Here is a 71571-nt window from a genome sequence, read left to right on the forward strand (position 1 = left end):
GTGAAGTTCTCAATGTTAATGATAAGCAACATAGGCAGCATAAATAACTCAAAGCAAAGCCTCACAGATAAGGGAAATAAAAATAATAATTTAAAAAAATAAATAAATAAATAAAAAAGGACGAATAAGAAGCAAAATTTCACATATGCTATGCTATGCAATGAAAACCTAGCAAAATGCCCTTGGGTGATTGTTACCTGGAATGTCTGAGATTAGAATTTACATTTGTAGATCCACCAGTATCCATACTACTCTGTGTTTCCTTCAAAATCTGTACTTAAGTAGCACTAGAAAGTAAATAGATATGTCTTGACTACATAGTTCTTCTAAGTAGAGCATGTATTGTAGCAAATCACATACAATTTTTGGGGACACAACAGGATTCCAAAGGATGAAAAGCTTTCTAGCAGAGGGACTTCCATCACTCTGAATTAGCTCCAAGGTTGGTAGATTTGCAAGCTCCTGAATTATCAGAAAATCATTTGTCAAATCCATAATTTCATTTTATGTCCAAGATAATTTTTCAAAATACCCAAAAATTATTTATGAAACCCAACACTCAGAAAAAAAATAAATTAAATCATAACTTTTCATATCAGAAATATATCATCCTCACATAGGTAAACTTCAATCTCTCAAAGTTTCAAAGAGAAACATTTTAGGGACTCCAGAAGTCCACAACATATGCTGAGGAAAGAAAAGTTCAAACAAAAAATTTGTATAGCAACTGAAGTGAAGTACACCTGAACAGAAAAATCCATCAAGAAGCTAGCTGGCTATGCACAAGTGCATAATGCTGATAAGCTGTTCATATCCAGTGTTCAGGCCAACTCAGCAAGTCAAAGAAACAGCCCCTCCCCCCTTGCCATTGGTTCTTTCTCTCAATAAAAATTTGGTTAATATGTGCATGTCTACAACTTATAAATTGTAAATCTAGGGCAAGACTTGCCACTACAAAATCCAAGCAAGTGTATATTTCTAAAAATATTACAGATGTGGTGACTAACATAATTCCTATCAGTCTAAGATTCTTGTGGGGGCAGGTGGGGGAAACAAACCTAGAAAAGGTAAATAATGGCCGTTTTTGAAAATAAATAACACCAGGAAAATCTAAGTTTTCCTAACATAAAAAAAATGCAAAGTACGTATTTACATTCAAGAAATCTTTACCATACAATGCTCAAGCGGATTTGCAGAAGTTGCAGTACAAAATACAAAAGAAGGATCACTTCCATATACTGCACAAGGAAGCAAACCACTGACTGATATCTCCATAGCAACAGAAAATTTAAAAATGCAAATGACATTCTTAAACATTTGTAGACTGTACTGAAAAAATTACCATGTGAACAGAGTCGACGAAGTCTCCTTATTATAAGAGCAGTGTGACATCCAAATGCACCCTTATAAGAATGGGCTTCATCAATGATCACAAACCTAATTAATAGGAATATAAAATGAATCTCCATGATAACAAAGAATGTGCGTAGCAGGGGGAATAAAAAAGGCAAGAAGTACATCAAAACAAAATGCACAAAATTCTCAAAATAACCACTTAACACGTCTTAAATAAATACATTGGTTAAAAAGGAGGAAGAGAAAAGATTAGTCACTTGGTGATAGAAAGAGAAGTTGTAGCCCACATAAAATACCTAAGATTTGATAAAATCCGCCTAAATCTTTCATGGTGTGGCAAGATTGATATGTGTAACATGTCTGGATTTGTGATCAACTGCATGCAAGCAGACAAGAGTCCTAGAAATTTAGGTGAGTCCCAGCCAGCCAAAGAAAACTGCCCTGTATGAGCCAACCAGAACTTACTAAATTACCAGTCTAGCATTATCACGCAGCCATGTCCTCTCCTTCTGAGAAGTGTCACCGTCATATATACCAATATTTAAGCTAGCATCAATTCCTTTTGTCATATCTAACAAAGCTCTAAGTTGATCTTGAGCTAAGGCCTGCACACATGACATATTTTCATCATATAATTACTACCAAATATCAAAAACCATGATGAGTTATTCCAAAGCATGTAGAAGTTAGACATTTACATGTTGCAACAAACCTTTGTTGGAAATAAATACAGAGCACATGATAACAAATTCTGCGACAAGACTTCAAGAACTGGCAGATTATAGCAAAGAGATTTCCCACTGGATGTCATTGTTGCCACAACAACATTCTTCCCAGCAAGGGAGGCTTGAATAGACTCTGCCTATGGATATTATAAAAAAATAAAATAAAATAAAGTAAAGGAAAAACATTAACAAAATATTGCTATCAAAAGGAGCGAAGTATAGGAAGCATCAGTACCTGGTGACTATACAATTTAGCAATTCCCATAGATTTAAGTGCAGATCTCAAGTTTTCTGAGAGTTGATTTGGGATTTCCATGTAAGTGGCTTTCCTGGCACCAATATCTTCAACATGCACCATCTGCATTTAGACAAGATTTTAGTGTAGCCCTATGCAGAGCCCTTCTACTAAGAAGAGTTAGACATGCCTGCAGAACAGAGCCTGCCTCACTAACAAATTTTTGAAAGATGAAAATAAGAAAAAATAATAAACTATATGTTTTAAATTATTTATTAAAAAACCGTGTTTATATATGTTTACATGTTAGGATGCCAGGCCCTAAGAAGCCTGGGTGAAGTCCATGTTAACACACTCTTCTCTCTAACCCAAAATAATTATATATAAAACCTGTCCTGTAGATCCAATTCCCTTCCTAAGATGTTCAACCATTTCCACTGGTAGCAATGAACTTGTTTCCTGCTGAGCAAAGAAGCTGTTACAATCGGGCAGATATCTTAAGTTGAACATACTAATTCCTCAACTTCAAAATGCTTTTTTTCTTTTTCGGGATAAATAACTTCAAAATACAAATATTGCAGTATAAAGTTCTAAATTGAAAGAAAATCTTAGAACTGATTCTCAATTTTATTGTATGAGGAGCCACAGAACCTTCTGTACTAATTATAGCCCCCTCTTTTTCTCATTATGAAAAAAACTATTTACTCACAACAACACTAAAAAATAAATCAGTTATTATCACAAAGCAATTTTAAATGGATTGAGACAAAAATATTGGATCAATAGCATTCCATAATTATATAAACACAAGTCAATGAAGTATTACAGCACAAAAAAACCGGTCAAGTTTTAAAGTAAAAACTCAATCAAATAGAATCAATTTCACCATTTATTTTCCTCTGTCCTTTATCCTTTCCTGTGGGGCCTGTAATTGTATATTATATCTACAAAAATATGATATATATATATATATAAATATATATCTCTGTGTGTGTGTGTATCTAAATGAAGACCTACATGACATTTTAGATGGTCTGAATCAGAACTTGAAGCCGCCCCGCTTCTCCTTGCCCGTTTTGCTTCATTTCCACTCACAGCAGTACTACAGTCCTTCACTGATAAGATTAAGTCCTCCAAGGAAAATGCCTCGGCCATCTCAGTTTTCTTTTTACACTGCATAAAAAATCTCAGATTATTCAATAGGCCAAAGTTGTCGCTATGAAGCACTACAATAATTGCTTAACCATTAAAGTGTATTTTACTAATGACTACCATAATCATAGTGGCAGTGTTAAGAGTAACCCATTTACTAAGCACAAATGGTGGCAAAAAGGTTATACTGTCATATAGAACATATTTTCATAGACGCGTTCATTCATGAAGAAAGATTTAAGGTTCAGGTCGTAAGAAACTACTTGGGAATATTAAATATGCATTGAAGATATGGATCTGTTTATGTGTCATAACCCTGAACAACCAAAAGAACTTCTATACCAAAAAAATCAGAAGATAGGATGAGAATGAAAATGACACGGGTATGCTTTTGTTCCAGACTTCCATCAAAAATATTACTGATTAATTATCAGTATGCAACAAACTGCACTCTGACTTTATCAATGACTATTGAATGCAATCAGAAAACATGTCAGAAATAGGACTCTAAATCAAACTGAGAATACAATAGACAAAGGTTAGATTCAAAAAAGCAAAGAAATCAGGAAATAGGGACAAAATTTGTATCAAATTCATACAAGTTGACAATTAAAAAGAACTGGGAGCCTGGAAAACATGAGTAAAAATCTACGCAGGATGTCTGCCTCTCTGTATAGTTGAAATCCAAATCATGTATGCACATCAAATCAAGATTGCTACAGTAATGGAAGGGTAACCATATGAAATATCTGAAGTGTTACAAGTTAAAATGTACCACTAAAACCTGAACAGCCTCTGACAGGTTAGTTTTAAAAGAACTTTCACGTTTCTTCAATGCACTGACAATCTTTGGTACATATATCCGTTTGCAAGCTATTGAACAGAAATTTGAGGCCAAGGCAAAAAAAATTATTCAGTTCGAAGCCAATAAATTTATAATAAAATTCCAAATGAAAGAGACAAAAATGCATATCTTCAAGATTACCAGTTTTAGGATTATCAACTTGATCTTTCCTTTCTGTTGAACAATTAATGATAACAAGGGTATCACCAAAACTTGATTTCTCCATCTCATTATCGGAAAAACGCACTCCCTGAGAAAAAATATTCATGCTTAAAGCAAGAAAATTAAAAAATAAAATAATCTTGGAATTCAATGACATCTGATTCTAAGTCCTTCTAGAAATTCAATGTAATACCTTAGGACTAAGAACAGAAAGATGCTCTATGTCCTTCATACCAAGTTTAATTCCAGATTTTGCTAGCTGATTTAGCGCTTCTTCCAAATAAGCAGTGGTCATACCCTTCTGCTGAAAATGAAGAAATGCAGAAAAAATGTTCAAGAAAGCAAATGCCTTCATGATTATCTTCAACCATGCAGGACATAAGCATGAACTACTATTGTTAGCTCCCACTCCCATGTCACCAGCCCAAAATTTTGCTTTTCTTGACAACAAGCAGAATCCAAAACGTGGGTCCGATAAACAATTCACCGACTCCAAAACCTTAACAAATACATCACAGTTATGCTCATCAAGAACACCCTCACCAGAGAACTGCAACGAACTCAATATTAAGTCATAGGGGAGCCCTATCCCTTTATCAAAATCAAAACCCCTTCCGCGTTTTTCCCCAAAAGAACGAAAATTTGAAATTTCATCCATTGTATCTTTCCTATCTCCAGTACTAAAACTCGCTGCCATTGTTTCTGTCCTATCTCCAAGACTAAATCTGCCCACCTTGTCATTAGTAGCAGTTTCATCATTCGATGTTTCGCGTAAATATGACAAATCTTGCATCATATCGGACCACGCCAAATCAGCAAACTTCGAGATTGAGTCATTATTAAGACCATTGTTCAAAGAAGTTTTAGATTGTTCGGATTTCCGGGTCTGACTTGGTTCCTTCCTAGTAAACGGAACAAGTACTAGAAAGTCACCAGGCTCAATGCAGTGAGTGCTTATCAAACTCTGCAATCTCAATTTAACACCCTGGCACAAGAATTACATACAATGCCATAATAAGAAATTCGCAATTACAACCATTTATATAAAACACACACAAACACACATAGTGACTGTGACTAAGTTTAAAGCAAAAAATTACGAGTAAAATCAGTTGGTTCAATAAAAGGGTATATTAGATTGATGGGTTATCGAAAAACAACGAGTTGTACTCAAAGTGAAACATAAGACACCAAAAAACACTAAAATTTTGTGTCTCTAGTTTATTGGGTTTTCTGGGCAACCAAGAATCATGGTGAAAAAAAAAAGGTTGAAACTCTGAACACAAATAGAAAGAGAGAGAGAGAGAGAGAGAGAGACTTGCCTTGAAGAAAAGATGGAAATTGGGGGAGTTAGAGGCAGGAAGGAAAGATTGGTTGAGGAGGAGCTTCTTGAGTTCTTCAATGGTACTATGACTCGAAATCGAAACGGTGGTTGATTCGCCGGTTATTGTACGGACTTGGATTTCTCTGTTACTCTCTGCCTCCTTCATATTTTCAGGGTTTTCTCACTGTTTCAAGTAAGTGGCATTGGAATTTGGAATTGAAGAAATGGCCTTTTATTTTCGAATGTATTTAGATTTATAGAATTTACACGTTTCCTAGGTTTGGCGGGGATTTGGTTTGGTTTCTCATTCGACAGGCCACAGTCACGTGCGCTCTTTTGCAGTAAACACCTCTCATTGTTGTCATTTTATAGAGCACACGTTTTTCTAAGTAAATCTAGATAGATTTACGTCTATTATAATTTGATATTATTATATTTTTTAATTATAAAATTATTTAGAGAAGTGGTAAAAAAAAATTATTTCACAATAACACTAATCACATTTAAAGGTATTTTTGCAATTAAAAAATAAAATAATCTCAAATTATAATATATACAAATTATTGATATTTACTTTAAAAAATAACATTTGCAATTAACTTGTTATGTTCAAAAGCTTTTATATTGTTTTGTTAATTATTTATTTATTTTGTGCTAATAAATTTTGTAAGGTTATATGTAATGGATATATGATAAAAGAGAAAAATTATCTTATAAGAGATTCTCATGAAACCTCTCTCCTACAATGTGTGAGTTTCATATAATGTCCTTGCATATCTTCCACAAACCCACCTAAAATGTTTTGCCTTTTGATATCAAATTTAATGGTTACTGAAATATACTCAGAATTATCTACATCACTCCTAACTAACTTGCATTATCAAATGACAAAAGATAAAAAAATCAAGAATTCAATGCAACATGAAATGTTTTAGGTGGGAATTAGAGATATATTCTTACAATGTTATTTTCAAGTTTTGTCTCTGCTTAAACTTAGAATGAAAGAGTATTTTTGAACTGCCAAAATCTAATCCAAACCGAGAAAGCCCTTAAACAGTAGTATAGATAATTATAAAGACTCAGACTAACTTGTTTGTTTTTGTGTTTGGTTAGCTAAAAAATTTAAGTTAAAAAAAAAAAAAAAAAAAAAGAAAAAAAAAAAAAGAGAAGAGAACCTATGTTCTTTGTCTTTTTACTGTGAGTGTTGAATATTAACATGCCTTCAACTAATTTGCAAATGCTTTCTTGAGCATCCCTTGTAGAATTTTCTAATCTTTTGTTGCCTTTTTTTTTCTCTGTCAATTTTTTACAAATGGATATTTTGTAAAAAAATTCAGTTTTTTTCAATCTTTTTGAATGTTGTGAGTTAAGGTTGTGTAAATTATTTGAACGTGAGTTAGTAAAAGGTGTGCATGAAAGAAACTTTAAAAAAAAAAATTTAAAAAAAAACTATTTAGTTTGAAATTTATCACTTTGTGTTTTTAAATTTGATTCTTTTTGCTTGAGATTTTTATAAAAAAAAAAAAAATGTTTGATTTATTTTTTATTTTTTGATGAAAAAATGTACTTGATTTTAATAGGAGATTTTGCTTCTTTTCTTTAAAGTAACCAACTAACCATACATAATTCCCTCAAAATAAATAAATAAATAAAGTAACCGAAGTTAAAGAGAAGGAGAGGTATAGGTTAATAATTTCTTAAATTTAAGGGATATGGATGGGAAATTATATTAATAGTTTTTGTAAAGACTAAGTTTGAGCACTTCTGCTATTGGATGAGCAAACTCAAGCTCAACTAGCCCAATACAATAAATTTGTTAAGAGTGGGCCAAAGAGCTAGATTTTAGTGAGGGATACAACAACTAGGCCTGGTTACGGGTTGATTTGAATAACAAGAACATGGGCTAAAGTATGAAATTTTGTCCTCAGCCCTCATCTGAGGAGCTTGTAGTTCTTATTACTTCTTCGGTGCTTGGTTACAAGGGCTTTGAAGAACATATAAATGCCTACTATGTTTTCTATTTCTGATTTCTCTCGATCCCCTTTTCCTGGAGGATCTCTTACATTATATATCCCCTTTCCATTAATCTTGGCCCTACATTTGTTGATCATACAGGTCACTACTTGAGTGCTTGTCCCATCAACCACTTAACCAAACCTTCTGTGAGTTGCAGCGACTAAGACAGCACTGTTCAGGAGTCATTTTCTCATTAATGCGGTCAGGATGTTAGTTGTGGGCATTTAATGCGGAAGTGACAGTTTATCCTTGAATTGCTTCTCCACCATGCGCGCATGGCTGACCCATTGTAGTTGTCCTTTTTCTTAGGATGCTCTGAGAGGCTGCCTTTGATGGCGTGCCGACCCTCCCTTCTGTGATTTCGATTGGCCGAGGACAGAATTGTCCTCAGCGAAGTTTCTTGGATCTTTAGACTTCCATCGTTCGTCCTCGGACATTACTTCCTCCTCGGCGCGAGCTTTGGGCTTGATATAAAATGGGCCTAGGTGGTCAAAGTCTCGAGCCCCACAATAGCCCCTCAAAATCCTACTGTTCAGATCCTCAAACGGAGATGAGGATTTTGATATCCTCGGGTCATTGTCATGACTTGTCAAGTCTTGTCCTCCGTCAGCACCAGAGTCTCTTCACCTGTCCAAGGCACGTTCCTGGTGCTTCGGTATACGGAGCGCGCCCTCATTAAATTCTGGCGGCTCTGTGCTCCCCACGTTCAACAGTGTGATGGCAATCTAACGGTGGGGATTCTCTTAACTTTTTGGGCGGGAAACTCACACGACCCTTTTTAATTTGGGGTATAAATACCCATTTGAACCAATTTGCTTCTTTACTTTTTCACTCAATAGCTCTTGCGCACCTATCCTGAGTTCAACCAAATCCGTAACCAAACTTACGTCTCTTTCCAGCATAAAAAGCCTGTCCGAGGAGTTTTTTCTCATTTCTGTAAGTTTTTCTTCTCTCCCTAATTCACGCTTTCTTTCTTCTAAGTTTCTTTTCCCCTTATTTATCTCTTTCTTTCGTCCTTCCCTGAGTCTTTTAGCCGTTCTTAAGGATGGGTAGGTTTAAAAAGTTGGTTGAGTCTGAAGAGGCAATGGAGAAATTCATCGTTGATTATAGGATCCCCAGTAATGTACATTTGAGGTACTGTGAAGAAGGGGATTGGCATTTTAGGAGGCAAGAGGGGGAAGTAGTGATTCCCATAAACGCCTTCCTAGAAGGTGGTATGAGAATCCCTATGGGGTCGGTGATGAGGGACTACCTTAGGCATTTCCGATTAGCTCCTACCCAGTACGCCACCAACGTGTTTAGGATCCTGGGTTGTGTGGACACTTTAAATGAAAAAATGGGGTTGAGGTTAACCCACCACGATGTAAACTGATGCTACAACCTTCAACACCTAAAGGGTAAGTCCTATTATATGAAGACGAGGGACGATAAGGTTCGGCTTATTCAGTGCCTCCCTGAGTCCAGCAAGAGGTTGAATAAGGACTTTCTCATCATGTCCGGAGAGTGGCACGACGGCCTTCATGCCCGATAGAGGAGGGGGTACCAGGTGGGGTATTTAGAGTAAGAGAGGGTTGATCTTTTGTGTTTTCACAGTTTGCATGGTTCGGTTGTTAATATGAATGTGCTTTCTTTTTGTAGATCCACACGCCTTTGAACGAAACTTCCACTTGGTCAATCGGGAGGATTTGCAAACCATCCTTAAGGCGGAGGTTTTTGTGAACGAAGCTAACAACCAGATCAGAGCCACTCACAAGATTATCGAGTATGATCCCATACAGAAATCGTTTGCAGCTTCGAAGTACGTGATCAGAGCCAAAGATCCTCAGCTTCACAAGATTACCGTAACAGAACACGGGTTCTTGCTTCCCAAAGGATCCCCCATCCCAGAAGGTGTTCTGCTGTCAGGCCCTTCTTCATCCCACCAGGCTGCCGAGGCCGAGATAGAAGGAGAAGAAAGAGAAGAGGAAGTCGCTAATTTGGGCCTGTCCGAGAATGAATATGGTGTTTTCAACCAAGTCAATCCGTCCGAGGCAGATTTCCTACCAGTAGGGACTAATTCTCAGGCCGAGATGGGTTTTAAGAGAAAACCCCAAACAAACCTGCTCGAGCTAATTGAGGGTTAACTGGGGAAGGAGCGCCAGGGAGGCCACAAACCAAGCTCCCTCCTCCGCTGCCCAAGCTTCAGCCTGTTCAGACCAGGTCATCTTCCACCTAGTCCAAGCTTCCAAGTCCTCCTCCTTACCTAAACCTGCCTCTAAGGCATGAGCCTATTGATCCCAAACATAAGAAGGATCCCAAAGGCAAAAGACACATAAAAGTTGATACATCTCGTTCCTCCCAGGAAGGGGATGAAACTCAGCAAGCTTTAAAACAGCAGAAGATGGGGCACAGAGGCCTTGATAAGGAAGCTGATACTCGGCCTGAGCCCCAGGCTTGGCTCCCTGCGCCGATGCTTCACGGGGCTCCCCTGGTGGATGACGCCTCCCTTAGGGACTTCTGAAAGGGTGAAGGTGCTTACGTAGCTAATGCGCTGGAGAGATCCCTGCTACTCCCCGCCGATATGGCTGAGTTGGGGAATTTAAGGAGGCAAGAGGTCTTCCTTAGCATTAAGAGGTACTTAGGCATGGTAAGACTCCTAACACTTATGACTTCGTTGATTTTTATTCTTCGGTTTCCAACTTATCGTGTACTTGTTTCAATTGGCAAGCTATCTAGGTTACCTATAAGTTGGAAGATGAGGCCAATAACCAAAGCAAGGCCCTGGACCTCGAGCATGATAAGTGCCTGGATGCCACATGGACTATTAAGAACTCCGAGGCTGATCTCTAGAAGGCAAGGGAGGATCTGAAGGAGATGACGAAGGCTAGAGATAGTAAGGTATCCGGCCTAGCTGGCGCTCAAAAACAGGTTGAGGACCAGACAAGGCACTTGCTGGAAGCTGAGGGTCAGCTGCAAATTGCCAAGGAACAGAACACTTATCTGAAGAAGAAACTGGCTGAGGCAGAGGGGGCTAAACATGTCGCTGAGTGGGCCAAGGATGAAGCCTTGAGGGCTAAAGAGGAGGCTAAATTCGTCAGAATAGAGGCCGAGACCTCTAAAGAGAAGGCCAAGGAGGCGGCTTTGACTTGAGAGTGGCTAAGACCTAGGCCCTTCTTAAGTCTCAAGTACCTAGGGTATGCAGGCTCTACTATTCCCAGGTTTGGAATGAAGCCCTCAAACAAGCTGAGGTTGAGGCTTCATTTGACCTTTGGAAGGTAGAGAATGTATACTACCCTCCTGCCATCCGNGAAGAAGAGGAAGCTTTTACCTCCGGAGTGGCTGAGACCGAGGCTACTCTCAAGGCTCAAGTACTTGGGGTATGTAGGCTCTACTGCTCCCAGACTTGGAATGAAGCCCTTAAGCAAGCTGGGGTTGAGGCTTCATTCGATTTGTGGAAGGTGGAGAATGTATACTTCCCTCCTGCCATCCGAAAGTCCTCTTCTGCTAGCCCTGAAGCTGATATTGCCTTTGAAGCGGCTGAGGCAGGCCAAAAGGGGGTCGAAAATGTTCCTGCTCCCCCTGACTAGTCTGCCGAGGAGGCTGAGCACTCTGGGATGTTAGAGAGAGAGATAACTAGCAACTAGAAAGCACCCTAGGAGGTGGTGAAGCCCCCAGCCAACCCTCAAGCTCCTCTGCTGAAATGGTGTCAAACTTGGTCTCCCCTGCTGTGCCATCTGAAGCCATTCTCCCGAGCCAGGATCCTCCAGCCTCTGATACAGCCTCTCAACAACCCTCTAAGGACAAAGTGGCCACAAAGTTGAAGGAATAGGCTGTTTCTATCTATTCGTATTGCTTCGATTGTTGTTTCTTTTTTTTTTTTTTCTTTTTTTTTTAGTATACTTAAACTTTTGTAATATAAGTGACCCCTTTGATAATGGAATGTGCTCGTTTCTTTTAATGATAATGCCCAGTTATTTATTATGTTTTCAGGCTTTTACTAATGCTTGAATATCCTCAGTCGTGTGTTCCATCCTTAAGCAAAATGACTTAGACATACCTTGAAATGCCTTAAGTGGTGCTTATGGACGGGCAGGGCAGGTGATCCAAGGAGTCAGGCTCCATTCTGGGTCCTGTTCGCCACTTAGATAAGTGTTTAAAGTAGCTAGTTTCCCCCATAGGTTTGAGTCTGAGGACCATGCAAGACCTTGGTTCCGTCTAGTACTTAGAGATTCTTTTTGAAGTAACTAGTTTCCCCATAGGTTTGAGTTCGAGGACCATGCAAGACCTTGGTTCTGTCTAGTACTTGGATATTCCTTTCGAAGTAACTAGTTTCCCTAGAGATTTGAGTCCGAGGACCATGCAAGACCTTGGTTCTGTCTAGTACTTGAATTTTTCTTGAAGTAACTAATTTCTCCATAGGTTTGAGTCCGAGGACCATGCAAGACCTTGGTTCTGTTTAGCACTTAGATTCTTCTTGGAGTAACTAGTTTCTCCATAGGTTAGAGTCCGAGGACCATGCAAGACCTTGGTTCTGTCTAGCACTTAGATTCTTCTTGAAGTAACTAGTTTCCCCACAAGCTTAAGTCCGAGGACCATGCAAGACCTTGGTTCTGTCTAGCACTTAGATTCTTCTTGAAGTAACTAGTTTCCCCACAGGTTTGAGTCCGAGGACCATGCAAGACCTTGGTTCTGTCTAGCACTTAGATTCTTCTTGAAGTAACTAGTTTCCCCATAGGTTTGAGTTCGAGGACCACACAAGACCTTGGTTCTGTCTAGTACTTCATCGTTACTGCTTGGAGTGAAGGAACTCGTCTTCATCGTTAGGAAGTTTGCCTCTAAAGTGATAACAGCCTCGGCACCATAGGTCATGGCAAAAGGTGTTTCCCTTATTGATCCAGTGCCCTGCTCATGGCATCGTTTCCCAAGCCTCTAAGGTATGGGCTTTTACGTTTACACCTTTGATAGTGCTTTTCTTCATGAGATAAGGTCTCGCCTGGAGGAGTTCTTGATCTATGCTTATAGTCAGCATCGCTTTCATCATCGAGGTGTCGCTCTTAATGGCAGACCATTCCCCTTGTCCTCGGCCTTGCCCTGCCAAGGAGGGGTTCTCGATCTGTGCTTATAGTCAGCATCGCTTTCATCATCGAGGTGTCGCTCTTAATGGCAGACCATTCCCCTTATCCTCGGCCTTGCCTTGCCAAGGAAGGGTTCTTCCTCGGATTTGGCCCTTGGCCCAACATAGGCATAGATATGGGCTCCCTGGCCTTTCACCCCCACATGTGATAGTAGCCCCATCGCGCCTATTTTTCACCACTTCTGATTGCGAGGCGTCTTTTAATTATTCAAGTTGCGTTCCTAACGTTTCGGTACACGAGGCACGCCCTTATTAATATCTTTATGAAGTGACACAGATCCAACGTTAATGCGGGAACTGAGGTAGCATTGTTCAGGAGTCATTTCCTCATTAATGCGGCCAGAACGTTAGTTACAGGCATTTAATGCGGAGGTGACAATTCCTCCTTGAGTTGCTCCTTCACCATGCTCCCATGACTGACCCATTGTACTTGACCTTTTCTTTGGGATGTTCTAGGAGGTTGCCTTTGATGGCGTGCCGCCCTTCCCTTCTGCGATCTCGGTTGGCCGGGGACTGGATCGTCCTCGGCGATGCTTCTTGGCTCTTCGGACCTCCCTCATTCGTCCTCAAACATTTCCTCCTCTTCGGCATGGGCCTTGGGCTTGGTACAAAATGGGCTAGGGCTGTCGAATTCTTGGGCCCCACAATATATATATATACATATATATTATAAAACACGGGCATAAAAGTAAATTTACACAAACTATACATTTTATTCTTTCAGTTTTCTTCCCAACCAAACAAATGAGTTTTCCATCTCTCCATTTTTCTATCATCCTAACCAAACACATATGAGAGAAAATTAAATTTCTTCTATTCTCCCACCTTTTCATCTCTTTCCCATTTTCTATCTTCTCACTTTTCCACCCCTTCAACCAAACGGGGTCGAACCGTACGATTTGGTTTCCAGTTAATTAGGTTAGACCATACGGCCTGATTCGAGTTTGAAACCATGGTTAAAACCTCACTCCAATGTTAAAACCTTCTACAAACATTCCTACCCGTTGATTGTTCCTCTTCCACAAATGTCGTTGGTTAATAAAAATTGATTAAAAACCCATCATAAGTAATGAAGAAGAAGAATAGAGAGAGCGATTAGTAGAGAGAGAACCTTGACGTGGCATTTTTTAATGTCAATATATTTTTTAATTGTTAATTTAGTAGCCACAAAATTTTTTCAAGTGTGCCGGCAATGCACACCCTTGTCATTTAGGCGCTTTCTACTAGTGAGTAAACTGTAGGACTAAGTTAGTTGCAAATTGATAATAAGAGGGACCAAATTTATTGTTAGCAAAATGTAATAATCAAATTAACCATGACCCCAAATAAAGGGACTAAAATGATAATTTTGCCTCCTTCTTGCTCACAATTACCATTCAACAAAAATATTGCTGCTTTATATCACTAACCAAGTTGAAACTTAAGAGAGAGGATTCAACTACCTCCTTGGCATAAATGCACTTTTGGTCCTTACATTTTGACCCTATTTCTATTTTGGTCCCTACTATCATCTTACTAATGGAAATATCCTACGTGGTAGACAGAGTGTACTGTTGGCACACTAAATGCTGATGTGGCCAATAAAATAATATTTAAAAATGCCATGTCAGCATAAAATAATAATTAAAAAAGACACATTAGCATCCACATCAACCTTTGATTTTTAAAAATTAATTTATCAATTTTAACAAAATGAAAAAAAAAAAAAAAATTAGAACCCAAAATACACATGACTTTAGATCTAGTTTCATCTTAAACATGAATAAGAAAGAACACAAACCAAAAAATTCAATCACAATAACACAAACCAAAAAAAAAAAATTTACCTACAATAACATGATACTAACATAAACTTTTCTTGCATTTTCTTATACTTAGAACCAAACACAAATTACTAGCAAAAATATCCAACCAAACACCACCAAAACCAGCAAAAACATCCCTAATAACTCCACTGAAAAAAGGAAAAAAAAAACTCTCAGTCCTTAAGATTTTCCCTCTCACGTCTCTACCCTCTCTATAGAAAAACACTCAAATTCCTAGCCAAATGCTCATGCAAAATCTACAAAAAAGCCACAAAAAAAAAAAAAAAAAAAAAAAACCCACTGAAAAAACCAGAAAAAATCCTAGATGAATCTCCAAAAATATCTCTGTAAACTCATCAAATAACCCAAAAAATCAAACCCAAACCTCAACAAAATATTTTTAAAATTTCTCTACAAATCCAGCAACAACAGAACAGTAAGCATAGCCTAAATGAACGAGGGGTTGCTTGCTTGCTCACTCCCAAGTGTAGGAGATCGTAGCAATAAAATTTTCAGAGTACCGAGGTCGAACCACAAAGGGCGGGGTAAATTCAAAGACAATATAATTAAGAAAAAAAACTTTGGTGAAGATAAAGAATAATTTTGCTTGGTAATTGTAAACAAGAATAACAGTGATAACTGATTTTAGTCAATAATATAAGTACTAGGTATCGGAGTGTTTTCCTATATCGATATGGAATTCTTTGTGATCAAAGAAATTATATATTTCATAATTGATTATTCTTATAAAATTAAATACTTATGATTCGGTTGAATTGAGACAATTCAAGAACGCATAATAATTTAAATTAATAATGCGGTTAGAAAAAGGAAAATACAAGGTTTTTTCTCCAAAATTCGTTCTGCTCTGCCTCCCTTCAAAACCCTAACGTCAAAGTGTCTAAAGAAAATAAAACTTTTACTATTTTAATTTTCGTCCAGATTTACAGCAGTAATTTGTGAGTTAATTTCGGCCTTCAAACTTTATGAATTTCGAAAAACTCAAAACTGAAAAGTTGTAGATATTTAAGTCACGGTTCCAACCCATCTGGCCTTGTGTCAATTGGAATTTTGAGAAGAGAGATATGCTCAAAATACTGATCCGTGCTCAAATCTGATTTTTCCTTTTCAGATTCTACCTCTTTGATTTCTTTCCTTATTTGAAGCTTCCTAACATGGTAGATGACCCACTCCAGCTGCACCTCTTTAGACATTTAAGTATGGTCATTTAGCTCCTCTTTAATTCTAGTTTTGGCCTCAATTCTCTCACAAACTCCTGTAAACTCATCTTTTTCACATGATTTCCTAAAAGTAGAAAATTACATGCAATAAATGATATCTTATTCAAGAAATTATGTAAGGATAAATAATAGGGACTAATACAAATCATGGCTTAATTATACAAATTAAGCATAGTAATAAGTAGATAACGACCACATAAATATATAACAAATATACATTTTAAGGCGTTATCATTGCTTGCCATGGTCCGATCTGCCACCACAAGGTTTGATCTGCCACTGCCACCACAAGGTTCGAAGACATCGCTAAAAAGATATTGTATTCCATCGAGTGCGAGATGAGGATGTGCCCGTACACTACACTTGGGAGAGTCGAACTTAGAATACAACGTCGTTTGCAAGCCAAGCGAGCTTCACTACTTGAAAAGGAGTCTGTATGATTAGAATCAGACGATGTACACCACGCTTCAAATCCTCGAGCCATGGATCCACGTGGCACAGCAGATGTTGAAGTGAGTCACTGAGCTAGTCAAAGCTTAGAAATTTGAAAAAGCTGCAAGTGATTGTTATTTGATTGAACAGATCTGGAAGCTTCTCTTCGAAACTGAATTCTTGTTGGAGTTTGGGTTTGTGTGTATGTGTGCATGTGTGTGTGTGTGTGTGTTTTTTTTTTTTTTTTGGTGTTTGGTCGACAAGAAAGGTCGATTTCCGAGTTTGGGTGTGTTTCCGTGTTTGTGTTTGGTTTACAAGAAAGGGCAAGAAAATCCTAGAAATTTTGGGTGTGTGTTTCTTATATTTAAATCTAGGTTTGTGTGTTCTTGTTGAAGATGAAACTAGATCTAAATTTATGTATTGAATTTTAATTCTGTTGTTTTCTTTTTTAATTTGTTAAAATTGAATAATTAATTTTTTTAAAAATAAGATGCTGATGTGGCATTTTTAATATTATTTTATTTGCCACGTCAGCATTTAATGTGCCAACAGTGCACTCTGTCTGTCATATAGGATGTTTCCGTTAAGTGAGTAACGGTAATGACCAAAATGGAAAGCGTTTTTGATTTTAGGAACTAAAAATGGTAAAATAAAAAAATAAGGACCAAAATAGAAATAGGGTCAAAATGTAAGGACCAAAAGTGCATTTACGCCTAAAAAAATTTGAAAAAAAGAGAGAGAGAGAATTCAATCTAAAGCATTGTATCACATATCTAAGACATTAAAAACCAACAATATTAAAACATAGTAGCCTTTTGCTTGTAACAAAGCAAATGATTTCACTTTTTTACCTAAGATTCACGCATCATCTTTAATGTTTGATGAATTTTGTTTTTCATTTCTGAACTTTTTAAAGTTGGCTTCCTAACTTTTTAGGACAAAAAAAGGATTTTTAAAAAAAATTCAATAATTTAGGGATGAAAAAGTATTTATTTTAAAATTTAAGGTCAGAAAGTGAAATATATATATATATATATATTTATTTATTTATTTATTTTTCTTTTAGTTAAGAAAGTGAAATATATATATATATATATATATTTATTTATTTATTTATTTTTCTTTTAGTTTTAAGATGAAAAATAAACATTTTAAAGTTTAGGGACAAAAAATGATGAAAAATAAACATTTTAAAGTTTAGGGACAAAAAATGAAATTTATGAAAACTTTAAGGATAAATACAATATTTTAGCTGAAAAAATAAAATAAAAAATAAAAAATTGGATGTTCTTAACATTAATCTAACTTCAATCTTGAAATGTCAATATATTCTTCAAGGTTGTGGGATAGGAATCTATGCTCTTTCGGACCAACTTTACAAAAGGATATGTACTATGGTTCCAGGCATAAAGAACCTTATACTGTAAGTCTGTAATTGCATGCCATTGCCAATTATTTGTAGCTAAAGTGAACTACAGTGGACCAATATTATTCCACTACAGATTCCTTTTAAGAGTCTTAAGACTTAAGAGTGTACATGAGTCTTTGTGAAAAGAAGAGAGAATTAAAAAAGAATGGTATGAAAAGAGGAGCATCTTGGAGTGGCTAGCACCACTACTCAGAAAGAGTAACCTAGTTATGGTCCCACACTTGTTGGGTTTTGTGGAGTCTAGTTGTGTTTGATCCAGATTATGACCCGACCCGAAATAATATTGTTATGGTTTTTAATGAGAGATTTTCTGAGACTTAGTTCAATAGCGGAGGCTTGGACTAATAGGCCCAAATCGTAGCGCTCATTTTGTAGCCCATTATGAATACTATGCGCAGAATATAAAACTGTTGTTTTTTATATTAGGGTTTTATGTTGTTTTTTAGAGAGAAAACTATACTGTCATATCTTGTATTTTTCCTTGAGAATATTGAAATCCCTGCAACTCTGTGGACGTAGGCAAATTGCCGAACCACATAAATACTGTCTTGTGTGATTATTTTTCTTTGGCATATATTTCTTTCTCTATTTTTGCATCTCATAGATTTGGGAATTTTGTTTAAATTCCCTACAATTGGTATCAGAGCATAGGGTTAGGTTTAAGTGGGAGCAATGGCAGAGGAAACAGGAAAGGCATGATCTGGAATGGAAAAATTCGATGGCACAGACTTTGGATTCTAAAGGATGCAGATTGAGAACTACCTCTATAGGAAGAAGTTGCATTTGTTGCTTTTGGGGAAGAAACCTGATACTATGAAAGATGATAAATGGACTCTTCATGGTAGACAGATATTGGGAGTTATCAAATTAACTTTGTCAATGTCCGTTGCACACAATGTTGTTTTTTAGAGAGAAAACTGTACTACCGCATTTTGTATTTTTTCCTAAGAATAGTGAAATCCCTGCAACTCCGTGGACATAAGCAAATTGTCGAATTACATAAATACTATCTTGTGTGATTATTTTTCTTTAACGTATATTTTTTTTTTCTATTTTTGTATCTCATAGATCTGAAAATTTCGTTTAAATTCCCTACAATACCTTTGTGTCGTACCAATACCACACTAAAGTATGCCAAGCCACGTCCCAAAGGAAGATTAATCTATTCATCTTTCGGCAGATAATTGAATATGTACAATTTTAGAGCGATTTGGGACACTGTTCGCTAGATTTTGGTACCTTTTTTTTTTTTTTGGTTAGACTAGATTTTGGTCCCATATCATATATTATATTGCATCGTCAGAGTTCTATTGGAAAGTGTTTGGGGCCCAAAAATTATTTTTATTTGCTTTATGTCCCTGCCTTTCAACTTAATTTACTTTCAGCGGTTCAAAGGCGGTCTCTCTCGCATACATTTGATACAAATCCTATGATGAAAATGTTGAGGCTGGAATTAGGGACAACCTTGCCATTTGCTGAGAAGCTAACCAGCCTCGTTTGAAAGGGATCTATTTCGTCCATTTCACAGTCTTTCATTTGTGAAATGAATGAAATAAAGAGAAATAAAATGGAGAGAAATATGTTCATATAAAACATTAAACCTCTAAACATTTGAAGTAAATAAGTGATTAACTGCATTTTACTCGCATGTGTTTTGGCCCGTTTTAAGAGTGCTTACTTGTGGTTTGCAAAATGTTACCTTATCAAAAATAAAAAGTGTCATTTCACTCACTTTCCGTTACCCTTTCATAACTCATCTTGTTCACTTCCATTAGAAAAACACTTCTAGGATATGAAACACAATTAAAAAAAAAAAAAAAATTCTAAGCCATTCTTCATGAATTCCTTCTCTCACTATCTTAGAAATCAAATCTCGTGATCCAAAATTGTGTCTATTTTAACATAAGAACTTACCTTTATTTAATTTTACATATTCACTTTTCAAAATACTTTACTTCAAATTATCTACTTTATAGTAAATTTCATTAAAATATAAAATTTTCTTGATTTTTTTAATTGTTTATCTTTTTTCATACATAAGAATTATCATTCACTCTTTTTTCATTCTTAGGGTATGTAAAAAAAGAATAAAAATCAAATGCAAAATAAATGGTATCAGTATAAATTTATATGATCGCTATAGCAATCATGTATTTTTAAACAAATTTACAAAACTTGATTTGGGTGTATTTTAGACTGAATTGACCAAAATATCGTCATTTTTAAACAAATATACCAGCACTATGAGTGCTCTTAATCTGTAAAACACTAAAACTACTCTTCTAACCAAGCTTCCTTAGGCTAGGGTGGCTCATGTGTTTTGGGAAGCAAACAAATGTGCCGATATTTTGGCAAAAAAGGGATGCTCTATGCAGGAAGATTTTGTCGTCCCCACTCCCCTCTCTTCTGTAGAATTTGATTCCTTACTTGCTTCAGATATGAATGGTTTGCATTATTGTAGGCTTGTAGTTGCTACTTTGATCTCTGTGGCCATTTAATTTGCTATATATTATCTCCGTTTAACCCCCAAAAAAAAAAAAAAAACTCTTTATATATTTTCTTTTTAAAGAAAACATAAAATAAAAAAGAAAATAAAGATTGCACTTTATTCTTCCGGCAGAACTATTATGGAGTAGACAGTAGTAGGGCAATCTTTATTCGCCTTTTGCACGCAAAATCAAAAGCCATTATTGAGCAGTGGTGCCATTTACAAAACTAGTGAAGGCTTTTAATAGTTTCTAATAGTTTTAAATAGCAATCGAGTTTTAAAGTGAATGAGTTTTTTTTTTAAATTTTTAATTGTATTATTAATTTAGGTTATCATGTGTTCTTGAATTGTCTCAGTTCAAGTATTTAATTGTATAAGAACAATTAATTATGAAATATATAATTTCTTAAATCACAAAGAATTTCATATCGATATAAGAAAACACCTCGATGCCCTAGTATTTACATTATTGACTTAAATCAATTATCACTATTATTCTTGTTTACAATTACTGGGCAAAAATTATTCTTCATTTTCACCAAAATTTTTTTTTTTAATTACATTGTCTTTGAATTTACTCCACTCCTTGTGGTTCGACCTCGATATTTCGAGAATTATATTGTTACGATCTCCTGCACTTGGAAGTGAGCAAGTAATCAACCCCTCGTTCATTTAGGATGTGCTTGCTGTTCTTTTGTTGCCGGATTTGTAGAGAAATTTTAAAAATATTTTGTTGAGGTTTTGGGTTTGATTTTTGGGTTATTTAATGAGTTTATAGAGATATTTTTGGAGATTCGCCTAGGATTTTTTCCCAGTTTTTTCAGTGGGTTTTTTTGTGGCTTTTCTGTAGATTTTTCATGAGTATTTTGCTAGGAATTTGAGTGTTTTTCTATGGAGAGTGTAGAGACGTGAGAGGGAAAATCTTAAGGATTGAGAGGTTTTTTAAAAAAAAAAAAAAAAAAAAAGGGTTTGTGTTATTGTGATTGAATTTTTTGGGTTTGTGTTCTTTCTTGTTCATGTTTAAGATGAAACTAGATTTGAATTCATGTGTATTTTGGGTTCTAATTTAGTTTTTTTTTTTTTTTCATTTTTCATTTTGTTAAAATTGATAAATTAATTTTTAAAAATCAAAGGTTGACATGGATGCTAATGTGTCTTTTTAAAATATTATTTTATACTGATGTGGCATTTTTAAATATTATTTTATTGGTCACGTTAGCATTTAGTGTGCCAATAGTACGCTCCGTCTACCACATAGGATATTTCTGTTAGTAAGATAACGGTAAGGACTAAAATATAATGTTTTTTTCATTTTAAAGACTAAAAGTGGTAAAATAAAAAGTTATGAACAAAAATAAAAATAAAGTTAAAAGGTAAGAAACAAAAGTACATTTATGCCCTTCAAATTTGAATGGTTTGTATTATTGTAGGCTTGTAGCCGCTTCTTTGGTCTCTGTGGCTATTTAGTTAGCTAGGTATTATCTCCTTTTAACCCCCACCCCCAACAAAAAAAAAAAAAAAAAACTCTTTATATATTTACTTTTTAAAGAAAACCTAAAATAAAAAAGAAAAGAAAGATTGCTCTTTTTTCTTACGCAGAACCATTATGGAGTAGACACTAGTGGGGCAATCTTTATTCGCCTTTTGCACGCAAAATCAAAAACCATTACTGAGCAGTGGTGCCATTTACAAAACTAGTGAAGGCAAATATTTTTTCACAGCAACTTTAATCTTCGTTTTCCCACATTTCATCCTTGCTTTCAGCTTTCTTGTCTGTCTTTCAGCTTTTTCTTTCATCCAACAAGAAGAAATGGTCCATGCAATCCTCTATGGCGTTGTGCAGTCAATCTTTAAACAGTTGGGATCCTTCACTATCCAACAGATTGGATCGTGCACTATCCAACAGTGTGAATCGATATGTGGTGTCAAAGCTGAGTTCGAAAAAATGAATCACACTGTTTCCACTATTCATGCTGTACTTCATGATGCAGAGGAGCAGCAGGTCGAGAACCACCAAGTCAAGGACTGGCTCTTGAAGCTCAGAGATGCAGTTTTTGATGCTGATGACTTGTTGAGCGAGTTCTCCACTCATCTATTGCGGAAAAGAGTGATGGACAGTGATAAAATGCCAAAGAAGGTAAGAATTTTCTTTTCAAGTTCAAACCAACTTGTTTTTGGTTTTAATATGGCTAGCAAAATAAAGGATATGAGAAAGAGGCTTGATGATATAGCAAATGATAGGAAAAATTTCCAGTTGAAGTTGGTAGATCGTCCTTTAGAGACATGGGTTGTGACTAGGGGGAGGGACCAAACTCACTCATTTGTACGTGAAGAAGAAGTTATTGGGAGAGAGGATGATAAGAAGGCCATTATAGATCTATTGTTAGATTTTGATATGGAAGAGAATGTTTCGTTCATATCCATAGTGGGAGTGGGAGGGCTAGGGAAAACCACACTTGTTCAATATGTATACAACGATGAGGAGGTCACGGCTTATTTTGAGTTAAAGATGTGGGTGTGTGTTTCTGATGTTTTTGACGAAAAAGCCATTGTTGAAAAGATAATTGCATCCGCAACTAAACAAAAACCTCAAAACCTTGAAATGGATCAATTGCAAAATGAGCTTCGCAAAATTCTTAACCAAAAGAAGTACTTACTTGTGATGGATGATGTGTGGAATGAGGATAAAGAAAGATGGTGTAGTTTGAGAATGCTTTTGTTGGATGGTTCAAAGGGAAGTAAGGTACTGATAACGACACGGACCAAGTTAGTTGCAGAGATTACCAGCACAGTCTTACCATATGTTTTAGAAGGCCTATCAAAGAGTCAATCTTGGTCATTATTTAAGCAAATGACACTGGGAAAAAAGCAAGAGTTTGACAATCCTAACCTTGAAGCAATTGGATGGGACATTGTAGAAAAATGTCATGGAGTGCCTCTTGTTATAAAGATAATAGGAAGAGTATTATACTCCAAAAAAACCGAAGCTAAATGGTTATATATTAAGAATAATGAACTCACAAATGTAACTCCGCTAAGAGATGGTATTATACCTGTTTTAAAATTGAGTTACAATCATCTTCCATCACATTTAAAGTGTTGTTTTGCATATTGTTCATTATTTCCCAAAAATTATTTGATTGATAAGTTTACATTGATACAACTATGGATAGCACAAGGATTTATCCAATCATCAGAAGAAAATCTACAATTAGAGGATGTTGCTGATGAGTATTTCATGGATCTACATTGGAGGTCTTTCTTCCAAGAAGCAGTAGAAGATCAAGGTAGCAATATGTACTTTAAAATGCATGATTTAATCCATGATCTTGCACAATCAATCTCAAGGATTGAGTGTACACTAGTTGATTCTAATGCCAAAAATGTCGATGAAAAAGTTCGTCATCTATCATTTCCATCTTACCATTCTTCATTCTTTAAGGAGAATTTAACCTTGTTGGTTAAAGCAAACAAGATACGCACATTTATTTTGACAAGTAATCCTTATTTGACTAGTTTTGATGAGGCAAAATTTAACAGTATGTCTATTTTGTTACATTTTGCCATCATTGACGGAAGAATGGAAGAATCAACTCTTAAAACACTTATTTTGACTTTTAAATACTTGCGTGTATTCGACCTACATGGCTTACAAATGGAAACTGTGCCAAAATTTGTAGGTAAAATGATGCACTTGAGGTACCTTGACCTTTCCTATAATTCTATTGAACTTCTCCCTAGATCTATTACTAGACTAGTAAATTTGCAAACATTAAAGCTTATTCATTGTCAAGAGCTCAGGGAATTGCCAAAAGACATTCAAAAGTTGGTCAAGCTCAAGCACCTTCACATAAATGGTTGTAAGAATTTGACTCATGTGCCATGTGGATTAGGACAATTGACTTGTCTTCAAACATTAAGCTTCTTTGTTGTGCGTAAGGACCTTGTAGGCTCCTCCAAGCATTACGGTGAATTAGATGAATTGAACAAGCTAAATGAATTGAGAGGAAGAATAGAGATTAAAAATTTGGCATGGGTGATAGATGCTACCTCGAAGAGTAAGGCTGCAAATTTGAAGGAGAAGCAGCATCTCAGTGAGTTGGAATTAGCATGGAATCCGGACGATGATGGCATAGAAGCTCATCATGATGATGAAAGTTTGTTAGATGGTCTCCAACCACACCAAAGTCTAAAACTTTTGAGATTGGAGGGATACAGGGGTGTAAGATTTTCAAGTTGGCTTTCATCGCTAACAAATCTAGTTAAATTAGATGTAGAGAGTTGTAAGAAGTGTCAACATTTGCCACCTTTGTGCCAACTCCCATCTCTCAAAGAACTATATGTTCGGAATATGGATGGTCTGGAGTACATATCAGACCAAGATACCATTGCTTCATTGGGATCATCATCAACAAAAATCTTCCCATCCCTACTTGTACTCTTTCTCGAGTGCTGTCCTAATCTAAAGGAGTGGTGGAGGAGGGATATCGTTGATAACGGTGATGTGGCAACAACATCAACATCATCAAGTCATTAATATCAGCAACAGATATCACTACCTTACTTTCCTTGTCTTTTAGTATTGCATATACGGGATTGCAATAAACTGTCTTGTATGCCGCTGTTTCCAAATCTTTATCAGCTTTATTTGACAAATGCCAGCTGGAAGCCATCGCAACAGACAATGGCGATGACTATGAATACGGTAGAGGCTTCTTTATTACCATCCTCCTCCTCCTCCTCCTCCTCTCCTCTCTGCGGATTGCACTGGTTGAACAGGTTGACTTTGGAAAACATCCAGGACATAGAGTCTCTGCCAGAGTTGCTGCTGCAAAATTTGATTTCTCTTGAGAGATTGGACATTAGGGAGTGCCCCAGGCTAACATCTCTATCTCGAATTTTGCAATATCTCCCCTCCCTTAAGAGTTTGACAATTGCACGCTGCGAGTTGGTTGATCAGTTCAGTGACGACACAGAATGTCATCTCCCTACATCTACGTGCCTCCAGACTTTGGTTTTCACAGGAATTTCAAAACTGGAATCTCTCCCGGCGTATCTTCAACACGTTACCACTCTCCAAACGCTCAAGGTTTACGAATGTCCCAGTTTCTTGACTTTACCGGAATGGATCGGTAACCTCACATCACTTCGAATGATTTTAATTGAGGACAGCCCCAATCTGACATCACTACCCGAAGGAATGCGTCGCCTAACCTCTTTACAGATGCTGAGAATTCTCGATTGTCCCCAATTAGAGCAAAGATGCAAAGAGGAAAATGGCGAGGATTGGTATAAGATTGCTCACGTCCCATTCATTAGATTTTGATAATTTGCTTGGGAATTTTTGGTATGTAATTTAATGTCTTTTTTCATTTTTTTTTTTTTTTTTAATACTAATGTTTTGGGAAATTTATTTGCAATTCCATACACAGAAATTTTGGAAGCACAATATGAATTACTGAATTACTCATATCCTGAACAAATGTTGGGAGCAGATGTATCTGGTTCGTTATCAATTTTTAACGGTATAAGTTTAATTATTAGTCTCAATTCTTGTACAAACTCGAATTCGATTGTTATTCTGCTCTTCTTTCTTCTCCTTGAATGAGAAATGTTTGTAATTTCAATTTCTCTCATGTATCATGATTACACTTCTAGACTTCAGACTATATACATGCATAATCTGTGACTTTAGCAAGTATATAAAGCATAAACAGATTAACAAGTCTTCAACTAACCCAACCTCTATCTTGGGGAAGTAGAGAATCATCAGAAGGCCTTCATCATATATATATGGAGTCTGCTGGTGGTCTGATCCAGTATAAACTTCAAACTACTAATTCTCTACGGAAAAACTAAAACAAGCGGATGAGAGCTTTGAGCATCTACCTTCATTCATTACTCATAATTGGTTCTTGTTCAACACTTTTGGACTCTGCAGTTTTCAATAATTAAGTGCTAATTACCTTCTTTTTCTTTTTTATAAAAATGGTCATTCTAGATACAATTTCTTCACATATGATGATTTACTTAGCTGGTCTATTGATTTAAGTGCATAAACAGATTGCTAGAAGGGATGCATAGTTCCTACAATCCAAGGTATTGATGCTCTTGTAATTCTCATTAGCACTGTGCTGAAGATGAAACTTGACTTTGATCCAAGAAAAGGTTGAAGCCCTCGGTTCTATTTCGAAGACGGAGCATATCCTAAACAGGTCATTAATACATTTGCTGATCTTTGGATGGCGATGTGTTTTTGTTTTTTGTTATTTGTCCTACTATTCATGGAATATTTTTGCTTCATAAGTTGATTGGATTGGACAGAAAAACCAAATAGACGCTGGTGGAGTATTGCTTTCCTCCTTTTCACTTAGTCAAATCTTGTTTACTGCTTGGAGATGGTTGCAGCTAGACAGGCAGTACTCTTTGCGACGGAAATTGGCCTTCAACAACACTTTGAAGGTGACTCAGAAATTGGAATAAAGGTGCTACAAAATGGTGACATGCTTTCCTCATCCTTTGGTCATTTAGTTAGAGACACTTTAATTCATGTAACCTCCCTTAAGAGTTTTTCTTTCTCTCATATTGTTAGGCAAGGCAATACGGTTGCGCATGCTTTAGCCCAGAGAGCAAAGCTTTCTTTTCCTATGATAGTTTGGATGGAGTATGTTCCATCTAATATAGACTTGTTTGTTTTAGCAGATTGTTTAGTTTCTTAAATAATATCAGGGGACTTGGTCCTGTTTCTTAAAAAAAAAAAAATCTGTTTACTACAGTTTTTTTTTCTTTTTTCTGAGTCATATGATTTATATGTCAGCCAAGGTTGCGAGAGTGAAGCAAATTGTGTTGGTTGGCTCTATGGGTGGAACAAACCCAAATCGTCCCTTGAACAGCTTGAGTAACAACAATATTTTTGGTTCGTGAATCATGATCCCTTTATATATTAATATCTCATGAATTCTTTCTTGTTCCATTTCCTTTCTTTGGTTATTTGTTCTTTGCTAATAGTATAATTAATAAAAACATAATGCTAGGCCAAATGCTTTATCTTTTTTACCATATTGTAGCTGTGGAAGATAAAGGCTGAGCAGTATTTGGCTAACTCTGGTATTTCATATAGAAATGCAGTTGCCAACATCAAAGAGAACTGTTGTTGACAATGAAGTGGAGTTTAGGCTTAGCAAACATGCTCTTGCTACAAGATTTACTTGGTTGGTTGACAATCACTTTTGACACCTTCAGTATGCTAATTTTTTAAGGCTTCATGATATAGGTGAGTTGACAATCACTTGATGCATATCTTATCACCAAACATTTATCGAAATGCTTCATAGGCAGTTAGGGTTCTTTGACTATATCATAAGAAAGGGTAAGAGCTGTGCAAATTTACAGATCATTATTTAGTTTATAGAATTTTCCTTTTTTTTATTCTCTCTGTTAAGATTTGTATTTTCTATGCTTGTGATGTCTTAAAATGCAACCACACTCATTTTTACTTTCTTGCCATGTATGTGAGTCTAGAAGTTGCATTAATTGGGAATTATTTTAGATGCATATTATGCAATTCATCTATAAGAAATGGACAAATCTTTTTAATGAAGATGATTTAAGGGAATGGTTGGGAATTGATGATTACAACAAGCCTTTCATTTTTTTTTTAACTAAAAATTAAAATAAGCGATATATATTCAAAAGAGTGGGTTATATGGTTTGATATTGAAAGTCTCAAATTTTTTCTTGGTTTATTGGAGTTGCCTTGTTAAGAAAAACAATGAATTATTGTGTCTATATTTGGAAACTAAGGTTTTATAGCTTACAATCTTTGCTTGGTATTGTTCATACGGGTATAAGAAAATGAGTTGAATTATGGAGGGTATACTAACAAGGGCAAAATGAAGGTTGCATTGTCCTTTAGAATTAGGTGTCATACAATGGTATCTCCTTTTCTGTTGTCCCTAGTATTCTAAACTTTGTTTCTTGTTGGTTAGGTGTAGCAATATAAATTAGCGGATCTTTTCCAATGATTTGGAGTATCAGGCATCTTAGTGCATTAATGATTGGGTATTAGGATTTCAAGGTTGAGATTAGGCTTAAGGAATATCTAGATATGGTTAAAAAATCTGCAGAATAATGCAAACAAGATAGTGAGGAAGGAAAAAAAAATGAAGAAGAAGAAGAGACAAGTGACAAGATTGCCTCAGAATCAAAAGCTTTTTTTGGAGTTTCAACTAGATACTAATTACAAGAATCTTATAAAATTCTTAATTATCCATATCTTGCTTACATAGATGGCCATACCATCTACTTCAGTATTCTTTTCCCCCCTATTTTTGTTGCTAAAGTTTTGGACAATTTATTTGCAATTTGAATATGCAAAAACAAGCATAAAGAAAACATTTGAAAGGGTGCCAGCAGGAAACAGGGGACAAATGCAAAAAATTGCTCCACATCCTGGAGTTTGGAAGGGAAGAACCTGTCCATTAGGTATGTGCTTAATTATTTATCCTATTCATCTAAGAAACTCTTTTGCTATTTTTTTCTGATGAGCGACATTTCAGTTGATCTCCTATGCAATTGAGTCATAGGTAAAACCTAGTGTTATCTTTGTTTAACTTCTCATTTGTAGTAGTTGTTGTGCATATTCCATTTGTTATCACTTATCACATATGATGATTTACTTAGCTGGTTTATTGATTTAAGTGCATAAATAGATTGCTATAAGGGATGCTGGCAGTATAGTTCCTACAATCTATGGTATTAATGCTCTTGTAATTCTCATAAGCACTGTTGTGCTGAAGATGAAACCTGACTTTGATCCAAGCAAAGGTCGAAGCCCTAGGTTCTATTTTGAAGATGGAGCATATCCTAAACAGGTTATTAGTACATTTGCTGATCTTTGGATGGCAATATGTTTTTGTTTTTTGTTATTCGTTCTATTGTTCATGGCATATTTTTGCTTCATAAGTTGATTGGATTGGATAGAAAAACCAAATAGACGCTAGTGGAGTATTGCTTTCCTCCTTTTCACTTAGTCAAATTTTGTTTACTACTTGGAGATGGTTGCAGCTAGACGAGCAGTACTCTTTGAGACGGAAATTGGCCTTTAACAATGCCACTTTGAAGGTGACTCAGAAATTGGAACAAAGGTGCTTCAAAATGGTGACATGCTTTCCTTATCCTTTGGTCATTTATAAGTTAGAGACGCTTTAATTCATGTAACCTCCCTTAGGAGTTTTTCTTTCTCTCATATTGTTAGGCAAGGCAATACAGTTGCGCATGCTTTAGCCCAAAGAGCAAGACTTTCTTTCCCTTTGATAGTTTGGATGGAGTATGTTTCACCTGATGTAGACTTGTTTGTTTCAGCAGATTGTTCAGTTTCTTAAATAATATCAATGGACTTGGTCCTATTTCTCAAAAAAAAAAAAAAAAAAAAAATCTATTTACTGCAGTTTTTTTCTTTTTTCTGAGTCATATGATTTATATGTCAGCCAAGGTTGTGAGAGTGAAGCATATTGTGTTGGTTGGCTCTATGGGTGGAACAAACCCAAATCATCCCTTGAACAGCTTGAGTAACAGCAATATTTTTGGTTCGTGAATCATGATCCCTTTATATAATAATATCACATGAATTCTTTCTTGTTCCCTTTCCTCTCTTTGGTTATTTGTTCTTTGCTAATAGTATAATTAATAAAAACATAATGCTAGGACAAATGCTTTATCTTTTTTACCATATTGTAAGTGTGGAAGATAAAGGCTGAGCAGTATTTGGCTAAGTCTGGTATTTCATATAGAAATGCAGTTGCTAGCATCAACGAGAGCTGCCATTGACAATGAAGTGGAGTTCAGGCTTAGCAAACAAGCTCTTGCTACAAGATTTACTAGGTTGGTTGAAAATCACTTTTGACAACTTCAGTATGCTAATTTTTACATCTTCATGATATAGGTGAGCTGACAATCACTTGATGCATATCTTATCACCAAACATTTATCGAAATGCTTCATAGGTAGTTAGGGTTCTCTGACTATATCATAAGAAAGGGTAAGAGTTGTGCAGATTTGCATATCATTATTTAGTTTATAGAATTTTCCTTTTTTATTCTTTCTCTGTTAAAATTTGTATTTTCTAAGCTTGTGATGTCTTAAAATGCAACCGCCCTCATTTTTACTTTCTTGCCATGTATGTGAGTCTAGAAGATGCATTAATTAGGAATTTATTTTAGATGCATATTATGCAATTCATCTATAAGAAATGGACAAATCTTTTTAATGAAGATGATTTAAGGGAATGGTTAGGAATTGATAATTACAGCAAGCCTTTCATTTTTTTTTTTAATTACAAATTAAAATAAGTGATATATATTCAAAAGAGTGGGTTATATGGTTTGATTCTGAAAGTCTCAAATTTTTTCTTGGTTTATTGGAGTTGCCATGTTAAGAAAAACAATGAATTATTTTGTCTATATTTGGAAACTAAGGTTTTATAGCTTACAGTCTTTGCTTGGTATTGTTCATACAGGTATAAGAAAATGAGTTGAATTATGGAGGGTATACTAACAATGGCAAAATGGAGGTTGCATTGTCCTTTAGAATTAGGTGTCATACAATGGTATCTCCTTTTCTGTTGTCCCTAATGTTCTAAACTTTGTTTCTTCTTGGTTAGGTGTAGCAATAGAAATTAGCGGATCTTTTCCAATGATCTGGGGTATTAGGCATCTTAGTGCATTAATGATTGGGTATTAGGATTTCAAGGTTGAGATTAGGCTTAAGGAATATCTATGTATGGTTAAAAAATCTGCAGAATAATGCAAACAAGATAGTAAGGAGGAAAAAAAGAGAGAGAGAGAGAGAGAGAGAGACAAGGGACAAGATTGCCTCAGAATCAAAGCTCTTTTTGGAGTTTCAACTAGATACTAATTACAAGAATCTTATAAAATTCTTAATTATCCATATCTTGCTTTTACATAAATGGCCATACCATCCACTTTAGTTCCCCCTCCCCCCCTAATTTTGTTGCTGATGTTTTGGACAATTTATTTGCAATTTGAATATGCAGAAACAAGCACAAAGAAAACATTTAAAAGGGTGCCAGTAGGAAACAGGGGACAAGTGCAAAAAATTGCTCACATCCAGGAGTTTGGAAGGGAAGAACCTGTCCATTAGGTATGTGCTTAATTATTTATCCTATTCATCTAAGAAACTCTTTTGCTATTATTTTTTGATGAGTGATATTTCAGTTGATCTCATATGCAATTGAGGCATAGGTAAAACCTAGTGTTATCTTTGTTTAACTTCTCATTTGTGGTAGTTGTAGCGCATCTTTCATCTGTTATCACTTATCATACGCCAAAATATATTGTAGACTAATGTTTTTGAAAGAGAGGTTATGTTTGATATGGAAGAAGAGTGCATATATGGCACTTATATGTTAGGCTTACGATCCTTCACTTTTGTCTCTATATTTGTTCAAACATGTACCTATGCTTAGGCCTGTTATGGCTCTCTACACTCTTGTCTGATGGTGAGCACTATGTGGTTTTTTTGGTTCATCTAATATGTACTATTTTAGGTTAATTAAAAACCTTTGATCTCTCTCTCTCTCTCTCTCTCTCTCTCTCTCTCTCTCTCTCTCTCTCTCTCTCTTTGTGTGTGTGCGTGCTTTGGGCAGTGGGCCAAGCCCGAGGATGCCAAAGAGCCCTAGGACAATCAAGTATTAATAAGGGCATGTGGGTTACTGGGCCGAGGAGGAGGGCTATAACAACAAGTAGGTGATGTTGTCCAGGGAGCCAAACTTCCTCGGAAAACAAAATGGAAGTCTGATGTTCGACAACCCAACAAGTACTTGGTAGTAGGCAACCATGCTTGGGAGGATAAGCTTTAGAGAAGTGAGTCAACAAAGAATTGAGAAATATCTGAGAAGAAAGTTGCTACCACCACATTGAATGCTCTGCATCTAACCAATTGACCGCATTAATGCGAAGGTAATACCTAAGCAGTGACTTTTAGCCTTACAGCTACACATAAGGACTTCAAGAAGGTTTTGATGGGACAAATATCAAGAAGACTAGTTGTTTGATCAACAAGTGAAAGGCTGAGATGGGAGAAGGGAAAGGAGTATAAAAAGGGAAGGATTCCTTTACAAGAAGGGAATTGAAAAAAAAAAAAATGGAAGGAAGAACTTTGTAATCAAGAACTTGAACACTTGTATAAGTCTCAGAGATATATATAAGAACATACCATCCTCGGATTTGACCAAGGAGCGCTTTTCTTTTCAACTTGTTCTTCCCTGTCATTCCTATACTAAACTAACCCATTGTGATTCACATTTGACTTGTTAAACATTAAATATTAATCCACTCTCTAACAAATTTATTTTTGTAAGCTTGTTGGGCCATTGTCTAGATCTTTTGGGTCGTGGATCATTTCATGCCATTACAGTAGTCATGTTAATTTTTTTTTTTGTTTTTGGGTGAAAGTTGTAGTCATTGGTTACAATTAAGTTTGTAGCCAAATTTTGTCCATTTCCTTTTAGCATGGATCTTTACTCTGGACTTCAAGTTAAAGACTAATTGACGGATCAACAAGTCTGACTCAAATGGTATGACCTCTCTTAGGCAGAGGCCATAATGAGATTCTAATTTTAGCTTAGTGAGGTTTTCATTTTACTTTTGAAATAAATAAATAAATTATAAACGCACGGCAGTCTATGTGGCAACTTATGGGTATACAAATAATATGTTGATACTATTGTTAGCTACATTAGTTTTTTTCATCAGATACGACTTGTGTACTGGATATGATACAATTTGGTCATGTGTCCAAAACTAAACATGTGTCCAAATCTTATTGTGTCGAGTGCACTGGATACAAGCTTCACATTTTCTCATCTATTCCTTAATTGACTTGTCATATTTCTCTATCAAAGTGAAGTTTCTGCTCAACAGACGTGATAGAACTTTTGCCATAATTGTTAATAAAAAATTATAAGCTTTTCTTGTTTCTCATTGTGAGACTCACTTTTCATATCCCTTTATCAAAGGAAAGTTTCTGTTGAATAGACGTTATAAAACTTTTGCCATAATTGTCAATAAAACATAAAGGCGAAATTACATTATTAGTCTTTGAAGTTTACCAGAATGGACCGAAGTGGACTAAACTACACTAATGTGGCTCAATAAGAGCATAGTAATAATAAATGCTACATTTCAGTTTTTAGATATTATATAGATTATATAAATTCTCTCATGCTAAAAAGTTATTCTCTCATTGAAGTTGCATTGGCCATAGGGTATAATATTGAAAAAAGTAACCTTTTATGTATTTATTCTTTTCAGTGCAAACTTATAGCTGAAATGAAATAGAGAAGGAAATTAAATAGAGGTTCCCATTTTCCACACTCATGGTACAATTCAGACCCCAAATGCATGACTATAGAATACAACATCTAGTCCAAATATATACATGTTCTATTACACAATATTACTTAAATTCAATTACTTTAAAGCAAAGAAATAGCCTGGATAAAATGAAAATGGTGTACATAGTCAATACTTTGCAACATGACAAAATGAAGTACAGAAGCATCAAGCAAGAGTTTCATAGCCTCAGCTAAAATAGAAAATACCCAAGCGGTGGCATAAGTAAGTGTCATGGCCCAATTAAACCAAGCCTTGTTAACATTGACACGGCTGGTTTCAACTTCAAGCCTTTCTCCCAAACATGATTGTAGTCATGAGGGCTGTCCACTCTTCAAATCCCATCTTTGATCCAATTCTCCTATGCCACATGCTTGCCTCACCAACATCATAACCCTCTTCTTCCATAGAATTTTTGAAACTGATTAAATCATCAAAGGTCTTCAAGCAAAATTGAAATGATGTTCCAAACCCTCTTGTTTCTCAAATTCACCACCCATAATAAAACCTATTTGGGAAGGCTTTTGGAACCACTGCACATGGAAATCACTCTCATCTCAGACCTCCAAATAATCACTCTCAGCAAAATTTGTAACAAATATAATATCTATAACTACTATTCAAGAATTTACAAATAGAGAAAATGGCAAATGAGAAGGAAAAAAAAAAATATCATGCAATGAATGCATTCTGTAGCTCAATTGAAGTGCTACTATCTCCCCACTAGGGAACAAGATGGAGAGATCTCTAATACACATCACTCATGTCTTAATTACCTAGCCAACCAAGAAGAAAGAAATGAATGCATTCCATGATCATCAGTAGATTAAACATATGTATTTTATACTTACACGTTTGCAATATGATGTGCATATCTTGCAGTTGAGTGCATTGCGAGGAACCTCTAGTCATTTATAGCATCCAGCCATATTTATGTAGCTTCATAAAGAACAGAATGTTCACCAATCATGTTATATTTCTTTGGATGTTGTTTTAAACTCAAAATCCATAGTAGCAACTCTAACATATTTCAGTGTAAGTTTTTCTATACAGTTAAAATTACCTACAGTAATAGGAAATAACTATATGAGAGTTAAAATTACTAACCAAAGACTAAATCTCAAGTTGATCGCAAACCGGAGTACATTAGAGCATCAAAAGAAAGTTGATCTTGAAATTATGAACAAACGATAGTGCTTACTTGATAACATAAATTTGATGGTCTCCTACAGGCATGCACACACACTAAGAGAGAGAGAGAGAGAGAGAGAGAGAGAGAGAGAGAGAGAGAGAGAGAGAGAGATCAAAGGTTTTTAATTAACCTAAAATAGTACATATTAGATGAACCAAAAAAACCACATAGTGCTCACCATCAGACAAGAGTGTAGAGAGCCATAACAGGCCTAAGCATAGGTACATGTTTGAACAAATATAGAGACAAAAGTGAAGGATCGTAAGCCTAACATATAAGTGCCATATATGCACTCTTCTTCCATATCAAACATAACCTCTCTTTCAAAAACATTAGTCTACAATATATTTTGGCGTATGATAAGTGATAACAGATGAAAGATGCGCTACAACTACCACAAATGAGAAGTTAAACAAAGATAACACTAGGTTTTACCTATGCCTCAATTGCATATGAGATCAACTGAAATATCACTCATCAAAAAATAATAGCAAAAGAGTTTCTTAGATGAATAGGATAAATAATTAAGCACATACCTAATGGACAGGTTNTGTTTGGAAGAAAAAAAAAAAAAAAAAAAAAAAAAAAAAAAAAAAAAAAAAAAAAAAAAAAAAAAAAAAAAAAAAAAAAAAAAAAAAAAAAGATACTTACATGCATGCATAAGCAGAGAGAATTGAAGGTGGAAATCGAGATCTAGTTGCTCAAATAAACAATACAAATTATTAATGTTTAGACAAAGATAATCGGGACTAGTTTCAATGCCCACAAATCCTGTCCACTAAACAATGTTTGTTTAAAAATATGCATGGCATTTTCTTCTTGACTACATTGAAGAACTGATTGAAACATTGAAAATAAAAAATAAAAAAAAGGAAAGGGAAGCTTGGCCAATATTCTTTCTTTTCTCTATGTTTTTTTGCGATTTTAAAAAACCCGTCACACAATACTCGGAGCAGGTTGTCCTACATACACACACTCACAAAAGACCCACAAAAGACGTAGAAAAAGAGAGGTCTTTGGAGTAAAATATTGTTAAGGTTTTGTTACTGGTTTTCATTAATTTAAGGGTTTTAAATAATTTACTAAAGAAATTTCAAGTTACGATTTTGTATAAGCTGATTTGTTTCTATTAATGTGAAATACCTTGATGGACATAAGCATTTCTTGAAAATGGGTTTGCGGATAGTATTTTATGAATCTAGTAAGTTAGCATTAGCAATAATAAACAAAAATTAAGCTAAATTACAAATTTCATTTATACAAAGAACAAATCTTTTCGTTGGAATTAGTATGGGTGTGTAAGGGTTGGGTTTGGGCAAGAATGGTTTCCCAAACGTTGTATAGCAAGCTACTGATACTTTTATTCTTATCAAGATTAATTATTTCTCACCTGTTAAATTCTGATTTTTCATGTTAGTTTTTGTTGGCTTTAATTCCATGCCAATTTGATTGTATTTCTTTTTAACAATGCGCTGCCTTGTCCACGAAACAATGTTTGTTTAAAAATACGTAGGTTAAGATTCTTGGTTAATAATAATAAAAGATTAAACTCATATACTGCATGTACCTACAATTGAGTGATACAACGTGGTTTTGGTTTATATTCTGTTGAGATAATATATATTTTTCCTGCCTCCTCTAAATTAACAATACATATTCTTAAGACAAAGATAAACGGAGTAGTTGAATCTTTCCACTAGGCAGCTAACTATGTTTGTTTAAAATTAAGCATGGCATATTCTTATGTACATTCCTATGATATTGTCTACTTAACTAAACGCCAACGGAAAGAAACATTTTTAAAAAATAAATAAAAGAAAAAGTTGCCTTGGTCATTTTCTCTTTTCTCTCCTTTTTTTATAGCCGCCCAAAGTAGAAAAAGAGAAGTCTTTAAATTAAAATATTGTTATAGATAATAAACTATTAAAGTTTTGTCACTAGTCTTTAATAATTTAATGGAAAAACATCACGTAATAATTTTCAAGATGATTTGTGTTTTTGGCTTAGAATATCTCTATCATGATCACCTACATTCTAAGAGTAGCTAATGATTATATATTAGACGTGTCGGTGAATTGGAAATGGGTTTACCGGTTCTATTTTATGGAATGAAACCCCATGATTATTGAGGGTCTTTGTTTGCCACTGTTTTGCCATCACAATGTGTACAATAGCATGTTGTAATTCTCTGTTCAGAAAAGGAGAATGGGGAAAACACATTCCTGGCTCAAGAATTTGTAAAGAACTACTATAAAACCTATTTGATCCCAAGTTGTGCAATTGAGGTTAACCTCACGAAGGTATATGAGTATATAATTGGGGGTTGGGACCTGCAACACTCACTATATTGGTATTCCCAGAGCCTTGTCAAAGATTGATTGCAAAATAAACAACATGCCCCAGATTCACCATGCTTAATAATTTTTAACTTTAAAAGGGAGGAATGCCGTAAGGCCAAGGTTGTCACAATCAAAATCCTAGATAGGATCTTCTCTTGATGACCTACAAAAAAAATAAAAATTTTATGTAATTAAAATTTCCATACTAATACTAGTATTTTTTTTTTTCTAACTTATTCTGACCAAAAAAAAAAAAAAAAACTAATTTTTCATACATGAGCAAGGAAGAAACAAAACCCTTCAATTCGTTTAGCATAAAAATTTTCATTGGTTATAGAAACAAAACTAATTTTTCTGACATAATATTTTGTACCTTGATACTCACAGTCACATGCATTCATCTTAAAAAAAGATAAAAGAAAAGATACCCTCGTGCATATGCAGGGAGAAGGTGGAAATTATCTCGATCTAGTTGCTCAAATAAACAATACATATTATGTTTAGACAAGATGATCGGGACTAGTTTCCATGCTAACAATGCGCATGGCATTTTCTTCTCGAGTACATTGAAGAACTAAAACAATGTTTGTTTGAAAATATGCGTGGCATTTTCTTCTCGAGTACATTGAAGAACTAAAACAATGTTTGTTTGAAAATATGCATGGCCAATATTCTTTCTTTTCTTTCACACACACACACACACAAAAAAAAAAAAAATTTCCTTTCTTTTTCTCTCCGTTTTTTGTAGCCGGCCAGTGATTTTAGAAAACACCTCACACGATACTCGGAGCAATTTGTCCTAAATGCACACATGACACGCTCACCAGAAAGACAGTAGAAAAACAGAGGTCTTTCATGTGAAATACTGTTAAAAATAATAAACTATGAAGGTTTTGTACTTTTGTTACTGGTTTTTACTTTTCATTAATTTAATGAACAAATATCAAGTTACAATTTTGTATGAGCTGATTTGTTATTATATTAATGTGAAATAGCTTGATGGACATGTGCATGTCTTGAAAATGCGGGTTTTCCGGCCAGTTGTATTTTATGGACTAGCTAAACACAAGATGCTCTCTACTTTAGAGAGCAAACCCACAAAATAAGCTACTGTTCATGTTCCAGGGGACTAGCTATATCCTGTTTTTTTTTTTTTTGGCTAATGAACANGGGGGGGGGGGGGGGGGGGGGGGGGGGGGGGGGGCGAAGGATGGGGTCTTCGTCCCCGCCCCGCTTCGCATGACGGGAAAAACTTTCTCACCCCATCCTTGCCCCTTAGGGCCCTACGAAGCCCTGCCCCACCCCGTAAAACTCTACTTTTTGTTAATTTGTCCTACAATTAGCAAACGTTTTTTAATGAAACCTATTTTATTGATAAAAATATACTTGAAATTACAACTAAATTTATCCCATCAAATCAAATCAATTTTTAGAAAAAATTAAATAATATATCCAAGTGTTTAACAAGACAATCATAAAAAAATAAAATAAAATAAAAAATTCTCATAGTGTAACACATAACAAAGTAAAGGCAGGGAATCACATTAGGTAGAATAAAATAAGCTAATATTGATATGTTTGTTTAAATAGTAGGGTTTTAGGATATAAAAAATTTACAATTATAACCCTTAGCAACGCGGGGTGGGGCGGGGACAGGAACGGGCGGGGCAGGGTGGGTTCAAAAAGTCTAAACCCATCCCTGCCCCGTGGTGCAGGGCTAAAATCTTGCCCCATCCCCACCCCACCACCTTTGCGAGGCGGGGAAAACCCACGCAGGGCGAAGCGGGGAGGGGCGGGTTAAGCGGGGCGAGGAAAAATTGCCATCCCTATTTCAACCTGTTTGCTAAAACCTTTGAAACAATTCTGGATATCACATTTTCTAAACTGATTGGACGAAAATCAGACATATATTATGGTTCATTCTTTTTTGGAATGAGGACAATATGTGTGTAATTCATTTTTCTTAGAAAATGGCCAGAATGTAAAATAGACAAGACAGCATTTGTAACATCCCCACCTACGACATGCTAGTATTTTTGAAAGAAGAAGGGAGACATACCATTCAGGCCAGGTGATTTAGATGGGTGCATATGAAATAAAGCTCTTTTAACCTCTTCTGCTATGTATGGTTGGATAAGATGGTGATTCATTTCCGGAGTGACCACATGATCCACTGCTTCCAAGACTCTTTCATTATAAGATGGATGTGCCGAAGTAAACAACCCTTGGAAATAATCTACTGCCACCCTTGCAATATCGTCCTCATTCTCACACCAATTTCCTCTATTATCAAAAATTCCATTGATATGATTCTTCCTTTTTCATTGACTGGCTCTTTGATGGAAGAATTTGGTATTTTTATCACCTACTTGCAGCCAAATGGATCTAGATTGTTGCCTCCAATGTAGTTCATCTTGATACAAAATTGTATTGATCTCATCTTTAACTCTTCTAATTTCATGATAGTTGTCGGCCACATTTGAAGTGTACAAGTCGTGTAGAACCTGATGTTTGGCTATAAGCTGATGTGATGAAGCACCAAATGTGACCCTACTCCAATCCACTAGTGCCATCCTGCATTGTTGGACTTTTTCAAAAAGAATAAATATTGGGCTGCCCGTTGGTATCACATTGGTCCATGCATGTTGTATTATAGCTTCACAATTAGGGTGGGTTTCCCACTTTTCCTCAAACCGTCTAGGTATTCTTGTAGGCCTAACATGATGTTGTTCCACCTATGTATTCAAAATAAGAGGCACATGATCAGAGTAAGACACAGGAAAATGTGATACTCTACTGTAAGGAAATAGTTCCCTCCATGCCAACATTGCACAAGCTCTATCAAGTCGATCCTGCACATAATCATCTCCCTCACAACCATTTTCCCATGTAAAAATATTTCCAGTGTAACCCAATCAATCGATCCACAATGCAATAAAGTACTTCTAAAATCTTGCATGAGATGCATTGGTTTAGGTAGCCGCCCATTCTTTTCCTTAGTAGACAAGATCTCATTGTAGTCTCCTATACACAACCATAGAGTTGAAGTCCATGTGCTCAAATGTTTGAGTAAATCCCAAGTTTCATGCCTCAAATGTTATTGTGGTTTCCCATAAAAGCCAGTAATCCTCCAAGACATGGTTTGTTTAGTAAGAATGAGAGCATCAATGTGGTTCTGATTGTAAGTTTGGATATTCCAATCCACTTCCTCTTTCCATAACATTGCTAAGCCACCCTTCCTACCCAAACAAGGAACAGCCAACATAGCATCAAAATGTAACTCATTCTGAATCCATTTCATTTCATCAATGGTTCGTTTTGTGTCCATCAGAAACAAAACTTTGAAAGCTTTTTCTCTCACTAAGTAAGAGAGGACCTCCACTGCCCATGGGTTCCCAAGCCCACGGCAGTTCCAACTTAGGATAATCATTGCTCTCGGCAGGGCTAGGTATCATCCTCCATTGTTGTAAATAGATTGGTGTTCACATCCTATGTTTTTGGTCTCTTGTTTTTCTCCGTCTCCACTCTTACCCCTGTTTTATGTTGAACTGGGTATTCCCTCTTCTTTCCCAAAGTTCCCGAAATGCCCCCTACTTCTTTTGTAACAAAATCAACTTTTCGATCAACTCTTTTCCACATTGCTATTTTATGGTTGCTCCTAGATACGTGTTTCCTATGAAAAGACTCATTTGCTTGCGTCACATTACCAACTGCCTTTGAGTTTGAGTTTTGGGTGGAGTTAAGAATAGGCACATTGAATAAATTATCTCTAATAAATTTGGGATGAAGCACAATTGTAGTATTCGTAGTATTTTCCTTGATCACCAATGCCTTTACCTTATCAGAAATTTGCACTTCCTCTTTATTAGGAAGAGAACTGCTATTCCTATTAACTTGCCCCTTCTCAATGATTCGTTGAGATGTCCATCACAAGGCCATGATTTTCAGGATTGCTAATATTGATTCCCGAAACATGTGTTGGTTCAGTAAGTGTAACCGCTGAAGCAGTTTTCGCCTTTGTCACTGCTTCCATAGGTTTGTCTTGCTTCCTGTTTCACTGGCCTTCCTCTGCTCGCCGATACCCAGCCTTCAGCCATTCCCCATATTGGAAGGCTTGCGTTTCCTTATTTCTCGGTTTATCACAAGACTTAACTTCATGCCCAATCAATCCACATTGAAAGTAGAAACTAACCAACCTTTCATATTTGAACGCCACCCATACTATATATCCCTCGGGGCTCATAATTTGACTACCACGACGAAGAGGCTTGTCTAATGGGATTTCGACTCGAATTCGAAGGAACCTGGCTTGGTCAAAATTTAAACCTTTGCAATCAACTTCAACGACCCGTCCCAATTCCAAACCAATGTCTTGCCCTACTTCTTTAGAGAAAAGATCAAATGGAAGTCCCCATACTTGAACCCATATTCCAGAATCTTTTCCAGAAAAGATCAAACCGATGTCTTGCCCTCCTTCTCAACATCCTTCCAGAATCTTTTCCCTTTGGGTAGGATGGACTTGTATAACTCGACCCTCCTCGGATGTTAATTTAACTTGCTATAAACATTCAATAACCTCGTGATCCATGAAAACTGAAAGTAGTAGTAAGGAAAACGAAAAAGAAAAAACCACTTCTGGAACAGTAGTGGAGGGAAAACTCACCCTAAGTGAGAGAGAAAACTCCTATCATGAGGAGAGAGATGCCATTGCCGTGTTTCAGTGTTTAAACAGTGAAAACTGTTGTAGGTTTTTATTGGTGGAATATAAAGTAGAGCAGGAAAAGTGAGAGTGAAGATTTGAACTCTATATTGGAGTGATACAAATACTTTGTTTAGTTTGGGATTAATTGATTGGTTAATTATAGTTGGTGATATGGATTTCAGCAATATACAAAAGGAAAGAATAACATAGCAACAAATTTAGGAATCAATCATTCCTAGACAAATTACACAAATCCTCTACCAATACTAATAAGGTTTCTTTTCAAATTAGGTTGGAAAAAAGTCTTTCAAACTTTTTCTATATCTTTTTATTTGATGTTAATTTTGAAAATCTAATTGTCGGATATGTTTTTTTTTTTTTTGTTCTTAATACACATGTCAAATTTCATTTGAATCCAATGTTATTTACTATTTAATCAATAAACTTATTTTTATGCATAATTTTCTAACACAAAAACTTGGAAATTTAAACATGTCATTGATTTCATAGCTATTGATATTTGATCTTCTTGAAATTTTGCAAATATGGAAAATATAATAAGAACATGCTATCTAACAATTAGATTTTTAAAATTCATATCCAATTAAAGATATAGGATGAGTTTGGAGGGTTTCTCTCTAAACTAGTTTGGAGGAAAACATTTTCCACCATTACTTAGCGTCAAATTTGGCTCTCCTACCGTTACTCAAGATCAGCAATTGATTTTTCTCCAAGAGAAAATCAATCTACTCATAATTAAACATTGTGAATTATTTTGAAACTCTTCTTTGTACAGTCACTTTAACAATTGTATCTCTCTCTCTCTCTCTCTCTCTCTCTCTCTCTCAACAAAAATTGAGAAAAAGGAAAAAGAAAGCGCAACCATATTCATTATGAATAAAAGAAATGAGAGTTTTTTTTTTTTGAGAGAAAAAGAAATGAGAGAGTTGAGAGAGAATTTCTTAAAACTATTTGCAAAAACTATGTTGTTTTAGAGGATTTAATGGCAAGTTGTCAATGTGATCGATGGATGATTACCGTTGACAACAAATAGATTATTTATGGACAAAGATGGTAAAACTAAAAAACTTAAAACTTATTAAAATAAAACTTAAAAAAAGAATGAAAATGACAATTCACCAATTTAAAAGGTAAAATTTTTGTTTTTATCTTTTTCTTTATTTATTATTAGTTAAAGATTATGTGTGTGTATATAAAAGTTTGAAGTTTGAAAACATGGTCTTTACTCTTTTACTAGTGTATAGCTCCGTGTATATGTATGGATACAATTAAAAATAATCACAATAATCACATTTTTTAAACCATACATTTCTAAAATATGTAATGTTTTTTCATTATATATATATATATATATGATTTAGTATTTAATTGGTTTTAGACTCTTTAGTTTATGCACCCAATAATTCACTTGCCACAAAAATTAAAATTTTAAATAGACATGTGGCGAAAAATTGGATTCCAATTGAAATCCAATTTAGAATCTAATTGAATTTGAACTCTTCGATTTTTACATTTAATAATTCACTTGATACAAAATAAAATATTAACTTTGACACGTGGCGCAAAATTAAGAATCTAATTGGATTTTCTCTAAATCTTGGCTATTAATATATACTATCATGTAACTCCATACAAGCGCATGGATGCATTTAAAATTAAACAAAATTTTTATTATAAAAATATAAATAATTAGTCAAAATTTTTTTTTAAGCATGTAACACATGCATTCATGCATACATATAGATACATTTAAAATTAAACACAATTTTTATCATAAAGTATAGATAATTAGTCAATTTTTTTAAAAGTAAATGCAATTAGTCACATATTAAAATTATTATCTAAATTTAATACTACTTATAATAATTTTTTTACTAATTTTTAATAAGATAGAACGTGTGATGATTTTTGTTATGTGGTGATTTTTATTTTATTTATTTATTGAAAAACATGTGGTGATTTTTATTGAGTATATGTGATTTTTTTAAAAAAAAATTTATAGTTTTTTAATATTAGATTCTTAGTATTTTTCACTCATTAACTCACTTGACACAAAAATTAAAAAATTTAAGTAGACACATGGCACAAGCTTAAGTGGATAATTATGGTGTAATTTCCACATAAATTTAGACACATGGTGCAAAATTGGATTATAATTTCAAATTCTAATTCAATTTTCTCCAAGCTTTACCTATTAATATATATATATATAGATGACTTATAAATTTGATTTGTTTTTAGTTATATGATTATGTTTTTTGTGGTTTATTATATTGGACTCATTGTTTTCTATACGAAATTAACTAATTTGGTACAAAAATTTAAAAATTTAGATAAGATGGGACACGTGGCGCAAAATTAAACTCTAATTGAAATTCGATTTTTACACTAAATTAACTCACTTAGCATAAAATTATAAAATTTAGATTAGATGAGACACATGGCGCAAAATTAGACTAATTAAATTCCAATTTGAAACTTAATTAAATTTTCTCTCTGCTTTACCTATTATTATATATATATATATAGATTGTGTGGGGTAGAATATGAGCCTGGGCCGAGAGCCAAAGGCCCAATCATTTCTTAAAAGATGGACCTGGCCCAAAGGCATGGGTGTAAATAAAGTGGTCTGGGGAATAAAAGACAACTCCTTGGGACAAATCCTGTGGAGATCTGGCCTAACTTCTGCTACCAAGGTCCATCGCCGAGGTAATGAGCAGAACCTTTCTTGTAGCAAATACTACAAGAATCACGGATGCCCATTTCCCCTCTAGACCGAGGTGACACTCTCTGGACCGAGGTGACACCCTCTATCAAACTCACCCCGGGAAACACCATGAAGAGATAAGGACCACTGGAGCAGTCACCTCCGCATTAATGAGGTATTTCTACCTAATCTCTACCATATTAAATACCGATTGACTGGCCTGAACAGGAGAAACACCCCCACAAGTCCTATTTCACGATGAAAAAGTGACAAAACAAAGGGGTGATGGAACAAGTATCCCCCAAATCCAACTAGAAACAGGTCAACTATGGAGAGAAGGAAGAGAAAAATACCTATAAAAAGAGGAGAGGTGCAACAGGAGAGAAGATTTAGAAAAATCAAGTAAGAAAGCTTAGAGAAGAACAAGAGAGATAGAGAGCTATAATAGAGAAATATGTCTAAGAGTTTTTAGTCTTTAATCCTATCTCTTGTAATTTGAGAATCCTGTTTTTGTATCTATAAAAGCCTTTTTGGTCCTTCTCATCTTTCAATTTGCTATTTAGATCTCCCGTTGTGGAATATTTGCCATTCTTTTTATAAATTAATTGTGTAAGTCATTTTTGTTATCATTATTCCCAGAGTGGTTGCTTTTGACCCCCACATATATATAGATTGGTCAATTAATACTAGTAATTATTAGCTTTTATATATATATATATATATAAAGGGAAGTAATTATTAAAGATCTTGCATTTTTTAATGAATATTTTTTATAATTATCTTTTTTTATAATAATTTGAGATATATTATTTATGTTTCATGATAATTGCTACTTATTATTATGTTAAGAGACCAATTTATTTTTCACTTACAAAAAAATACCAATTGATTTTTTTAATTGAAAAATACCTATTGATTTTTAGTATAAAATTTAGGTAAAAATATTATTTTGGTCCTTATATTTTGGGGTCATTTTCGACTTGGTTAATGTTATTTTCAATTTTTAGTCAACTTGTAATTAATTTCTGCTAGTGAGTTAACACTAGGAACTAAATTATTACAAGTTGGAAATAACATGGATCAAGTTGACTACTACCAAAATATAGGGACTAAATTGAATTTGATCTCTGTATTATCAAAATAATATTTTAGCCTAAAATTTAACAAGACAAATTTAGAAAGACCTAAAAAAAGAAAAAGAAAAGATAAAAAAGTGGAGATCGGGCTGAAAGAAAATTCTTGTTTTTAATTTATATATTAAAAATTGAAAGTAAAATTTATAGTGTAAACAAATTGGCAAAAAAGGAAGGGGAAAAAAACCTAGGTTGGTTTAAACGGTTTAATGGCAAGTTGTCAATGGGATGGACAAATGATCAACATTGACAACAAATAGATACTTTATGAATTAAAATGATAAAAATAAAACTTAAAAAAGAATGAAAGTGACAATTCACCAAATTAAAAAAAGGTATAATTGTGTTTTGAAACTTAGAGGGCTTAACTGAACAAAAGTATAGTGCTAGAGGATTTGAATGAATTTTAGCCAAACCTAGAATGTGCAATTTGCATTTTAGCCGTTTTTATTTTTATTTTTAAAAAACTCATGGAATTATAAGTTTGAAGCTTGAAAACATGGTCTTTACTCTTTTATTGGTCAATTAATACCTAGTAATTTTTAACTTTTTTTTTTTTAAGAAAAGTAATTTTTAGTTTTTTTTTAAAGGAAGTAATTATTAAAGGTCTTGCATTATTTTTTTGATAAACAATTTTTATAATTATCCTTTTTATAATAATTTGAGATACATTATTTATGTTTATAATACATTATTATTATTATTATTATTATTATTATTATTATTTATTTTTCATGATAATTACCTTTTTATAATAATTTGAGATACATTATTTATGTTTATAATACATTATTATTATTATTATTATTATTATTATTATTATTATTTATTTTTCATGATAATTTCTATTTATGATACCAATTGATTTTCACTTAAAAAAAGGCTAATTGAATTTTTTTAATTAAAAAAATACCTATGATTTAAGTATAAAATTAAGGGAAAAATATTATATTAGTCCCTATTTTTTGACGTTATTATCGATTTGATTCCTGTATTGTAGTATTTTCAATTTTCAATCAACTTGCAATTAATTTCTATTAATGAGTTGACATTAAATACCAAATTACTACAAATTAAAAATAGCATGGACTAAATTAACTACTATCGAAATGCAGGACCAAATTGTGGTGACACTATATTACCAAAATGGTCTTTAGGGAAAAATGGATAAACACCATTTATTTTGAAGTATGTTGCAAAACATCTTTTTTTTTTTAAGTATCTAGCAAAATACCCCTGTTTTGGAACTCGAGAATGTTAATGTCGAGTTCTATGTGTATTTTTACGTGTATTTTTAGAGTTCTATGTGTATTTTTAAAATGACTATATGCCCTCTATATATAAACTATTTAGCCAAACAATTATTTTTTTCAAATTATCTAGCAAAATATCTTGGTTTTTGTACTATGCAAAATTTTAATGGCAAAATATGCAAGATCTGTTTGAGATCCGCTTATTTTGCTGAAATTAAAAAAAAATTTGTTGAAAGTACAGTAAATAAATATAAAAAGTTAGCTGAAATAGTATAATAGGACGTATGAATAGTACCAAAAAGTGCAGTTTGACCAATAAATAGTAGTAAAAATAAGCTGAATAGTAAAATATATTGACAAAATTAATCATGTCAAACAGACACATATTACTAAAGTTTCCAAAAAAATAAAAATAAAAATCAAATAGCCATTTCGCCATGTATTTTGCCTAAAATTTAAAATTAGAAAAGATAAAAAAGTGGATATATCGGGCGGGCCGAGAGAAAAAGTGGATATCGATGGATACGGTGCGTTGCTTCCCCGAGTAAACTCGAAACAGTTAAAACTTGAGTACACACACTTTTGAGCCTGGACTCCGTGTCAGTGATAAAATGAGAATGGAGGGAAGTGAAGAAGATGGGTCAGACTCCTTAGGCATTACTTCTTCTTCTGCTACAATGGAGGACTCGGAATTGGAACTGGAAGTGGAGAAGCAATGGAGGCTGTACGAGGCTTACAACGAGCTACACAGTCTGGCTCAAGAGTTCGAGACCCCATTCGAGGCCCCCGCGGTGTTGGTGGTTGGTCATCAGACTGACGGGAAGAGCGCACTGGTGGAAGCACTCATGGGTTTCCAGTTCAACCACGTCGGCGGCGGCACCAAGACCAGGCGCCCCATTACTCTCCACATGAAGTATAACCCTCTTTGCACCCTCCCTCTCTGCCGCCTTGTCTCTGATTCTGACTCCACGCTTGCTGATGAAAAGTCTCTTCAACAAATTCAGGTCACATTTCTTCTCTATCTCTCTTTTACAATATGCTTCAAACTATCATGATTGACAGTTGATTTGAAAGAATTGTATCAATGTGCCTCATGTTGTCTAAATTGGGAGTTAAATGAGATGGAAATTGAAAATACCCTTATTGGTTGCAATGAAAAATCACAATTTTGGTCTAATTTAACTCTTAGTTTAGATGGTTTGGGGTAGAATGGTAGTACAATTTTTTGAAACAAGGGTCTCAATTGTGCATTGCTTGGGGGAACATGGTGAAAGTTTATAATATAATGTGTCATTTGCCTTCTTTTTATTATTATTATTGTTTAAAATTTGTTAGAATTCTCCAATTTGAATTGGTTATCCACGTGAGAGTGTGATTTCTCTTCTTGTTATTGTTCTGAAGGCCTACATTGAAGCTGAAAATATGAGGTTGGAACGCGACCCTTGTCAATTCTCAACTAAGGAAATAGTCATTAACGTGGAATATAAGCATTGTCCAAACCTTACCATTATAGACACTCCTGGACTAATTGCTCCTGCTCCAGGTCAAAAGAATCGAGCGCTACAGGTTTAACGCAATACACTCAACCACTGTTTTTCTTTTTAAATAAAAAAAATTTGGATTGTAAGGGTGATTGTTTTTGCGTCCTGTTCTTGGCAGAGTCAGGCTCGTGCAGTGGAATCCCTTGTGCGAGCTAAAATGCAGCACAAAGAGTTCATTATATTATGTCTTGAAGATTGTTGTGACTGGAGCAATGCAACTACACGTAGGGTTGTTATGCAAGTACGTCCATTTCTCTTTTCTTTTTCTTTTCTTTTTTTCATTTTTTAATTTACTTTATCCTATAATTGTACGCTTTACTTTGCGCTTAGTTTGATTAGGACAGTGTGAGAGAGTGCTCTAGGACAGCAGATCATCTTCATAGGAAAATATAGAAAGAAAGATTGAAGTTGGAACTAGAAAAGACCAGTTTCTAGGCTTAACAGCGCAAGAAATAGTCTGATGAATTTTCATAACTATGACACATAGAGACTGGACCCATGCCAGTTAGTGAGAGGACCAAGCGAACTAGTGGGTTCACTTTGCTTTGGACTTGGTTGCTCCTGCATCTTGCATCCTTCTTCTTCAAATGGTTTTATCACCAATCAATCTCCTTTTCCTATCTTAAACTAGTTCAGTTCACCTTGCATCTACTCATCACAGCAGCCCAATGGACAATTTAATTGCAATTCTAATAACAAGTGCAGAATAGTCTCAGGGCTAGTATTATAGAATGACAACAGTCTTCTTTTGCCTGGAGTTATTGAGTTTGCAATTATTTTTTGGGGCAAGTCACTAAGAAAAACCTTAATATTATCCCTATTCCTAACTGAGTCTACTACCTTCAGGCAAAAGTTTTGCAATCCTGCAAACAATTACAAATTTGAATTTAGTTTTCAGTTACACATATAGAAAGCATATAGATCGATAAACAAGTGTAAAAGCTTGAAAGTTTTAATGATATTTTACAGATTGATCCTGAGCTTTCAAGGACAGTAATTGTCTCGACCAAGCTTGATACGAAAATACCACAATTCGCACGTTCTTCAGATGTGGAAGTCTTCCTTTCACCACCTGCATGTACACTTGATGGCTTCATATTGGGTGATTCTCCCTTCTTCACATCTGTGCCTTCAGGAAGAGTTGGTTCTGAACAGGATTCAGTTTACAGAACAAATGATGAGTTTAAACAGGTTTAGTCTACAACTACTCACCTTATCTAGCGACTCTAGTCTGTTGATGTTTGAATGGTAGTGTTAAGACTTCGGAAGTTTTTCCATGTTCCTATAGTCTGCCTGATGTTATCATCAAATTTCCTTTACTTTTGTAGTTAATTTTTGGTGGTTCTCTCACCTTAAGCTATTAAACCAGTTATGCTAGACAAATACATTTTCAGTATTCTGTTTGGTCTTTATCTAAAAAGAAAAGAATTCTGTTGGTCTTTTTGCATCAAATTCATTCAAATTGCTTATACATGATAATAGTTATAATCATTGTTCTGTCAGTGTTGGCTTCTTTATCTGCTTTGATGCTATTTAGTCAAGTATGCTGTCTGAATGAAGCATTATTCAACAAATTCAAGATTTGCTATAAGAACAAGTTAATTAGGTTAATTTTTCCTGAAAACTTCAACAGTTTACTAACAGGAGGGGAGTGATGCTTCTAGTATAACCCATATTCATTTGGAAAATAGCATGCTGCATAGTTCTAAAAACTGAACCAAACCAGCTTGTTCGACTGATTTAAATGTGCGCTGGTCCTATCCATGCTCAAAAACTGAAAAAGTCAACCATCTTTCAAAACTATTCAACCGGTCAAACCTCCACTAGAACCTGTTTTTGTCTTTTAATAATTATAATTTTTTTGACTTATCCCATTAAAAAAGAAGAAGTTAAGCTTATATGCATTGCTTCTTTTATCGAGGGAGTAAATGAGCTGCGTAACAAACTTAACATTGAAAAGAATGGTGTACCTATATAAAAGCTAGTCTAAACATTTAATGTTCAAAACTCGTGATGGAATGTGGTATTAATAGAGATAGCATTTTCTTTTATCTTCCTAATATGAAACTCTCAATAAGTTCTTACAAATCAACAAGTCCCCCAATGAATTAGAGAATGAAATTAAGAAAATTGTATAAATTAACCACTTTTTCCCTTTGTTTTTGATTCTTTAGGTGCAAACGTTCCACATTGAAAATTTACATGTTAATTGACAAGAAATTATTTTTTACAAATTTCTCTCATAAGTTCAAAATGAAATGTATCTCTCAAAATATGTTGTGAGAGCGTACAAAATATTTTGAGACATTTTAAATGAAACAGAGTATCAACAAAAAGGGAAAAATGAAGTATTAATTTATTTTATTTATAGTATTAAAAATTATTATTTTAGTTGAATTATTTGTGATGTAACTAGTCCGACCACCGGTTAAACCCTAGTTGGTTAGGTTTGACTAGAATACAGGGAATCACTCTTTTTCTAGGTTTTTGTCTAGTCAGGTATTTAAAGTAAAGAGTAAGATACAATATTGGGACTCACTTGTGATGCTTCATTCCTGTGCAACTATTACCAATAAATACATTGAAGATAGTTACGGGCAAAAAATGACATTGTGAAGCTAGTGAGGAAAGCTGTGATCATTAAAGCTGTTTCAGAAAATACGATCTATGTAACCAACCCAATTAATTGTTAAAAGATTTAGTAATCAACTGGGGTTGTCATTTAGTTGAGTTGAGCACAGAATGCTTGTTGGTTGTTTTGTACATGTGAGGTGTCTATTGTTGTAATATTTGGATATGTGAATATGTTAAAGGTTATTTGTTTGTTTTATTTCTAATGTTGTTCCAAAACATGAGTGAATATTATAATGCAGGCAATATCCTTGAGAGAGGTGGAAGATGTTGCATCTTTGCAGGAGAAGTTGGGCCGGACACTGTCAAAGGCAGAAATAAGTAGAATAGGTGTAAGCAAACTCAGATTATTCTTGGAAGAATTACTGTGGAAAAGGTCATCTATTTCTTCCTTTTAAATTTTATTTTTTGCCACTGTTCTAGTCAAAGTACTCTTAGTTTTCCTGCAATATTCTGTGGCTAAATATTTTCTAAGATTATGCTTGCAAGGTATATGGATAGCGTTCCACTGATCATTCCACTTCTAGAAAAGGAGTACAACAACACAACAAGAAAGCTGAATGAAATTAATCGGGAACTCAGGTCTCAAGTTTAACTCGTAAAACATTTTTTTTTAGGGTAAATTTTAGTTAAATTACCCTGCGATTTGGGTTAATGTCAATCAAGTCCAAGACATTTCAAAATTTACCAACTTGGTCCTTAAACCCAATTTGTTCCCCAAACACTGTTAGTGCTGTTAATTATTCTCACCCCTCTATTCTCTGTCCTCTCTTGTCCATCTCTCTTCTCTCTCTCTCTGTGTATACCAAACCCAGCCATAGAACATCGAGCTAAGTTGCTAAAACCTTCACTATCCCACACCTTTCTTTTGCACCAACAACAGGTTTTTTCAGTCACCAACAAAATCCAATCTTTATTAATATAACCCATCAAAAAGCTGTTGATTTCTTCAATATAACTATTTGGGTCTCCGCAAAACCTTCAATTGCTAACATGGATTCACTTTCTTTTTGCTAAAACCCTCCCAACAGCAGGTTTTGCAGTGATCCAAAATGACGCCCACAAAATCAAATCTTTGTTAATATAACCCACAAAAGACTGTTGCTTACTCCAATATAACTATGTGGGTCTCTACAAAACCTTCAATTTTTAACTCTTCCTCGCTTCTTAATTCCACCAAAACCCATATCACTCTCATTTAGTTTACCTCAGCCTTCACAAACAACCCAAATTTATTGTGGTATCTGTGAACTCCGAGAGTGAATTAATACAATTAAAAATAACTAGAAAATCACTAAAGCTATGAAGCTCATGGCTTCTGCAAAGGTTAGACGAGAGAGAGAAGAGAGAAGAGAGAATCAGAGAGAGAAGCACGGGATTAGAATAATTAACGGCACTAACAGTGTTTAGGGACTAAATTGGCTTTAAGGACCAAGTTGATCAATTTTGAAATGTGCTGGACTTGGTTGGCATCAGCACAAACCTTAGGGTAAGTTACTGAAATTTACCTTCTTCTTTTTTAATAATTGTTTGTTTGAAGGCAATATTAGACAGATTTAAATTTTGCCTAAACGGAGCTTCCTCCTTCTATAATAATGGGATGGAAGGTGAGGTGGTGGGTTCAAGACTCACTAGGTTCATGTGTAACTTACCAATAATAATAATTGTAAATGAATCTTTTATTATAGTTTTCTTTCTTTCTATCTATTAATTAATTTTATTTTATCTTATTTTTATGTGCAGCACCGTGGATGAAGTAAAATTAAAGGAGAAAGGACGAGCATTTCATGATCTATTCTTGACCAAGGTCTCAATTAGGGCCCTATCAGTCTCTAGTAGTCATATTAATTATTAGTCCTGTCACGTGCCAATAGCTAATTTTTGTAGGTGGCTTCATATTTCTGAACAAGGACAGAGTCTGGCAATGGAAAGACAGTGCATGAATTATTCAGGAAATTCTTAGTTTGTGGCTGGATTTGTACTTGAAGAGTACTTTAAAGTCCACATAATATGAAAAATATTAATAAAGAGTTCCTCCATACAACGCACAATGTATATATTAAGAAAAAAAAAATTACAATACTAAAAAAAATGAAAAACAGCACCACAAATGAAATGTGGTTTTTTTTTTTTTTTTTTCAGTTTCAATACTATTGACATCATTTGCACCCACATGCACTAAGATATCTATCTCTGAAATTGGCATTGCTGATGTTACAATGTTATTATCCCTATTCACAATTATCCATTTGAACTAACTATGCTTTATTACTCAGTTATCGTTGCTATTGAAAGGGACAGTTGTTGCTCCTCCAGATAAATTCGGTAAATCATCTTGATGTTGCTTACCATGGACAACTCAAATCATATTATTGATATTATCATTACACTGTCATCATTGAAACTGAAATTACACTTTACTTTTGAATGTTTTGTCATTTTCTTCTCCTCCTGCTTTGTTCAATTCTGAACAATCAGTGTCTTTCTATTATAGGTGAAACACTACAAGACGAGAGAATTAATGGAGGGGCATTTGTTGCTTCTGATGGTGTTCATTTTCCTCACAAGCTAATACCTGTAAGGCATAGAATTGTCTGACATTAGACATTTTTATGAGCTGAAGCTTTTATATATTTCAGTGCCACATAACTCAACACATGTTACTTAGCTGAAAAGCTGTGTACCTTTCTCTTTTATAGTGTATTTTACTTGTTTCATATTTTATTTTTCTTGAATTCTTGTTTAGTCTGTTCTTTTTATGTTAATTTGGAGGAGCAAAATGGGCAAAAGGAGGGAAAAAATGACGTGTTGGGAAAGTTATGAGGAAAGACATGATTATTAAAGATGTAACTAGGAAGATTGATCCTAACATGGTCGAGCATCATAAAAAAATTCATGTAGCCGACCCCAATTAGTTGGGATTAAGGCTATGTTGAGTGAGTTGAGTTGCTTTTATAAATTCTACCCTGTAGCTTGTCACAACCTGAGGATATATTAGCCACATTTGTGTGATTCCACAAAAAGACTGGTCATGATTTGGAGTTTCCTGTGATTGCTTATATAGCTTAAGTTGACCTAATATATACTTGTTGTGAAACTCAGTACATGCTTGCATGATGCTATCACATTCCCAGTCAGTGGTGACTTCCATTCCAAATACCGAGTAGGGGAAATCTCCCTTCACTCAAATCCATGAGGCTCTTGTTTGCCACATATGTTATCCAAAAGGACTAATCACAATTGTAGATTCTCATAATTACTTTTATAGTTTAGATTGACCGAATACATGTCCAATGTGAGATGGAGTACTGCATATGTAACGTTCTAATTTATAGAATTAAATGGGTCCCCTAATCTATAAATAAAGAGATTTTCTTCTCAAAAATACTAATATGTGGATAAGTATTTAGTGAACTATTATATATCGAATGATAAGATTTATTGTTCCACAAACATTTTAAATTTCAAGAAAATTCATATAGAAGGGTTTCATTTGTGTGTAGAATGCGGGAATGCGTCTTTATGGGGGTGCACAGTATCACCGTGCCATGGCTGAATTTCGTTTTGTAGTTGGAGGCATTAAATGTCCTCCAATTACGCGGGAAGAAATTGTAAATGCTTGTGGTGTAGAAGATATTCATGATGGAACAAACTACTCAAGGTAATGATGGTTTTCTAATTTCATCATGTATGTGGGATATTTTTTTAATGTTATGATCCTAGTGTTCCACATATATTAAGTATAAGCTCAACCATGTGTTTACAAGCTCTTGGGCACCCTCACCTTGCAAGCCGGTTTTCAAGGGTGAGTTCTACCCATGGGTTCCTAACATTTTAGCTTTTATAAATATTTGTTTTAATTTTTCTACCTGTCCCTTTTCTTTCTTCCTTCTTTTTGTGAGAAATCAGGACTGCTTGTGTAATAGCTGTTGCAAAGGCTAGGGACACATTTGAACCTTTTCTTCATCAGGTGATCAGTATTGTTACCTTTCAATATTTTTCTTTTTCTTGACTTTTGTGGTGTTGTGAGCTATGTCACATGCAGTGGAATAAAGCTGTTGGTGTCATTATGTTTTTGAAAGTATAATTCATCAACGAAATTTCAGTAGTAGATTAAGATATTTGAAAGAGAAGGTCTAGAGGGTGAGAGAGTAACATATCCCAAGGGGGTGCCTTGCGAGAGTGACACCTGTCTTTAGAAAAAGGGTGGGCTTGCTCTCTTCATAACAGCTATAGACTGCTATACCCCTTTTATGGATTTTTTGTCTCTTAATTGCCAATATTTACTGTATAGCATATCTTGTGTTATGGTGGATCTATGAAAATTTTCCTTAGCTATAGCTGAGATCATGTATATTATTCAATTTTTTAATTTCGTATTTATAGATTTTGTGATTTATTGAAGAAGAGAAGATAAAACTGAAGAAAGTATGGGGATAGTAGCCCTCCTACCGTACCTGTTTGAGTGGAAAGTAAAATTACCTGGCAGAGTAATCTAATTAATTAAATTCATAAACCAGAGTTGAATTCTTTGTGGGATTTAGTGTTATAATGACTTAATATTTTCAAGATATTGTTTTGATGATCATGATTATTCAGCAAGATGTACCAGATAAGATTAGATTTTTTCTTGTCATTGAATTAACGTCCAAAAGGGCATGTGGATGATTATTAAACCTTCAAATAATTTAGGATCTTCTTATTTGATGGCTTAATGTTAGTCAAAATTTTGTTACTATTACTGTTTTGAAGTAGGTTTTGAACCCTTAACATTAACCTACACTCCTTATGGAAGAAGGAAATCCATTTGAACTAGAACTTATTGGCATTTGTCCATCGTTAGTGAGTCAAAATTTTCTTGACCAATATCTCTTATTGTTTTGTTTTGATCCCCATCTACTACATCTATTCATGTTATTTGTGGATGAGATTGAATATATTCCTTGATAATTACCCTTTCAAATAAAGATTTGTGCATGCATTCATTGAATAGTTTGCATATTTTTTCTTCTCACAAATCACAAGGTCTGGTTTTTGGCTCCCTTATTGTTGCTCTCTCTCGAAAGCTAATATTTCTCACTTTCTGTTGCAGTTGGGTGGTAGACTGCTGCACATTCTGAAGAGATTGCTTCCTATCTCTGTTTATCTTCTTCAAGTATGGGCTCTGTCTGTTTGTGGATTGCTGGCTTTTGTCCCTTATGTTTATAGACCACATAAATATCATTTTATAGTTTGTCCTAAATTATAATATTATAATTTACTCATCCTGTATTCTTTGGTTTCAACAGAAAGATGGCGAGTATTTAAGTGGCCATGAAGTGTTTCTCAGGCGTGTTGCTACTGCCTTTAACAACTTTGCTGAATCCACTGAAAGAGCTTGCCATGAAAAGTAACTGGTTGCCTCTTTTACAATTATATTATTTTGATTAGCCTTGAAGTTATATATATATATATATATATATATATAACATGCCAATACATTATTTCATAGTTATCACAAGCATTAGAAGGTAGCAATGGCCCTTGTCTTGATAAATAATATCTGCTTTAAAACATCAAAGTAGATGCCTGCATTTATAAAATCCTTTACAGCTAATGGACTTATGACAACAGTGAAATTTTGAGCGTGAGAAAATTTTCTTTTTTATCCATCTCCAAGTATTCACTACCAGGAATTAATTTCATGTCAATTTCTCTATTTCTTATTGTGCAAAAACTTATGTCTTTGGCAATATTAACGTAAAATGTACGGCATTGCATCCATTTCTTGCAGTGTTTTCTAAAGTTTTTGTTTTTGGACATACACTGCAAAAATGTTGTTGTTTGCTTGAAAATCATTATGGAGTGTTAGAGATCAGCGTCATATATGTTGTAAAAAAACATACTGTCCACTCCTAAGACAACTCTTGGAACTCAGCCCATTTGGTTATCTCACAATTAGAGTGGTCCACCCACCCCATTTGGCCAACTCTAGAAAAATAACTACTGATGTTGGATTTGAAAGTATAATAACTATATTCCCACCCATTCTAAGGATTAGATTCCATCATGTGACATGTCGTGATGAGGGATCTATCAATTGGGAAAAAAATGTGATCATTTTAACCCAAACTATATGGAGGTTTAGTGACAGTTTCTAAATAGCTACGGAGGTAACTTAAAGTTACCCCTATCCACAAGGATGTAATTTGTATTTTGTACTCATGCATATTTTTAATTCTATTGATGGTGGTGTACATTGATTATAGCGATTGGGAAGAACCTGAAAGTTTTTGTTTTATCAAAGAATATCCTAGGTTCTGTCTTTTCCACGTTTCCCATATGCTCAGGTGTTCATAAGATGTTTTAGGATATTGTGTGTGCGCATGATGCTTATTAAAAATCGTCTGTTGTGTTTGCCCCTGAAATCTTCTCTCATTGTTCAAAATGTTTTGCTGCAGATGTATGGAGGATTTAATAAGCACCACCCGTTACGTCACTTGGTCCCTCCACAATAAGGTTAACATAGTTTATTTGCGAGGCATTCAAAAGACCATGAAAATAGCCAATCCAACCCCTCTTGTGCTGTGCTGCATTTCAAATGGTTTTGCTTTCCTTTTGATATTAGCCTATGCTAAGTATATAACCATTTCTAGGATTTTACATAAGCATGAGTAACTTTTTTCTTTTTATTAATTTTCTTTTTAGTCACTTCAGTGATGTAGTAATTTTGTTTGCTTGTTTATTTTATATTATATATTTTGATTTTTTTTAAAAAAGTTTATATGTTTATGCATATGTATGCGTTTGTGTAATTTAAGGTTTTTGTGTAGTGCACATGGAAAGGATATATTTGTGCCTTCAAATGCTAGAGAAAAGAGTATTGCCATTGCATGTCTGCACATCCCTTCATATGCTAAAGAAAGAGTACAACATCTCACACGTGTATATAATGTAGGCTTTTGTATAGTGCATATGGAGAGGATATATTTGTGCTTTTGATTAGTAAAGAAAACAGAATAAAACATGACTTTTTTGTTGCGATGTGACTCTCAATAGCTATATTAAAAGTTAAGAACATGTAAAATATAGCTAGTTTCTGCAATTAATTTTCTCTACTAATCATGTCACTGTTGATGTCAATTTTTAGAATCGGGCTGGGCTACGTCAATTTTTAGACTCATTTGGAGGAACAGAACAGTCCAACACAGGTGGTAATCCTTTGTTTGCTGGTCTCTCCCCTGATTCTTCATTGGGATCCGTTGCCTATGAGAAGCAGGACTCTAAGCCAAGGGCAGATGTAAAGCTCAGTCATCTGGCCTTGGGTACTGACTCAAGCTCTTCTATACAGACAACAGAAACAAAGTTAGCTGATCTTCTAGATAGTACACTTTGGAATCGGAGGCTTGCTCCATCATCTGAAAGGATTGTTTATGCTTTGGTACAACAGATATTTCATGGCATAAGAGAATATTTCTTGGCATCTGCAGAGTTAAAGGTTGGTTATATATATCCTGATTTCTGGTCATTGCTAGATTAATTCAATGGAAATAATAACAACTTAGTGATGAGGGAGACAGTGCTAATTGGATGATGGACATTTCAAGCCTGTTTCTGAATGCTAACATTTTATTTTATTTTGTCAGTTTTGCTTGCTTTTATTTTCTACATTTTATTACATGTCATGCTTCTGTCCTTATATAGTTTTTTTCCCCTACTGTGCTGTTTACAGCTAAAGTATTTGTTGATTTATCACAACTTGCTGGTGAAACTAAATGTACAACACAGATAGGGAAAAGATATGATTTTTTTTTTTTTTTAATATTTTGATGCATTCTTTTCTAGGCCTCATTTTTCTTTTCCCATTGTTTCTTATTTGTGTATCTTTTGCAGTTCAACTGCTTCCTTTTAATGCCGGTTGTAGACAAGTTGCCTGCACTTCTCCGAGAGGACTTGGAATCTGCTTTTGAAGACGACTTGGATAATATTTTTGACATCACTAACTTACAACACTCATTAGGCCTGCAGAAGCGAGATACAGAGATTGAGCTGAAAAGGGTATTGCAATTATCTTTCCTTATCTTTTTCCTTGACTGTCAATCTTGGCATTTGCCCTTTTCCTCTAGTTTGTTTGACCAATGTGCTAGTGCTTTCTCAGATTAAGAGGCTTAAAGAGAAATTCAGACAAATACACGAGCAGATTAGTTCACACGAAGTCATGACAAAGCCATCCGCGGATTCAACGAAGTGACCCTGATCCAAAATACTGCTGAATACATCAGATGTGTGAGATGACATTTTTCATTTGTTAGTTTACTGTTGACGCTTCTCCATTATATAATTCTGAAAGAAGAATGATCCGGTAGTCATTACAAGAATTTTTATAAGCATACTATATATGAAATATCTTTAGTTTGCTTCTTATTATGCTATGGGTTAATTCACCTTCAAAGTTATGTCAATGCTGATTTAATTGTATTCCCTTTCATATGATTCTTAGATTATAGATTTCACTATTGGATAATAATATATCGGTAATATTTCACTTAGGAACTCAATTATGAGTGAAAATGAAGTTATACATAAGGGAGTAAATGGCTGCAGGTTAGGTTGTTTTATTCTGTGATGACTAGTCATATTTGTAACTTTGATGACCCAAAAATTTTATGTGATTCTTTCACTTTTGATGCAACTTTAAACACTTTTTTTTTTTTTTCAAAATTTCCACTAGTTAGGCCTCCAAATTTTAGATTGTTGTTAATTTGGTTCCTGAGTTATAAATTTGAGCAATGTTGATGCAGACAGGATGGGTTGGTATGGAATGGAAAGAAGAACTGGACAAAATCTAATGTAGAACAGGGGTCTATTTTTTCATTTGTTACTTTTGATATTTTCATGTAGTTTTCGTAAGTGTAGAATTTACATTTTATTTCCTTGATATAGGTGTTTTTAAGGGTTTCCTCAAAAGGAAATCTAGTTTAAAATTCAAAAATGAAATCTAAAATAATTTTGGTTGTGCTCCCTCCAAAATGTCACCTTTGCACTTTTCAAAACTTTTCGTTTTGGTCCTCTCCTCTCTATCTCCGTTAGTGTTACTGTTAAGTGCACAAAACATTGGGTTAGTGTTTTCATGAAAGAAATTAAATTAAAAAAAAAAAAAAAAGAAGCTAAAAATGAGAAAAGAGGATTAATAATATGCAATGCTATTGTCAATCGCCAAGATTTAAGCACATAAATTTCTTAATAATATGCTCCACATAATTTTTTTGATTAATAATATGGTTGTAGGAAACGAGGGAGTTGGTTAGCTTCTTCACAGGTCAGACTGAAATCATGATGGATCAATGCAAATAGAAAGTAGGGTGGAAACTACTGATGAGTTCATCTTATGGTTGCCTAGTCATTTAAGAGTACGTAGAAACCTAATGTCTCTCTCCTAAAAGTTCAAAAACACTTAGATCTTTGAAATTTTTGGGCGGATGTAAAAAGGGTCCTGTTATTAAGTGTCCTAACAGCAATTGTCAAGGTAGAATTCTCAATATAGTCAAACCACTTTTTCTAAGCAGTCAAAGCCACTTTCTTCCCAATGTAGTAGGGACCATTTTATTCTCCTTAAGGATTTCCCTAAGAGCACCTGTTGACATACACCATGTAAAAAATTGGTCCTTTTATTGGATGCCGCAGACTTGCAGTAAAAGATCTAACATTGATGGTAGCAATGGTCACTGCTTTTGATATAGTAGAACTCATTTTTTGTATACAAGGTCTGTTAGTATTCTATCGTCACTTATCATGAATTTACCATTGCACAACGTATATTAGTTTGTCCATGACAGAAGAAAATCAAATTAATTTAGCTACTCTAAATATCCGTGCACTGCCAAAAAAAAAAAAAAAAAAAAACCCAACTTGAATTAGCTCTATTTTCTTCCTTTGCATCTTGGAACTTTGATTTGTAGCACAGGGATTAGTTATGCGTGCAGCTTGCTAAGCCTAAAACCCTTATGCCATTCTGAGGTTGGCCTCCAATCCAACCATGATTCTCTGAGTTGCATCAATGGGCATGGCTATATATTCCAGTATGGATTCTAACATCTGCATTCTTCAGCTAAAGGTCAATGCAACCCTTCCATTGCCTTGATCACTTATATAATAAGAGTATAAATTAAACAATTAACCCTGCATTCTTAACCTTCAAATGGGCCTAAATTGGAATAAGCCTATTTTTATAATCCTACCGATCACTTATAAAATAAGAGTATAAATTAAACAGTTAACCCTACATTCTTAACCTTCAAATAGGCCTAAATTGATAGCAGTAATAGATTCAAAATGGTTATTAGTTTCGGTTTGCCTTTGCCCTTCTATTTGATCAATTACAGCAGATTTCTGCTCAAAAGCAAAAAATATGACAGTAAATATTACAGAAAGAAGATGCTGCAAAAGGAAGCAGAGTGAAATTCAGACACAGAAATGACATGAGTTCTTTAGTTTCCTACAACTGTCAAGAAATCTCTTTAGCCATTTCAGGTACACAGTACAGTGAATCAAAAGAACAAAAAGTCATGTTTCTTTCTTCTATTTTGTAGTATCTAGAAGGTAACCCCGGTACCTTGATTAACAGTGACTTTCCTGTCAAAGCTGGTGGAACTGTTACTCTTAGATGTGGTCATTCTACTATATGAAGGATCAGAATCGTCCGGGGAGACATCCCAGTGTTCCATCATTGCCCTCGGAATTTGAAGGTGAATGTCAAGGGGTAGGGGAGGTAGGCCTGCATCCCCTAGTAGAAATTGCACTATTCTTCTCATGTTAGGCCTACAGTTAGGATGAGGATGAGAGCAAAGTAAACCAAGACTAAGTACAAGCTTGACTTCATGTAGGATATAGTCATCTAGTGTAGAATCAACAGCCTTAGTAATCTCTTCTTTGGAATGTAGTTCCCTAACCCAGTCAATCAGTAGCAGTTCTGCGGCATTCTTTTGAGGCTCAAGCTGCCTCCATCCACATGCTGCTTCAAGCATTAATATACCAAAACCGTACACATCTGTACTTGTTGTAGCCTTGCCTGTCCTGGTGAGTTCAGGCGCTATGTACCCTAGTGTACCTACAATGTGGGTTGTTTGAGAATTGTTCCCATGTTCATATATCCTTGCCAAGCCAAAATCCCCAAGCCATCAAGATTTGCATCTATTAGAACATTGCTGGGCTTTACATCTCTGTGAACCACCCTCTGGTCACATTCTTCATGGAGGTATAGCAATGCAACACCAATGAGGATCTTGTACCTTTTCTCCCAAGTGAGTATCTTCTTCTTTTGGTGGTCATTGTCAAACAAAAGTTTGTCGAGGCTTCCGCATGGGACATAGTCATAGACAAGGAGGAGCTCATCTTGCCTTCGGCACCACCCATATAATTGCACAAGATTTCAATGCCTCAATCGTCCCATGCTTGTAATTTCTGCAACAAATCCTTTCATTCCTTGACTTGAATCCTAAGCAACCTGTTTTATTGCCACTTCCAAACCTGTGCTAGGGATCACCCCCCGGTAGACTTTCCCAAATCCACCAGACCCAATAAGGTTTCTCTCTGCAAACCCCCTTGTGGCAAAGAAGAGCTCAGAGTATCTGAATCTATGAGCTCCATTTTCGATTTCCCGCTTCTAAGATCTCATTCTCATTTCTGATTTTGTGTAGGACATGAAAAGCTCCAGCTATCACCAAAATGACAATAGTAATACTAGCTAAAGTGATACCTAGTTCAAATCCCTTTCCTTGCACAACCTTTTCAGTACCTGCATTTGAAAGAGATGGGAGCTTCAAAGGATCTAAGTCTTGAGCCCTGCCCCCAATCCTAAAGCTCCAGCCATGCACATTATGTGTGGCTGAGATTGCACCAGTTGCAGCAGAAAACCCCACGTACATGTAATCATCTATTACCAAAGAGAGGTCAACCGGGTATGATATCAAAGGCCGATCCGCCTTTGGCATGCCAAAAGGAGATATTGATACACTGATCAACATCTCTTGGCTGTTATAATCAATCCACACTTGAATCGGGTGCCCACTCTTGAGAAAAATGGTATTTTTATCATTGTTGCTTGTGGAGTTGTAATAGGCTGCTGGCTTGGATATGTTTCAGACCAGGCTAGATATATCTATCCCTATATGATTATCATTGATGTCCTGGAAATCACTACTTTGGACAGTTTCAAATTCAACTGCTAGAGTTGGAGTGGAGAATTGATTAGTAGTATTATTATATGGAAGGCCTAGAAATTGGGTTGGAAGGCAATAATTTAGTTATTTGGTGGACATGAGAACAAAAGCAAGATCATGTCCTCCAAGATCAGGGTACTTAGGAACAATGGAAAACACAGTTAGTGCTAAAGGTCAAAACTTTTGATTTATTGTTGTTTTTGGTTTGTTTGAATTGTAAAGGAGATGGATAGATAGCATGCCCGAGGACCTTGGTGGAATCATTTGTTATGACCAGTAGGCCATTGGATCTCACATATGAAGCTCCATCTAAGCTTAAATTCGCTTGGAGAAATCCATTATGCACAAAATAAATCTCTGCACCTACTGACCCTAGAATGAAGAGATGCAAAAAAGAAGCCAATTAATGCTTCCATTTCAGATTTTTGAAGCTGTTTTTGGTGTGGGAAACTCCTTGGATTGGGATGCCTCCTAATGTATAAATGGGTGTGTGAAGGTAAATTCTAGTTTTAGCTATTTGGTATCAAAAACTTGGATTGGAATAAAATACCTGGCTAAGAAGGAAACTAAGCACAGCCTTTGTCCTATAATGGAAAGGGACAGGTTTGGACATACATTGATAATTGGAAAGGTAGAGAAAGTGTAGAAAATTGAAATGGAAAGAATGATTGTAGTAGACTAGTTGCAGCAGAGAATGTTTGAAATGATATTTCTAACCATATAAACAGTTTTCAGCTACCCTTTCTACGTGTCTTGTAGGTTGTAATGGAACCTTGATCTTATTGGTATAAGAGCAAGACTTGTAACTAAGTGTTGTTTCTTAGGTTCCCTTTTTAAGATTCTGTCATGTGAATTTTTTCTCATATGATAGAAGTGTATTTTTTAGTTAAGCAGCCACATGGCTGAATCTTAAAAGAGAAACTTAAAGAACAACATCTAAAGTACTGTACTTAAGTTTTGTACTTGGTATAAACTACTTATTGGCGACCACATGGAAAGAGTTGAATTCATAGGGACTTGCTTAGTTTCTTGGAAGCTTGACGAGGAAAAAATCGAGGAACGCACATTTTTCCATACTCAAAAAGAAAAATTATGGGTTGCTTGCTTGCGCGGTCATATTGCTACGCAAAACTAGATGTCAAAGTGAAGTTCTTGCGCAAAACTATGAGAGCATTTTTTTTCTCCTTTTTTAATGATTAAACTACGAGAGCAAGTTGTGTCATGTATATGATTACATTACACAAAGATAATAATGAAATATAATTGAGTATCTAATGTCCATTGACTGAAAAAAAATCCACTTTCTTCATGCTGGTCCATATTGGTGTTCTTGGGATGCGGAGTTATTTACAAGTAGAAATGAGCTCAACCCCACCATTCACTTTTTTGACGAAAAAAGCGCATTGATTTCCTTTTAGATTACATGTAAACAGATTCCATGCCCCTTTGAAGCCTGTGAAGTAAAGAGTTATCTAGTGTCAACTTGGAAGTTAGATAGTTTGCTATTGAAACTTGTGAGGTATAAAGTTTTCTAGTGCCAAATGGTGAAATACCAAGGGGCGGTTTGGAAATAGTATCCACGGGCCATTTACGGATTTAACTATCATATCTTCTTAGAGTTATTTTTAAAAATATTTTATTAAAATAATGATAAAACAATAAATGTTGATAGTTTTTTATATTTCTCATAAAAGTAGTATAAAAACTTTTCTATTATGATTTATTAGCTATTTTCCTAAGAGCATTCGTTAACACGAACCTTTATTTTAATAGTTATAAATGTATACATTGCCTTCAACTCAAGCATTTTGTGCAGGAGGATATCCCAATTAAACTACAAACCTTTTAGAATCTCTGAGCTGACTAGCCGATTGGACATGCAACATGATGACTAGTGAGCAAGTAAAATGGTATATATACTGACCTGAGTTTACCACTAGATCATATAAACATAAGCCTAGTTAGACTCAGTCATACTTTTTTTTTTTTTTTGATAATCAAACTCAGTCATACTTGATGGAAACTTCTTTATGATCATTCATGTTTCAACCCAAACACTGTCTAGTTCTTTGTTTTTTTAGTTAAACTTGTTCATACCTGATGAAACTTCTTTTTGATCTTTCAAGTTTTGTTAGGTTCTAAGGTCTTAGGATTTTATGTATTTAGAACTCTAATTTGTAATGTTGGCAAACCATGATCAAAACAATGTATTTAGTCTTGTTTAGGCTTGCTCAAAGTTGGTTTATTATTGTAAAGTTGGAATCGAGTGGCTGCAGAAGTACTTAAGGCTTTCGGCCTGGCTCGATCGATCGAAGAATAGACTCGATCGATCGAAAATCGCACAGGTTGATTATTCTGCAAAATATCCAACTCAGCCATACTTCATTAAACGTTTAGGGTTTTATGTTTTTACCCTAGGTATATAAACTAAACTCTAGCCACGTTTTTGAGGGTTGCTCCAATTGTATTGTTGCTCATACATTGCTGTTTTGTGTAAATCTCTTGTGAGATCTAGATGAGCTTTCCTTTACACAAAACTTAGGGTTTTCAAGTTAGAGATAGTATCAATATCTTGATAATCAACTTGGTTGCTACCATTGAAGCTTAAAGAATATCAAGCGTGGGTGCTTGTAGCTGATTGGAGAATCCAAGAAAGAAGGAGTCCGTGGATTCGGAGCTTGCACGTGGTCGTGTCAGTAAGTTCTACTGGTGGGTAGCATTAGGAAGTCAAGCGGGGAGCTTGTAGTCCTTCTGTATGAACTTCGATTCTTTTGCATAGTGGATTCAGGTTTACCTTAAGGATAGCTAGGTCAAATCCTCCCTAGGTTTTTACCGTGTGGTTTCCTGGATGATCATATCATTGTGTCTTTTATTATTCCGCTGCTTTATTATTTTGATATGATTATTTGATTGCTTTAACCTAAAATTGCATAATTTGACTAAGTAACAACTTGGCTAATTAATCTAGGCTAACCAATCTGGTTGTGTTTTAAGGGGTCTAAAACCTTTCAAGTTTCAACCCGAACACCCTCTTCTTTTTTTCTTTTTTCTTTTTTCTTTTTTTTTTTTCTTTTTTTTACCAAGTATTTCAAATTACATATTTACTTAATTTTAAAAAAAATTTAAAAATAATTTGGCATTTTATAAATCTTTTTCAAATAAGTTGTCAAAATTTGGTTATCATGAAAAGTTATTGAAAATTGAAACTTAACCCCAATTTTTGGAAAATAGTAAAATTTTCATTAAGATTTATACTTGGGTTAATTATAAATTCCGTAAAGAGAATTTGGATTGATTTCAAATTTATTGGAAATAATTTTAAATAGGTTTGAGAAGTCATTCCCAATATGGATTTTTGTTAATGAATTCCTTTAATGATTTATTAAATAATTTTTTTTACATTTTTTCAAAATAAAACCAAATTTCATTAAGAATTTTGGTCTTTAGCCACAACCAAAAGTCGTCACAATTAAGCACACATTTGTGACGATAATTTATGGTTGTAACTAATAAGCACACACAAGGCCAGCTCTAGACATTTTGGGGCCTTAGGTGAGAACAAAAATGGAGCATTTTTTATATTTATATATTAATTAAATTAATATTTATTTAATATTTTATATTATAATATATTTCATTTAAAATATATTTTTCTTGCCTTTTGAGATACAAATTGACTAATTAAATTTTTGCATTCAAGTTATTCTAACATCTCATTTTCAATCAATAATATAACTAATCCACTTAATTTTTCTTGAGGCATTGTCGATCTTAAATATGATTTTATTAATTTTAATTTTGAAAAATTTCTTTCTACAGAAACAACTGTAACAGATATTGTTAGTAAAATTCTATAAGCAATGCATGCATTTAGAAAAGAATCTAACATTTTTATATAATTTAGTATGTCAATTGGAGTATACTCTTTTATTTGTAAAATTTCTTTTAAACTTTTAACTCTGAAAATAAATCTAAACCATTAATATCATAATAAACATCATGTTTGAGAAAATATTCAAGTTTAAAATAGTATTTTTGCAAACTATCATCATCTAGCTGAGAGAGAAAGGCGAAGAGAAAGAGTGAGAGAGAGAAAATGTATGAGCAAATTTTAGAGATTTGAGATTTTTGATTTGTTTTTATTTGAGATTGTTTTGTGGGTAATTTTTTAGACCAAAGCATTTTATCCAGTTGATTTTTGATTTGTTCGGAGGTTAAGGATGATATTTTTGGGATAATTAATTTTGTTTAGACCAAAGAATTTTTTGGATATTAATATTTACAAGAATGTTCCAGATTTTTTGTTCTTTGGTTACAATGATGTATTAGATTTTTTGGAGTTTCATTTAAAACTAAAATTTTTTTTTCTACTACCCTTTCTTTTTCAAAATTTTGGGGCCCTCTTCCACTTGGAGGCCTTAGGCAATGGCCTAATTGGCCTAATGGAAGGACTAGCCTGCACACATTAGTGATCTATGAGTGGCATTGCTAATAGGTTGTTGATAATGCTATGGAGATAATTTTTTTCTATTTTTAAAAAGTGGTAGGAAATTAACTTTTAGTGACGAGAAATTGGTGTAGTAAAATTAAATACAAAATTAAAAAAGTACATAGGAACTTTAGTTACTACACTATGATGTTGTCAATTACATTCATTGTTATGTTGTAAGTTTTTATTTTTGAAATTGATGGTATCTTGATCGAGTTTATTTTTACCTTTGTAATACTTATAAAATAACCGGTGCATGTCGACTAGCAACAATTTTGTCAAAGCTTTTGAAACTGCTGCTCAATGATGAGGTCATGCTATAATTAGAAGGATCAGAATCATTGGAGAATTCCATCACCTTAGACTCTTCGAGGTGAATGCCATGTGGTAGCGGTGGAAGGATAACATCTCCCAGTAGGATTTGAAGAATTCTTCTCATACTAGGCCTATGGTCAAGATGTGGAAGAGAGGAGAGCAAACCAAGAACAAGCACAAGCTCAACTTCATCTGGGTCACAATCATCCAGTATTGGATCAACTGCTCTTATGATCTCTCCTTGAGAATGTAGTTCTCTTACCCAATCCACCAACAGTAGTTCCTCAGGGTTCTTTTTGGCTCGATCGGTCTCCTTCCACATGCTACTTCTAGCAAAAGTATGCCATAACTATACACATCTGTGCTTGTTGTGGCTTTCCTAGTCCTTGTAAATTCGGGGGCTATGTACCCTAGTGTTCCCACAATGTGAGCTATTTGCGGATTGATACCATGTTTATAAGTCCTAGACAGGCCAAAATCCCCATGCATTGAGTTTTGCTTCTGTAAGTACATTACTTGGCTTAACATCTTTATGAACCACCCTTTGTTCAGATTCTTCATGGAGGTAGAGCAATGCTTGTGCAACACCGATGAGGATCTTGTATCTTTGCTTCCCAGTTAGAATTTTCCTCTGCTCCTCAATATCAAACAAAAGCTTGTCGAGGCTTCCATTTGGTACATAGTCATAAACAAGAAGGAGCTTGTCTAGTCTACAGCACCACCCATGTAATTGGACAAGATTTCGATGCCCAAGGCATCCCATGCTTGTTATTTCTGCAACAAATTCTTTCATTCCCTGGCATGAATAATTAGTAACCCTCTTTATTGCAACCCTGTAAACTCTCCCAAATCCTCCTGACCCAATAATATTTTTCTCTCCAAATCCATGTGTGGCAGAGAAGAGTTCAGAATGCTTGAATCTACGAGCTCTATATTCAACTTCCCAGTCTTCCAAAATCTCATCTTGGCTTTTAATTCTGTGTTGGACAAGCAACACCAGATACCACAAAAATAATAATAGTTAAAGTGATGGTTAACACAAATCCCTTTCTGTGCACTACCTCTTCAGAACTTGTCATAAGAGATGGGAGCTCCTTTGGATATAAGTCTTGTGCCCTCCCCCCAATTCTAAAGCTCTAACCATGCACATTATGTGTGGCTGCAAGCACACCAGTGGAAGCAGAGAACCCCATGTACATGTAATCATCAATCACTGTAGAGAGGTCAATGGGGAATGATATCAAAGGCCAATAAGGCAATAAGGCCTTGGCAAGCCAAGAGGAGAAATTGATATATTGATCAACATCTCTTGGCTTTTATAATCAACCCACGCTTGAATTGGGTTTCCACTCTTGAGTATGATGGAATTGTTGTAGTTATCCTCTTTTCTTGTGGAGTTGTAGTATGCTGCTGGCTCAGATATGTTTGAGATTAAGCTTGAGATATCAATTTCGACATGGTTATCATTGATATCTTGGAAATCAGGATTTTGAATGATGTTAAACTCCACAGCTAAAATCCAAGAAGAAGATTCCGTCTTGCTTGTAACATTTGGAGGACCCAAATATTGGTTTGCACGATAATCCTTTGGTTCTTTGGTGGAAGTGAGAATGAAAGCAAGAACATGTCCTCCAAGATCAGGGTACTTGGGAATCACTACAAGAAAAAAGACATAATACAACAAGTATTATTGCAACAACAAAAATAATGAAGGTAATATATATACTATTGCATCTCTAGGTTTTTTTTGTTGTAATAGTAACTTAAATTTATTACATCAATATGAGATTGTAGCAAAAATTATTATGTTGCATCAAAATGTGTTGTTATAATAGGTAACTCTTTTTATACATTGAGATATGTTGTTGCAATAGGAAATCTTTTATTTCACATCGAACTATATTGATAGTATAGTTCCTATATATGGTTTTTGAATTGCAAAACAAGTTAATGAAAAAATTATTATTCAAGAAAATGATTTATTTATTTTTAAATTTTTTTGTTAAAAAAAATCAACCTATTGCAATGAGATTTTTTCAACCTATTGCCTCAGAGTTTATTACAACGGCTTGCATCGACATTTTTGTCATTGCAATAACAAATATTGCAACAAGATTTTCAAAATAAATCATTGCAATATGTGGTACTTATTACAACGAAAATCTAGTGTTGCATAAACCTATTGCCTTGGAGTTTATTACAACGGCTTGCATCGACTTTTTATCGTTGCAATAACACCTATTACAATGACATTAGTTGTTATTGCAATGACTTATTTTGTTGTATTAAGCCTTTTTTCTTGTAGTGATCATAAAAACTTAAAATAACATACCATTCCAATAGTAGGCTCGTCCACTTGGATTGATGGGAAATGAGCGATGGGAAGATTAGTATCACCCACTGTAAAATCAGTTAGGTCATTTACATTATTCAGAATATCATAAGCTATGTTGTTAGGCATTTTTAAAAGAGAGATAAGAGTTCTTTACTAAAAGGAAGTTTTCTTTTCATTCTTCTAATAGGTAACTCTTTTTATACATTGAGATATGTTGTTGCAATAGGAAATCTTTTATTTCACATCGAACTATATTGTTAGTATAGTTCCTATATATGGTTTTTGATTGCAAAAGGTTAATGAAAAAATTATTATTCAAGAAAATGATTTATTTATTTTTAAATTTTTTTGTTAAAAAAAATCAACCTATTGCAATGAGATTTTTCAACCTATTGCCTCAGAGTTTATTACAAGGCTTGCATCGACTTTTTGTCATTGCAATAACACTATTGCAACAAGATTTTCAAAATAAATCATTGCAATATGTGGTACTTATTAAACGAAAATCTAGTGTTGATAAACCTATTGCCTTGGAGTTTATTACAACGGCTTGCATCGACTTTTTATCGTTGCAATAACACCTATTACAATGACATTAGTTGTTATTGCAAGACTTATTTTGTTTATTAAGCTTTTTTCTTGTAGTGATCATAAAAACTTAAAAATAACATACCATTCCAATAGTAGGCTCGTCCACTTGGATTGATGGGAAATGAGCGATAGGAAGATTAGGTCATTTACATTATTCANTGCAATAACAAATATTGCAACAAGATTTTCAAAATAAATCATTGCAATATGTGGTACTTATTAAACGAAAATCTAGTGTTGATAAACCTATTGCCTTGGAGTTTATTACAACGGCTTGCATCGACTTTTTATCGTTGCAATAACACCTATTACAATGACATTAGTTGTTATTGCAAGACTTATTTGTTTATTAAGCCTTTTTTCTTGTAGTGATCATAAAAACTTAAAAATA

At 34.7% G+C, this 71571-nt stretch overlaps 4 protein-coding genes and 1 long non-coding RNA gene across 35 annotated transcripts in view; 2 read left to right on the forward strand and 3 right to left on the reverse strand.

The window, feature by feature from the left end:
• The window catches only part of LOC112028953 (uncharacterized), a 17174-nt gene extending 11059 nt beyond the window's left edge, over positions 1-6115 (reverse strand). For 2 of the 4 annotated variants that reach the window (XM_065771613.1, XM_065771540.1), the window contains exons 1-14: positions 5797-6113; positions 4668-5459; positions 4454-4562; positions 4244-4341; positions 3334-3489; positions 2707-2775; positions 2317-2439; positions 2069-2218; positions 1830-1961; positions 1653-1732; positions 1343-1437; positions 1171-1238; positions 361-462; positions 198-271 (exon numbers count right to left, since the gene is read on the reverse strand). In XM_065771613.1, the coding sequence (XP_065627685.1) occupies positions 198-271; positions 361-462; positions 1171-1238; positions 1343-1437; positions 1653-1732; positions 1830-1961; positions 2069-2218; positions 2317-2439; positions 2707-2775; positions 3334-3489; positions 4244-4341; positions 4454-4562; positions 4668-5459; positions 5797-5964 (2216 nt within the window). In that variant the 5' untranslated portion in view covers positions 5965-6113. Of the gene's footprint in view, positions 1-197; positions 272-360; positions 463-1170; positions 1239-1342; positions 1438-1652; positions 1733-1829; positions 1962-2068; positions 2219-2316; positions 2440-2706; positions 2776-3333; positions 3490-4243; positions 4342-4453; positions 4563-4667; positions 5460-5796 lie in introns of all 4 variants that reach the window. The other 2 variants (XR_010628274.1, XM_065771575.1) reach the window with 2 other exon arrangements.
• A 15782-nt stretch (positions 6116-21897) lies between these two features.
• On the forward strand, positions 21898-31503 carry LOC111992305 (uncharacterized protein At5g02240). Of its 27 annotated transcripts, none has more exons than XR_010628477.1 (13): positions 24857-25669; positions 25755-25847; positions 26386-26537; positions 26647-26820; positions 26915-26986; positions 27140-27238; positions 27443-29195; positions 29389-29481; positions 29579-29650; positions 29816-29909; positions 30114-30204; positions 30839-30928; positions 31376-31503. XR_010628477.1 is itself a non-coding variant. In XM_065772011.1 (13 exons), the coding sequence occupies exons 8-13, from the start codon at positions 29121-29123 to the stop codon at positions 31398-31400; spliced, it is 450 nt and encodes a 149-aa protein (XP_065628083.1). In that variant the 5' UTR covers positions 24857-25669; positions 25755-25847; positions 26386-26537; positions 26647-26820; positions 26915-26986; positions 27140-27238; positions 27443-28806; the 3' UTR covers positions 31401-31502. The 27 variants fall into 27 exon arrangements, 6 of the variants coding, with proteins under 6 accessions (XP_065628059.1, XP_065628083.1, XP_065628032.1 ...); XM_065772011.1 differs by lacking the exon at positions 30839-30928 and having other exon boundaries at positions 27443-28806; positions 29121-29195; positions 31376-31502; XM_065771987.1 differs by lacking the exons at positions 24857-25669; positions 30839-30928 and adding an exon at positions 21898-22459 and having other exon boundaries at positions 31376-31502.
• Positions 31504-33685: 2182 nt separating this feature from the next.
• Positions 33686-35443, reverse strand: LOC136068468 (uncharacterized). 2 transcript variants are annotated; one of them, XR_010629832.1, is made up of 3 exons: positions 34842-35443; positions 34586-34673; positions 33686-34267 (listed from the first exon to the last, which is right to left on the reverse strand). It is a non-coding gene; the product is annotated as an uncharacterized LOC136068468 (long non-coding RNA). The 2 variants fall into 2 exon arrangements; XR_010629824.1 differs by lacking the exon at positions 34842-35443 and having other exon boundaries at positions 34586-34834.
• A 12148-nt stretch (positions 35444-47591) lies between these two features.
• On the forward strand, positions 47592-59720 carry LOC111992298 (dynamin-like protein ARC5). The gene is made up of 17 exons (XM_024024171.2): positions 47592-48085; positions 48483-48647; positions 48741-48863; positions 49592-49813; positions 51496-51629; positions 51743-51835; positions 52997-53060; positions 53530-53578; positions 53748-53830; positions 54757-54914; positions 55163-55223; positions 56346-56408; positions 56542-56642; positions 57694-57751; positions 58383-58730; positions 59126-59290; positions 59391-59720. The coding sequence occupies exons 1-17, from the start codon at positions 47693-47695 to the stop codon at positions 59481-59483; spliced, it is 2373 nt and encodes a 790-aa protein (XP_023879939.2). The 5' UTR covers positions 47592-47692; the 3' UTR covers positions 59484-59720.
• Positions 59721-68177: 8457 nt separating this feature from the next.
• On the reverse strand, positions 68178-68576 carry LOC111992318 (L-type lectin-domain containing receptor kinase IV.1). Its single transcript, XM_024024189.1, has one exon. It carries the CDS (start codon positions 68574-68576, stop codon positions 68178-68180), a length of 399 nt encoding a protein of 132 aa, XP_023879957.1.
• Positions 68577-71571: the final 2995 nt, after the last annotated feature.

This window comes from Quercus suber, unplaced genomic scaffold (assembly GCF_002906115.3).
Source record: "Quercus suber isolate HL8 unplaced genomic scaffold, Cork oak 2.0 scaffold_1, whole genome shotgun sequence".
Lineage (NCBI taxonomy): Eukaryota > Viridiplantae > Streptophyta > Magnoliopsida > Fagales > Fagaceae > Quercus > Quercus suber.

Excerpts from the sequence above, each read along its gene's own strand:
- LOC111992305 (XM_065771987.1), top strand. The coding sequence starts at position 29,121 with ATGAAACCTGACTTTGATCCAAGCAAAGGTCGAAGCCCTAGGTTCTAT. Across the intron at positions 29,910-30,113 it reads GAGTAACAGCAATATTTTTG|AAATGCAGTTGCTAGCATCA; the intron begins GTTCGTGAATCA and ends TATTTCATATAG. Across the intron at positions 30,205-31,375 it reads CTTGCTACAAGATTTACTAG|AAACAAGCACAAAGAAAACA; the intron begins GTTGGTTGAAAA and ends TTGAATATGCAG.
- LOC111992298 (XM_024024171.2), top strand. The coding sequence starts at position 47,693 with ATGAGAATGGAGGGAAGTGAAGAAGATGGGTCAGACTCCTTAGGCATT. Across the intron at positions 48,648-48,740 it reads AAAAGAATCGAGCGCTACAG|AGTCAGGCTCGTGCAGTGGA; the intron begins GTTTAACGCAAT and ends TGTTCTTGGCAG. Across the intron at positions 53,061-53,529 it reads ATGATCTATTCTTGACCAAG|TTATCGTTGCTATTGAAAGG; the intron begins GTCTCAATTAGG and ends TTTATTACTCAG.
- LOC111992318 (XM_024024189.1), bottom strand. The coding sequence starts at position 68,576 with ATGTGGAAGGAGACCGATCGAGCCAAAAAGAACCCTGAGGAACTACTG.